General features: G+C 35.5%; 3 protein-coding genes across 12 annotated transcripts; 1 reads left to right on the forward strand and 2 right to left on the reverse strand.

Moving 5' to 3' along the window:
• Positions 1-11,955: 11,955 nt before the first annotated feature.
• On the reverse strand, positions 11,956-12,384 carry LOC141701209 (uncharacterized). The gene has a single exon (XM_074504898.1). It carries the CDS (start codon positions 12,382-12,384, stop codon positions 11,956-11,958), a length of 429 nt encoding a protein of 142 aa, XP_074360999.1.
• Positions 12,385-33,827: 21,443 nt separating this feature from the next.
• Positions 33,828-39,195, forward strand: LOC141708517 (F-box/kelch-repeat protein SKIP30-like). 10 transcript variants are annotated; one of them, XR_012569515.1, is made up of 4 exons: positions 33,828-34,032; positions 34,118-34,168; positions 35,468-36,872; positions 37,944-39,195. XR_012569515.1 is itself a non-coding variant. In XM_074512182.1 (3 exons), the coding sequence occupies exons 1-2, from the start codon at positions 33,993-33,995 to the stop codon at positions 36,514-36,516; spliced, it is 1,089 nt and encodes a 362-aa protein (XP_074368283.1). In that variant the 5' UTR covers positions 33,828-33,992; the 3' UTR covers positions 36,517-36,549; positions 37,944-39,195. The 10 variants fall into 10 exon arrangements, 3 of the variants coding, with proteins under 3 accessions (XP_074368283.1, XP_074368282.1, XP_074368284.1); XR_012569511.1 differs by lacking the exon at positions 34,118-34,168 and having other exon boundaries at positions 37,944-37,995; positions 38,091-39,195; XR_012569512.1 differs by lacking the exon at positions 34,118-34,168 and having other exon boundaries at positions 35,468-36,542; positions 36,791-36,872.
• A 2,173-nt stretch (positions 39,196-41,368) lies between these two features.
• On the reverse strand, positions 41,369-45,093 carry LOC141708518 (F-box protein At4g22390-like). The gene is made up of 2 exons (XM_074512184.1): positions 43,605-45,093; positions 41,369-41,871 (listed from the first exon to the last, which is right to left on the reverse strand). Exons 1-2 carry the CDS (start codon positions 44,740-44,742, stop codon positions 41,855-41,857), a joined length of 1,155 nt encoding a protein of 384 aa, XP_074368285.1. The 5' UTR covers positions 44,743-45,093; the 3' UTR covers positions 41,369-41,854.
• Between the last annotated feature and the right edge of the window lie 26,996 nt (positions 45,094-72,089).

Genomic DNA, 72,089 nt, shown 5'->3' on the forward strand with positions numbered 1-72,089 from the left:
TTGCTTTCTTCTTTCATCACACAACATCAGATAGACAAGATGAACAGGACCAAGCTCCCAATTCGCAAGCGGATAGGAAACGTTCCGCAGCTTTCTAGAAGCGTTGAGGCCGCTGTAGCTGAGGTAGAAATTACCAATAGGATAAGTTTTCAGCTACTGATGTACCAGACTTATGTATAATTATGAATTGTAATAAAGGCAAAGAAATGTAAATTTATTCAGAAACCTTTTTAAGGTGTATTGACATATAATTGTGGAATAAAACGACTTGTGATTATTTTTGGATATTCATCTCTGAGACTATAACTTGTGGTGTGTGTGTTTATTGTGGGGTCACAGTACAGAGTAGTTGATTGTGTATTAAGATTGGGTGTTATTAAGGGAAATGGAACTCGTGACAACCCGGATCCCCGACCCCGGATTTAGGGGTGTGACAGAAATGGTATCAGAGCAAAGCGTTATAAACCTCAGAGATGATGTGACGTTAAGATAATAAGTTCACTAAGATAATAAGAACTCTTGCCAAGTTCATAGTCGGACTACCTAACGTAGTACTGACAGTTAAAACCCTTATGGGGACCCTTATAAATATCGTGATAGAAGCGTAGTTCGTTATCATATATGGTAGCGGGACTCTGAACCCTGAGGTTGAGGAGCAACAACGCGATGATGTTTTATTACTTATTGGAGATCAGATTATGGATCCGATAGAGCATCCTAACGCAAGACCGGATGATGTTGATATTGAGGATGTAACGGTTGAGGATGTTGTCCTAGAAGGGATAGTTGCTGAGAAGGATCCCATGGAGGATCCTGACAAGAATGAATAAAGGACCACTGATGAATTGATGACCATTGTTAGGTCGACTACCAGAGGTAGGATTAGCCGGTCACTACCTGAGGTTCGTTCAAGTTTGTAAAGATAGTAGCCCCTTTGAAGCGGCTTACTCGTAAGACTAAGAAGTTTGAATGGACAGAGAAATACGAGAAAAGATTTTAAAAACTAAAGCAAAGGTTGGTGGCGACCCATATGTTGGCGTTGCCGGATGAAAAAGGAGATTTTGTGAATTATAGTGACGCTTCGCATAAGGAATTAGGGTGCTTCTTATACAGCACAGCAAGGTAATCGCGTACGCGTCAAGACAATTAAGGAAGTATAAAATTCGATGTCCCCATCCATGAGCTTAGGCTCGTGGCAATAGTTTTGCCCTAAAGATTGGAGGCACTACTTGTATTGAGAGAAGTGCGAGATTTACACAAGCCATAAGTGCTCTAGTGCATTTTCGCGTAGAAAGAGCTCAACATGCGCCAGAGAAGGTGGTTAGAGCTAATCAAGGATTACGATTATGAGATTCTTTATCATTCGGGGGAAAGCCAATGTGGTGGCTGATGCCCTTAGTAAAAAGGAGAGACTCAAGATGATAATGTCTTTTAGGGAGTTCATAAGAGATTTTGAGAAAATGGAAATAGAAGTGAAGGTAACCGGAGCAGGTACCGAAAAGCTGTTTGAGATTGCAATACAGCCCGAATTATTGGAAAAGAACATATTGTGCCAGTAAAAGTGATGAATGAATGTAGAGAGCCAACAAATAGATATGAGATTAATACCGAGAGAGATGATAAGGGAATAATGAGGCATTCCTACATAATTTGGGTTCCAAATGTTCAAGAACTTAAAGATGAGATCTTAGATGAAAGCTAGTTTGAGGAATAAGATTTAGAGCAAACCCTGAACGTGATAGTCAGGGAGGTCGACATCAAGATAGAAGGAACCCATAACATAATGAAGTGGAAAATAAGGATTTTTAACGTATAAGATAACCCCGATTATGGGAGAAGTTGGAACATTTCATACTGAGAAAACAGAAGTTGAACAAGATAGGGAGGATCAAGATGGTACTCCTATTGGGCAATTCATGGACCTGCCTAAACAGAACTTAGACTATTATCCCCAACCACCACCCTGAGGAAACAATGCGGTGAGAAATTCTTTCAGGTTCTTTAAGTCGCTAAGCTCTCAGAGTTCCAAGGAACAAGCTGACCCAGTCGAGGCAAGAGCCTGGCTAAAGGAAATACAGGAATCATTTGAGATTCTAAATGATTGACGAATCACAAAAGACTATTTTTGTCACTTACCCTCCTAAGAGAGAGGCCACCCGCTGGTGAAAGGCCAAGGAAGGCACGGAGCAAGAGATTATAATAAACTGATTTAGGTTCAGACAATTATTTTCGGGAAAGTACTTCCCAAGGTTATGGAGGTAGTGTAAAAGCCTTGGAGCTAGAACAAAGGCAGAAGAGTATGATGAATTATGAATCTAAGTTGTAAAAGTTGTCAAGATTCGTTCTGAGGACACGAATCCAGAATGACGGGATGTTTGAAATCAATGCTTATGTTGTGTTGGTTCATGAAATAATGATAAGAGAAAGGAAAATAAAAAGAAATTGAAGTGGAAAGGAATATAACGGCAATAGAGTTTGAGGAATGATAAGGGAGTTGGGTATGAGGAAACCCTAAAGACTCGTAGCAATAAATATAGAAAAGTATGTAATCGTCAGGATGAGGGTGATTTACCATGAGTTAAAATTGATGGTTGAGGGCATAAGAGATACATATATTTTATCCCCTGTAAGTTGGGAGGATTCGAGAAAACCTTGAGATAGTTCGAAGGATAAATATTGAGACGCGGATAGACTAAGGAGACAAGAAAATAAGATATTAGGAAAAATTGGATGAAGGAAGTGACCTTCAAGAATGTGAAGTGTAAGACCGGTGGCATGATACCCAGAAAGGGAGATGCCAGGTATGAGAGATATCCCAACATTGAGATGACTATTGAGATAAACAACAAAAGTAAATAAGGAATTATTAAGAAGAAGTTCACGTTGAACACGACCAATATCTTCCAGAACATCCTTGTTATCGTTACCAAATTAGGCAAGACAAGCGGATAACCGTTGTTATCTTTTGGAGGCCATATTGATTGACCCCATTTTGAATACAGATGTTATTGTGAAATTAGACATGTACTATCGAGGTGGGAATGATTGAATAAGACACCCTTATCAGGGATATATGACTTGATTTATCCATAGAAGGATGCAGGTACCTTTTAAAGGTGGAATTAAGGATAGAACATTGGTAACTTAAAATGAATCCTAGGGGAATGCATAAAGGTTGGCATTTCACCCTTATTAGGGATAGTATGAGTTTTGACAGTATGAATTGGAAAGGATTAAGGTAATAACAACCTTTAAGGATCAGTGGAGAAATTTTTAGAAGTATATAGACAATGGTTCTAGTATTAGTAAATGGTATTTTGATATGCCCTGTATCTAGGGAATACAGGAGGAACGATTCAAGGATAACCTTATAGGTTTTACAAGGAGAAAGGTAAAATTCAAAATTCTCAAGAATAGAAATGTTGATAAAGGAAATATGACGTAATTATAATGATGCCAAGTGAGGCACGTGTTAAACCACGAGAAGGTATGGATCGAACCAGTAATGGTCGAAGTTGTTCAGGGAAATTAGGACTTAAGATAAAAAGATGTTCTAATTATGATTGAGAGCCAGTCGTGACAGTGATTAACCTCTAAAGACTGAGGCAATAACTTATGGAAAAATGGTATTTTTTTTTTACTCATTTGATTTTAAGGAAAACATCTTCACATAAGCTGTGATTGAAATGAGGTAGAAAATTTATTTGGAGGTGGTTAAAATGACATTGACTGTAAGGAAATTTTACTATCAGGAAAGGACAAAGAGGTGGCCGACACTTTAAAGGTAAGAGGATAATTATAGGCGCTTGTGCCAAAGGAATACAGTGATGATGGTTAAAGCTATGCAGATTGTATTATGGTTTGGAAGATTGACATTCCTTCTGATGACTGTGCAATACCCAACCGTAATAATAGTTGGTAAAGGTTTAATTCGTGTAATCGCCATGAGCGGGCTATCTATCTTAGAAGGTACTATCTTGAGAATGAGCCTGGACCATGTTTCAAAAGGACTAAACGAACCTTTGAGTTAAGTCTTCTATCGAAGGCATATGATTAAGAATGGTATTAACCTGCTATCGTTGCTTTAATTGAAACTCTTCTGAAATTTTATCTGCTTCATGTCATGTATGTATGGCAGGATCAGGAGTGTTCTTCATGAATCATGAATGGTGATTATGTTACCTCCTTAGAAGAATTAGATACGAGATGTATGGACTCCGTATGGTTAGCTATTAAGACTTCATGGAAAATGAATGACTACAGTAGGTCAGTGGTGGACCATAGTAAGGTAGCAATGATTCTGCGAGTAATGAGCTGATTACAACCGTGAGAGTTGTATTGGAATGGGTGTTGAGATTGAGTACCACTAATCGGGTCGTGGTAGTGTATAAGTTATCATTGATAGACTAATTAAGTAGAGTATCTACCTATTGAATATTTATTCTTTCTTATCAATAGAGAGTCGTATTATTATACGAGGAAGGTTGCGGTGCAAACATAGAATTCTAGTAACGATGATGTCTAGAATGAGATCCCAGATTCGATTTTCGATATCGAGGGAGTTTCAAAGGTGATTGTGTATAAGCTCGAGGAAGAGCATGGGTCCATAGAATGATGGACGGGATAGCGAAAATATTTAGGCATGTGAAATAGGATGCTATAATACTTGATGTAGATATAAATACATATATGTTTTGTTCTCCTATGACAAACCTCTATAGTTCAGAGGTAGATTCCAAGCCAGATATTTTGTGGCAGTATATTTTTATATATATTTACAATTCTCTTCAATTCGTTCTTTTCTCTTCTTTTCATTTCATATAAACTGAGAAGAACAACCCTTCCAGAAGGGGAGGTATTGTCGAATGACTATCTATCTGTGTGATAGAAGCCGAGTAGGATACCAACTATTGTTTAATTGCTTGTCAAGTACTAAAGGCTGGCCACCTTCTATACTAACTATGCAATGTAACAAGTGTTCATGATCATAGTGATCTCTCAATGAATTCTTTTACTTCTATATCATTGATCAAACTTTGGGAAATAGAAACAGCTGAAAAAGGAGTAATAAAGTTGTGGTAGTATTCGGAATGGAAACACATTCGTGATACTAAGGTTGACGTGGTTATTAAAAGGTTATAGAACGCTAACGAGCAGAAGTATAACCAGTATAATATTAGGAACGGAAGGTAGTAGCGATTACGAACTGGAAAAGAATGGGTATTGAGAAGCAAAAGCTCTAATGCTAAAAGTTATAATGAGAGTCTGTGCAATAGACTTGAAAGAAATTGGAATGATCACTTAACACGGATTGAGTTTCTTACGACAATAGATCATATGTCATTATCGAGATGTCGCCTTATGAGATCCTTGAGGGAAGATAATGTCGATCTCCCTTATGTTAGGATGAAGTTGTAGAGCGCAAGATGCTCAGACCAGTAGTGGTCCAAAGGACCAAGGATATAATAGATCTAATCAGAGGACGGCTGGTAGTATCCCAAGATGGACATAAAAAGTATGTTGATTTGACACGAAAGGACAAGGAATGGGAAGTAGGGGACCTAGTGTTGTTATAGGTATTCCCTTGGAAGGGGTTAATGACATTCGGAAAGAAAGGAAAGCTAAGTCCACCAATTGTTAGACCCTTGGATATATTAAGAAGTATTGGGAAGTTAGCATATGAGCTAGCCTTACCCCAGAACATATAGCAAGTCATAACGTGTTCCACGTATTAATGTTAAGGAAGTGTAATTCGGATGCCAGACAAATAGGGGCATATGAGTGCATAGACATGCAACCCGACGTAACCTATATGGAGCAACCAGGAAGGGTTATAGAGTGAAAAGGAACAAGTGCTTAGGAGAAGGGTTATCAAACTATTCAGAGTTTGATGGAAGGACCACAATGTGGGAAAATTTACTCGAGAGTTAGAAAGTGCAATGCTAAGAGAGTATCCCTATTCATTTTCTATCTGATTCCGGGACGGAATCCTTTTAAGGAGGGGAGACTGTAATAACCCCAATTTTTGGAAATTTTTGAAACCCTTATGAATAGTGATTTTGCAGATTATGCTGAATGAGAAAACTTTTCAAGCCACACTATGTAGGGGTTCTGTTATTGATCTTCTGGGATATTATTAGTACTCTATGTGGTATATAAGTGTATGTAAAGATCGTCAGAATCCAATTCCGAACACTTTGATTTTTCCCGGAAATCCACTAGATACGGAAAGAATTGAGTATAAGGTAACAGGATAAAAAGGATTTAAATTAAAGGATTATAAGAGAGGATCATAAAAGGAATACAATATATTGAAAAAGGTTAAGGGAACCTAAGTAATAAGATCCCGGGTATGATCCCTCAAACGATAAACGAAAACGAAAGTTAAGCGAACCGTATAACAGATCAGCGGTCATTAGGCAAACCATTAGAAGCTAATCAAAGAGATTAGAGGGGATGATGTCATCCAACCAATGAGAAGAGGACAAAGAGGGGAGGATGATATCACATGATGACATAAGCATGACATAGGGAGGAAGGAGATGTGGTTGGTTTATAACCACACAAAGTCAAGGTTAGAAAGGTAATTACCCAAAAACAAAACAAAAAAACAACCAACCAAAGAATCAAATCAAAGCAAAAACACAAAAAAATCTCTCTTTCTCCAAGCTTGCTCTTGACTTTTCTTCTTTTTCAAAGAAGAAATTTCCAAAAATCAAGTTCCAAGCATTGTTAAATCACAAGGTAATTATCTAAGGTTCCTTGTACATAGATATGGATATGCTATAAGTTTAAGCTCCTAATTCCTTCACAATCTCTTCCAATAAATCAAGGAAGAAGATGGTGAATAGTAACCTTCAAGAAATAACTTTAGTTTTCTTGAATTTTTATGAAAGATTAAGGTTATACAAGCAAGGATCAAGGTTCTTTAGGCATTCAAAGCTCTTGTGTTGTGTTAAAAAGCTTCAAGGAAGGTATAATCTCTTAACCAAGTTTTGTTATTGAATGTTAAGAGCATAATATGAGTATTATAGTTCATGAGAGGCTTGATGGTTGTGTATGTAGAGATTAGTTGGTTTTGGGATGTTTTTGGAGTTGTAAATCTTGGTTGTTGATTAATGAACTTAAGTGTAGTTTAAATTCATGATAAAGAATAGTATAAATTGTTAATGTTGAGTTGTTGGGGCTGTTATGATAAAGTATGGATGGAGTTTGGATTGGGTTGTGATTGTGGGTTGATTGTGAGATGATTTGGAGTGGTTTAAAATTGGGTAATCGCGTAAACATAGCCGTCGTAATGCCCGATTTACCGTAGACTGTTTTTGTTCTTAAGATAAGAACCCTTGAACTCACTGTTAGGTTTTGACCATTGCCATGGTTAGATAGTTCATGTTACGAGCTTCGTTTTGATGTGTAGTTCGTTTGATTTCGATATACGGTTTAGGAGAAACGACCGTTTTAAGTAACGGCGTTTCGCGAACGAAACATTACCCCTCGCCTTACTTTGAAACCTTGGTTAAGGACCTTAAAGGACTAATTGGGGTATGAAACAATTATGTTAAGTGGATTAGGCAGTTGGTAAGGTACTCGCGAAAGAATCGCCTTAAAACCCGTAATGGTTAAATTATTAAAAATGGTGGAGCCGAGGGTACTCGAGTGACTTAAGAGAATCAGTAAGCGCAAAGCGAGCGTTAGAGTCTAAGTTGGTTAATGTATAGATTTACAAGTGACTTTGGTTTAATTCCAACTTACTTGTTGTTTATAGGTTACCAGACTCGTCCCGAGCCATTCGTAACCCCCAGTCGCTCAGGCAAGTTTTCTACCCGTTATACTGTTGTTGTGATGTAAATATATGTATATGCATTATCTTGTGATAAGTGCATGATTGTTATTAGCAATTTTGCGATATATTGGAGCATGCTGATATGGTATATATGCATGTCTGTTTCGTAATCTGGTTATCTATCTGTTGATTTCAATGCTTATAGTTGCATAATATCTATGCTAGAGATAAGCAGTAGTTGTGTATACCCTTAGTATAGGTGACCCAAAGGTGAATATTTTCTAAAACCGGGAGTCGATATTCCCGAGTATATTATATACATTTATATATATATAGAGAGATATAGTTTTCAAAACTATTAATCGAATAAGGTTTATTCGATAACTTTATTTTATTAATAAATATTAATTTGAATATTCATTCGAGGACTTATGACTCCCTTTATTTTATTAATGAATATTATTTATAATATTCATTCGAGGTATTATGACTCCGCTTATTATTTAATAATATTCTTTATTTTATTAAAGAATAATGTTTCGATAATCAAACTTATTTTCGATTATTCAAATAAAGATAGTACTTTCATATAAGTATATCTTTGGTTATTTAATATCCATTTCAAGTATAAGTTTCAAAACTTTTACTTCGATTATTTTTATAAGGATTATCTTCATGAGAATATTATTTAAATAATAATATTCAGATATTTTCTAATATATCGGGACTGATTTATTTTAATAAATCAGCAGTACTCCAAACATTCTTAAAAAATGTTTTCGAGTCTTCAAAATGATTTTTAAAGTTAGAGTGGACCCCAAAACTCATTTTTTTATATTTAAGATCTTCCTTTCAAAGGGGATTTAAATACTCGCTCAAAACCTGGGGGATCCAGCTCTGTGGTGCATTTTACATTCGCAACGTGGTTGCTGTTTTGAGAAAACAAATGAATTGATTATTTACCCAACGTTCGGGAAGTAAGCCCATCTAATTGAGTCGGCATAAGCGACAGGCCGGGGTACGGTCTATCAAAGTGTAAGTGGCTGGGTGGCAGTCCATCAACGCGTAAGAGGCCGGGTGGCGGTCCAGCACAAGGTCCTTATGTGGCCAGGGTGATGACCGGTGGGGGATTCATCCATCTACTAGTAGAAAAGGTTACTTATTGGTATCTTTGCCTGATCATCAAGATATCAGGTTTATGCCAAGGTTTTCTCCTTTCCAAATTCATTGGATATTGCAACTCTGTTTATAACTTTCATAACAGAGGTTTTCAAGGAGTGTATGAAATGTATATATATATATATAGGTGTATATATATATCGGGACTTAATGAATTATCTCGTAACTTCATTATTTATAATGATGTTCAAAGATTGAATCTCTTCAAATCTTGTCTTGTACTCTCATCTATGTGATGAACTTTTGAAACTAATTATAACTTGAATGGTGGTAGTTCAATTAGTATTTGGAAAAGATATAAGTATATTGGAGTATCTTGTAACTTCATCTTTTAAACTTATATCCAGCAAATGATTATCTTATGCATGACAAAGATTTTCAGAAAAACATTGAGACAAGGTTAGATATATGAGATCACCTTGCAACGATATTTTTATACAGTTACACACTGGAACTCTGTGTGTATTATGCATGGAAGAGGACTTCCAATATTTTGAAAAGTATATATATATATACTGAATATTTTACGACTTCATCGCATTAAGATATCAACTTGGTTCATTTCTTCTTAACCAAGACTTTCTTGAGTACTATAAGAATGCTCATATATTGTAAATTATTATACATATTATTTTGGTGGGCTTGCTGCTCACCCTTGCTTTCTTCTTTCATCACACAATATCAGATAGACAAGATGAACAGGACCAAGCTCCCAATTCGCAAGCGAATAGGAAACGTTCCGCAGCTTTCTAGAAGCGTTGAGGCCGCTATAGCTGAGGTAGAAATTACCAATAGGCTAAGTTTTCAACTACTGATGTACCAGACTTATGTATAATTATGAATTGTAATAACGGCAAAGAAATGTAAATTTATTCAGAAACCTTTTTAAGGTGTATTGACATATAATTGTGGAATAAAATGACTTGTGATTATTTTTGGATATTCATCTCGGAGACTATAACTTGTGGTGTGTGTGTGTATTGTGAGGTCACAGTACAGAGTAGTTGATTGTGTATTAAGATTGGGTGTTATTAAGGGAAATGGAACTCGTGACAACCCGGATCCCCGACCCCAGATTTGGGGGTGTTACAAAACACCTTAGTAGATTTTACTTAGTGAAAAATGTAGCACTCGACGGATAAGGAATATAGTCCTGATGGATGACTCAATATAGTCCCGACGGATGATGATTAATTATTCATCGAGTGAGTAGCTTGTGTAATAATGAGTCTGTAGCACATTTCTGTAGACACCTTGTTTAGATTCTGTAGTAGCACTCAAGTCATGTTGACTTTAATTAGATATGCAGAATAGGTTGATTAATTGTGCATAGATGAAGTCTTGTAATTCTGCATAAATGAAATGAAGTCAAGTGCCAGATAGCTACCCGATGGATAAATAACAATGCCACTCGATGGATGATCAACAAGGCAACCCGACGGATGATCATGTACCCGACGGATAATCAATTCAAATATCTGTTGACAGTGACAACGCAGTCACATGCGTCGAGTGTATGCAAAAGGAATGTGGAAGCCTATTCAACTACGTTTTAGAGAACAAAGAAGCATTGCCATTTCCATGCTATTATGAAGATATTCAAAGATGCTGGAATAGAGTAATGAAGCAGCATAGTATTAGACTTGATAGGTTTTGGTTTATTATCTTGTCTTATTACTTTGTAATCTTGGTGATATATAAACCAAAAAGTAGCAAATAGAACAACAAGAACAAGACTAAGAACATTATCTCAGAGAAACAATTGTAAGCTGCATCCTTAACATTTTTCTGTAAACTTAGTTGTTCATATTTGTAAGCAGCTGTGAGCTAATCTTGCTATACAGAGTTCTCTTGATATAATATATATCTCTGGTGGATACATTCAAATCCACGAGAAAGTTTTTAAAGACTTGTGTTTTTAATTACTTGTGTTTTGATTTTATTAACTTCTTATTCCGCACTTTGCAAATCAAACACTTATATATTATTAAAATAGAACATTTTATATTTTTGAAAAAGGTTCAAGAATTCCATTCAACCCCCCTTTTGTAATTCTTGTTGCATTGTTAGGAGCTAACAAACTTTCTTTAGTTCTACTTTAAGGTCTTCGACATAAAGCAGATTACATCTTAGTGTAGTACTAATGTTTATATACACTTCTTTTACGACATCATGTTGTTCAATGCATTCCTTTGTATTGCATCGTGCCTTAAGATAGTGATGAGAAATAACATTTCCATACTCTAGGACAGTCTGCCTGAAGGCGACACAGTGTTCATTCTCACACAAGTTATCTGGAGGTAAAGCATGAATAGTTGGAAATTTTACCTGAGATGAAGATTCTGCCATCAGTGCAAGATTTCTATATTATTCTTCTTCATCGTCAGTGTCATCCCTGCTCTTCCCCTCAGCTATGTAAGATTTCACTGGATACTTGCTTGAGCTACCCCTGAGTCCTTCTTCTGATAAGCTTTGCCTTTATCCCTTGCTTGTTGGGACTTCATACATTCAGTGGCAAAGTGTCCAACCTCGTCACAATTATAGCATCTAAACTTGCTTCTATCTACCATCCAAGGCTTATAACCTAATATAGACGATGAACTTGACCTCTGGCCACAATTGTTGTTTCCAGAACCCCTAAAGCCTTGCTTTCTTCTAAACCTGATGTTATTGAACATCCCAGCTAATTTGGCCATAGTAGGGTCTTTCATACCTTGCAACTCCTTAATGGTATAATAGTCACTAGGATTACCAAAGAGGATTCCATCATCCATCTCAACTTCAAAGAGTGTTTCATCTTTAGACTTAGGCTTTTCAGCAATAATGTCAGGCTCTTTGATTCCACTGGCTACAAGAGCAGTTGTCTTGAGTAGTTCAGCATTCTTGCTATCAACTGTACCACTACCATAGATGATCTTCCTTTGCTCCTGCTCCATATCATGTGTCTTCAACTTACTATACAACTTCTCAAGTGTCATGGTTTAAAAATCAACTCATTCATGAACAGATGAAGCCTTATTCTCCAAGTGGTGAGGTAGGACTAGCATAAACTTCCTGTTAACTTCTCTATCAGGATAAGTCTTGCCATAAATACTCAATTTATTTAACAACTTGTTCAGTCTTTCAAAGACCTGAGTTATACTTTCTTCAGGCAAAGACTTAAAAGCTTCATATTGTGAAGTCAAGATATCCAATCGATTCTGCGTGACATCTTCAGTTCCTTCCATAAGAAATTCTATGGTCTCCCACATATGCCTGGAACTCTTACAGACCATAATTTGGTGACTCATATCATCATCCATCGAATCCACCAAAATAAGTTGCAGGCCTTCATCCAGAGCTATCAGTTCTTTGTCACGAGCAGTCCATTTTGCTTCAGGACATGACATTCTCATATTAGGCAACTCCGGATGATTCTTCATTGGCACATATCTTCCTTCTCTCAATACCTTCATATACTCTAGATTTGACGCCCGAATATATAATATCATTTTCTTCTTCCATAAATTGTATCTCAATTTATCGAACTAAGGAACCTTAATACTACTGACCTTCTGAGAACTCATCTTTTCAGATCTTAAAAAAATCTCAATATACCGTCTCAAAATATGATAACCCAGTCAGTCAAAAATACCAAACTAGTCAAGTCAAAACCAACAAATCCAAAATTAGATCTACAAACTGAAAGCACTCCCTAACTCCTTACAACCAAAATCAACAACAAAACTTGCTAATCTAACGGATCAGATCTGTATATCGATCAACAAGCTCTATACCAATTGTTAGGTCCAAAAGGTACATACAGAGGGGGTGAATGTATGTTTTTCTTTTTTATCAAATTAATGCAATGAAATATCATAACTAAAATGAAATAAATAAATAAAGTGAATTTGGGTAAATATTCTTTTTATTCAAAAGTATAAATACCTTGAGGGTTTGCTTACAACTCCAAATATAAAGATTCGAAGCTACAAATATAAAAAGAACCAAAGCAACAAGCTATAAATATAGGGTTATTCTTATCACTCTAAAAATCTCAAGCTCTTATCAAAAGGTATTAAATACAATTAAAGGAGTTTTAAATAATGAGTGTTACAAGTTTGTAAGGTTTTAAATGGTGTGAATCAAATTGGACATGACCTCTCCTTGTCAAATAAAGCTTTCAATAAGTGCTGAGATTATATTGTAAGAGCTCCACACTATTGTAAATAATGGAGAGAGACAATTTTCAATCTGCATCTAATTGTTATATAGGCTGATAGGTTAGAGAGAGAAGAGGGACACGTGGATGCACCAGGACCAAGCATTTTAATTGATACAGCTTGCAAATAATTTACTTGCGACCCCTGAATGTAGCGCCCTCCAAACCCGGTTCAGAAGTTTGGGGCTCACAACACACACACACCATATTTAAACCTGTTATGAATATGATAATATGTATATGAAATGACCCTACTTACCATAATCCACGGATCGATGCAGTTTAAATTATGTTCACAAGCCTTAATCTTATTTATTACATAAACGTACCAAAACCCAGTTTATTTATCTTACAACTGAAGTTTAAACTGTATTACAAACTATCAACACAACAAAGCCAAACATCCTCTGCTAGTCTATTCCATCTCAACCTGGATACCTAGCTCGCACACTTGTCTGGGGATCCTCGCTATCACTAGTTTCCTTTTTCACTGGAAAAGAATATAAACAGTTTTGCAAGAGTGAGCTAACTAGCTCAGCAAGTCACAAAAATAGTAACTGAGATTAATAGTGATCAATTGAAATGATATAAGGAATCAAGTTTACTGATAAAAAATGATTAGAATTGGATATTCATTTTCATTTTAAAAACCAAGGTTAGGCTATTGATCAGTCACGCACTAACCCCGAGCAAGGCTTTCAACGTTGCTCTATATACTGGATCCAAGGCACGCATTGGCCTATTATAACCACGAATCTGGTCCGACCACGAATCTGGTCCATATTTAAAAAAAAAATCCAGTTCTAGAATCACAATATGATAAGCAATGTAACTCAATAGTGAATCATAAACAACATTTACTTTGAAATGTAGGATGATCTATAATTCCATGAATTAACCAGGAAATCATAAAGGTTGGGTTCCAATCAAGAAAAGAAACAGAAAGCAGAAGACCCAAGGGTTCAAGAGTTACAAGAATTGGTCTTCTGTTACACAAGATATAAGGGTTGGTAGGATAAGCAATTTTATATCAGAAACCAATATGTGGTAGGTATGTATTTGTGGAGTAGTATCGTATATGTGTGGTTTGTATATATGAATTCAACAATCAACGGTTTATGAAGAAACAGGCTTATGGCTCGAGATCAATAAGAATCAGGGTTTGGGTTATGTACTTCAAAGTACTTGCAATATAGAATAATAACTGTTTAGAGTAATTGTAGCATATGGAAGAGCGTTCCAAAATACTTGCAATATAAACAAGATGTAAAGAAACCCTCGCCTTATCAATTCGCTTTCACTTTACTAGCACTTATCAGTTGGTTCCCACTCGTCAATCACTTGTTTTCCCTTTATATGTCTCGCTTCCTCTGTTAAACATCACATATAATTATCAATAGTACTTCTCATCACATTCTATTCGTTACAAGCTTCTAACTACCCTTCATTTCACCCAAATTCGACGTACGGATTGAAATTTATGAATAAAACCGTCAAACAATACACGTACAATCATATCATGCATCTATCATATCACATATAACACGTAGCACGTAAGATATTCAATTAAAATAATTAATCAAAGAAGATTTGGGGTTAAAATGATTTTCCAGATATTTATTATGAATTTTTGAACATTTTTCGGAATTTAAACGGGTCTCCGAATTATTTTATAATTAAATAATAGGGTTCGAACACCCGAATCTGGCTTTAAAATAATTTTATAATAATTATCGAGCCTTAAAAATAATTTAAAATAATACTTTAAAGCGCGAAACTATTTTTTAGAATTTTTAAATCAATTTGAAATAATTAAATCCAATTAAATAATCTATTAAAATTAATGAATAACTAATTAAATTAATTAATCAATTAATATTTAAATTAATTGACTAATTAAATGATTAATTATTAACTAAAATTAATTAATTAAATAATTAGGATTTATTTTGGAATTAAAAATAATTTTCAGAAATTAAATCATGAATTTTTGGGATTTTTAAATAATTAAAACAATTTTCTGAAAATAAATATAAACAGAAATATAGTTCTTATAAATTTTAGAACATAAATCTAATTTTTATAAGATTTTAAAACATCAGGGACTAACATGCAAACCGGGGCAAACTACAGGGATGTTTCCGTAATTAACCATCCCCGTCCCTCTCATCACCGTCGCCGGTTGCCGGCGATCGCCATTAACGGCGATCCCGAGCTTTTCCGGCGACACCAAACCGGCCCAGAAACGCTTCAAATTTACAGGGATTGTTCGTTACGTTGCCAGCAACTCATATACGTAGCCAGCATTTTCAATACATCAACGAAACGGCTGGAATCGTTGCCTGAAAATTCCGCCGCCGTTTCGACCCGTTTTCCGATCACCGCCTTCTCGACATCGTCTGTTCTCCATATATGCATCAATAAACTCATCTTCTCATGATCTACAACCTTGTGTAATCAATTTTAACAAATAATCCTTGAATCAAAAACTCCTAAATTTCGATTAAGAACATTCAAAGCTTCAAAACCCTAATTTAATAACCCGAGAATCAAACATCAATTTCTATATGATATTGAACTCTATTCTTGACATATAATATACCAAATTGACCAGAAAGAAATAATCTACACGATTATGCCATCAAATCATATCAAAAACACCAAGAACAAAAATTCATATTTTAATTTATAACTAATTCGAAATAAAATAATTAAATCAGAAAAATACCTTGATTTCTGGGCAAAAACAGATAGTGGATTAAGGTAGAGTTTTTTGAGAGCTTCGTTTTGATATGTTGCACGCCCGAATCGGAGTTCGATAACGCCTTCGATCGTACGTTTGATTCTCAAGAACGTATCATTTTTAAGATTTTTCTCTGTATTTCTTATTTTTTACTGATTGGTTATGATTATTACGAGTAAAATGAAATAATAAAAGGACTATATATATTTATGGAATATTGATTCGTGCTGGATCATTTTGGATCGTTAAATTAGTTACTTAGCCACTAAGTAACTACAAAAATGATCCGATTTAATACACGTATTGGATAATTATCCCAACCGGGCCTTTTATAAAACACTTTATACGAAAATAATGTAATATTATCCCGTCTTTCGAGAATACGGGTTTTGTTGATATATCGAAACAATTATCGTATCGAAAATTGTGCGCCGGGACGCGCACAGGTCAAACCGTAATCCGGATTGAAAAAGTCAAAACACGAAAAATGTCCGGAATTACCAGATTAGGTTAGGAAAGAGTTTTCGGGAGAGTTTCGGGTTGTAAAAACGTAAAAACGGTTGAGGTTGGACGATTCCCGGCTTTATAAAATAATTTTGTAATTATTCTAAAAAATAATTAATAAATTAATAAATCAATATAAAATCATATAATACTCCAAAAATTACCATAAAAATACCTTAATTATCTATATTTTATTCTGGATATAATAAAATTAACACACTCACATTTTATCACATATTTGCATCTAAATATTATCATCAATCAACAGATAATTCACCAAAATTCACATAATAATTACAAAAAAATCATTTATTCATAAAAATAATTACACGCGATATCCCGGATATTATACTGAAGCTCCACTTTAATTTTACTGGCGACTAGAATAGATGTAGTGCAAGTCCTTTGCATTTCTTACAAGTCACAATGTGACTTGTGACTGGAACAAAAGATAGAACCATATATTATCCGAATATATTGTAAGTTGCGACTTGATTTTCCCTGTAGGAGGTTACTGGCGATATGCACTCCCATGTTGCTTTCTTTACTTGCGACCTCTAGTTAGCTAGATAGGGGAAGTTGTTTTAATTAACTCCTAACTTGCGACTTGGCATACTGTTATACATTTACTTGCGACTCAACATGCATGTAGACCTCACTGGTGAATACAAGTTCAACCACTCTTTACTTATACAATTGATTCACGTAGGCCCCCCTTCCATGTGCTGTTCCACTTGTGTATGAATAAACAATTGCATTTTCTTTCTTTCAATCTTCAAGTGAATGAAATAGCATGGAAGATTTGTTTATTTATTAAACATCCAATGAGTGACTTGCATTCCATTTTCTTTTTAGCTCTGTGAAACCTAAGCAGCTAGGAATGTGTAAGCCACGCGTGAGTTCAAAGAAACAAGGTAGAATGAGAGTCCCCCACACGCGTCCTATACACGCGTTAAACAAACAAACACAGAACCTGCCATTTTCTTCATTTCTTTGTAAACTCAGCTCGAGGTTTCTTTTATTTAATAACTTAACAAATACCCGAATGCATGCATGCAAGGTAGTATACACGAGCTTTGAATAAATAAATAATTGTTGATGTTAAAATAAATAAATGAACTAAATTTCATTTATTCATTAAATAAAAATCAAACATTAATTAATTTATTCAAAATCAATTGTTGATGTAAAATTAAATAAATATATGAATTGATTTTCATTTATTCATTTAACAAAAATTAGCCATTAATTAAATAAACTCTGTAGATTATCGTGCCGTAGTCCTTTATGTCTTCAAGCCTTCTAATATTTTAATCTTCGGATTTTCGTACTTTAAAATATTTTCAATCCTCTCGAGTACAAAAATCACTTAACAGTATTTCTAAAAAGTAATACCTCATTTCCTTTCACGGATCACTAGTGCAAGGGTCTGGTTCACAGATGACTAATTCCACTCTCAGTCCTTTGTATTATACCCGTACAAACCACTGTTAAGTATTCTATCAAATATAATCAACTTCATATAAAATCCCTGAGGTTTTCAAACTGATCATGATAGCTGCTTCGAATGACTCCAACCTTATTATTCCGATGCCTGAACATATTAATGAACTTCATACGGATCACTGTTGACGTCTTCTTCACTGCAGCTACCAAAACCACAATGTATATGCCCAATAAACAATTTGTACTGATTCTAGTGGAATATAGATTATTTCAAAGTCCTTGTTCTATGTTGAGTTATCCAAATCAGTATTATTGAGTTATACATACAGCTTCAATCTTGCTGAACAACCAACATCCGTGGTTCCTAAGATATCTCAATATCCTTTTTACTGCGGATAAATGGCATTCTTTTGGTGCTACTTGAAATCTAGCACACTTACAAACACTATATTGAATATCGGGACGATCTGTAGTAATATAGAGTAAGCTTCCAATCATTTCTCGATATTTCTTTGTGTATACGAGAATTCTTTTAGGATCTTCTGTTAATTTATCGGATGTAGGCATAGGAGTAGAGATGAGTTTGGCATAATCCATTTCGAACTTTTTCAACATCTCTTTACAATACTTGGATTGAGAGATATGAATGCCTTTATCAGATTACCTTATTTACAATTCTAAAAAAAAATTAATTCTCCCATCATACTCATTTCAAATTCTCTACTCATGCTATCGGAGAATTCTTCACATAGTGCATCATTTGTCGAACCAAATATCATGTCATCTACGTAGATTTGTTTAGGCAGTATATCATCTTTATTTTGCCTCATAAATATGGTTTTATCGTCCGTTCTCATCATAAATTTATTTTCTAAAAAGAACTTGCTCCACCTTTCGTACCACGCTCTTGAAGCTTATTTTAAGCCATATAGAGCTTTATAAAATTTATAGTCATAAACGGGATGTGTTGCATCTTCAAAGCCGGGAGGTTGTTTTACATATACTTCTTCTTCTAAGATCCCGTTTAAGAATTCGGATTTCACATCCATTTGGTATACTTTAAAATTTTTATGACATGCTTAGACTATTAGCATTCAAATTGATTCAATTCTTTCTACCGGTGCGTATGTTTCATCAAAGTCTACCTTCAATTTGGGTTTAACCTTGTCTGGCTAGTCTCGCTTTATTTCGAACAACCATTCTATTTTCATCTAGTTTATTTCGAAATACCCATTTTGTATTATTATGGAGGTATCACGAGGCTTTGGGACAAGTTTCTAGTAAATTAGAGTAATTCCTCTTACATTGCAGGGATCCAATCCTTGTCTAATAAAGCCTCTTTCACGGTCTTAAGTTCTATTTGAGATAGAAAATTAAGATGATTCACAACGTTTTATGTTAGGTCACACTATCACTGTAGAGGGGGTGAATACAGTGTTTATCACAATCAAATCAAACTTCAATAACTTATGTAACAGAAAACAAACTTTATTTAAACAATAAACTCTGTTACAATCTGGAACTGTTATCTCTCAGTGATGAACAAAATATCACGAGAGCTGCTAGAGTTATACTAAATAATATTCTCGATAATGATAACACATATAGTGTAAACTCTATTTCTGTGTTTATATACTACACAGTTACAAGATATTCGCTAATTGATATGGAATATAATTCTGCTTCCTAAAATATATCAATCAGATATCTTCTATTCCAAGTATTCCATTCTTCACGGAATTCCTTCTTCATGCATATCTCTTCTTATGTTTATCTTGATCTTCTTAACTTTAATCAGCTACTGTCCTTATCTGATCGTCCTTCAGCACTTAAGTTCTGATATCTATCTCCTGATAACATAAGTACCGATATCCCTTAAGTTCTGACTTCCAGTATAAGTACTGATCAGTTAAGTACTGATTTGTTCTGTTCAAATAAGATCTGAAATCTAAACATAAAACATATTAGCCATGACATTATCAAATATATCTAACAATCTCCCCCAACTTGTAAATTAACAAAATATACAAGTTTAACAGATATTTGATGATGTCAAAAACATTAAGTACAAATGCATGAGAAATAGACAAGATAACTACAACTTACAGTCCTTAAAGTTTTTACCAATTCAATTTCTGATAACAACTTCAATCTGTATAAATATCAGAATTTAAGCAGTTGTAGATCTTCGACTTGGCTTCATCATTTTCTGATCTCTCTGATGTCAGGAGTTGTTCTGAGATAATTCTTCAACAAACATTTCTCAGCATATCTGAGTTCATCAATCATTCTCCGTTTGACATCTTTAAGCTCTGCAGTATCTTCACCAGTTTGAAATATTGCAGCTCTGAGATCATTAATCTTTGCTTTTCTCAACTCCCGATCTAGTCTTATGACATAAGCTTTATTAGACTCTAGATTGAATTCAAGCCCCTTAATACCAAGATATGTTCTGATCTGTGCAGTATTAGGCTTCATATCAACAATATCACCATTGTGATTTCTGTACATTGGAACATATCTGCTGTCAGACTTAACAGAATAAAGTCTTTTCTGTCTCTGAATCTGTTCCTTTAAGTAGTTTGCAGCAGTCTCTGTTATTCTGTCATCCACTTGAAGTAAGAACAATACATGCTCCAATTCTTCAAAATACTTCAACGGAATGGCATTTTGTCTTATATGATAAACCCTACCATCTGTCATGAAATACAACATGATGTATTCTTTCAAGTAGGTATGGTAAACCATCTGTACAGATTCTAGTTGATTCAATCTTTCAGGAGTTGCTCCAATACCTGGTTCACACAAGGAAGTTGGATCATCAGTAGTGTTGTGTACTCTTCTTTCATCAGCACTTCCCAATCCAGTTTTATCTCTAGCTTCCTTTCCAGTAACTACTCTTGCTTCAAAACCACTTGAAGTAGTCTTCAAAGATTGAGTCTGTTTTGCTTTAGTGAATCCTGGTAGGAGTGTTTTAGATTTATTTTCTGATATCAAGTTAACTTGAGCACTGTCAGAGGTTACTTGCTTCTTCTGAATATCAGAACTTACAATTTCTTGACTCTGAACAACTTGAGCCATGTCAGAGGTTGTTTTAAGAACTTTTCTTGAAGTCAGAGCAAGATTATCTTTTCCATCAGTAATTTCTTCTTCCTCAGGAGGTACATAAGGCTTGATAGGTTCACCAACCTTTTCTTTACCCTTGGATCTTGGATCTATCTGTGGTTGTGATCTAGCCAAAGTTTCTTCAGTATGTATCCTTTCTTTGATCACAATGCCTTTAGGTTTTGGAAGTAACTTTTTACCAGAAGCTTCAGATTTAGATGTGACTTTCTCTGATTTAAGTCTGGCTTCTTCTTCCTTTAAACTTTCCAAGTCCATCCCTGGATTTTCTTGAAGAAATAACTGTCTTGACATTTCCTCATCAAGATCTAGAAGTTCATCAGAACTTATCCTTTTACCAGCAGCAGAACTTATTCTTTTCCCAGTATCAGAACTTGTTCTGTGACTAGCTTGTCTTGATGTAAACCTTCTACCTTGACTATGACCACTACCCATTCCAGAGTTTCCTTGGTCATCTTTTCCACATGAAACTGAGTTCCATTCCTTAGTCCACTCCTGACCTGCAGGAGTTTCACTCCAAGGTACTGGTGCATCCCTGATAACAAACTCCTTTAGCAGTTCAGACTTAGGAAGAGTCAATGGAGGAGTATGTCCTGAAGGACCTGCTGCATCAGCATCTACAGTTGTAGCAGCTTCACCAGTATCTCCAACATTTGCAGCATCAGAACTTAAAGAATCAGTATCTTCTGATAAGACAACTGTGTGAGTAGCAATGGAGGCTTCAACATCCTCTAATTGCTGATCGGATACTAAGTTCTGATCAACAGCCATATCCTGATGCTCACCTAAAAACTGATCATCATCTTGATGCAGAGAAGGTGATAGTGATAACTCAGGAGTTTGAACAGCATCAGTAACAGGTGTTGTGGAGGGATTATTTGTTGTTGGAGCTTCTAACAAAAGTATTTCAGGCACAACCAAGTTCTGAATATCAATTTCAGCACTTGTGCCTGGATCAACAAGAGATATAGAAGGTGAATTAGCCTTGTCAGATACAGGTTCCTGAGATTGAGTTGACGGAGAAGAAGTGACTGGAGCAAATTCCTTGTCTTGCGAGATCAGAGATTCCTGATCCCCTTCCTTAGCTGCTTCCTCCTCATCATCTGAAACTGGCCTCTGTGCCCTCTGTTTCTTGTACTTCCTTGTTGATGTGGATTCCTTGGGAGTTGCAGGAACCGTCATACGTCTAAGCCTCTTGAGAAGCCTAGAACCCCCAATTGCAGAATCCTTCTGAGAAGTTGCCTTCTCAGCTTCATCTATCATAGGTTCTGAAGATGGAAACTGATCCTCAGAATCTGATTCATCTCTCAAAGTAATCCTCCGCTTCTTCTGAGATGTTTGAGGAACAGTCTTTATTCTCTTTGGCTTAGAGGATGTAGGCTTCACAGTAGGTGCTGAAGAAGAAGGTTGAGCATTCTGTGAAGTGGAGAGATAGGATTTGAGATAAGTTCTGAGGGTAGGTTGAGTAGAATGAGAGGTAGGGACTGAGGTTGATGGATTTTGGTTATGGTGAGTTGGTTGAACATTTGAGTAAACAGATTTGTAAGTAGCTGGATCAGCATTTACCAGAATCTGTTTCACAGACTGAGGAATCTGTAATTGTCTCACCATTGATTTCTTTGTGTCAGCATTTATCAGGTCGTTAAAGTACCTTTTTGCAACCTTAAAAGGTGGGGTTTGAGTGCTGACTAACTGGGGTTCAGCAGTACAATACGTATAAATAAGTTGACAGAATCTAGCAAAATAAACAACATCTCGATCCTCTGTCATCCTATCCCCAATAAAACCAATTATTCCAGTTGCAAAATCAAAATGAGTTTGATGGATAATAGCATACCCGATGTGCTGACTTAGAATTGGGATGGCATCAAAATTTGAACACTTGTTGCCAAAGGCCTTGGTGATGCAATCGAAGAAGAAACTCCATTCTCTTCTGATATTAGCCCGTTTCAATTGTCCAAGTTTCGTCAGACTCTTTTCATATCCCAATTCAGCCATTAACTCCCGAAGGGCTGAGTCCTCTGGAACTGAGAAAGTACAATCCTCTGGAAGATGTAAAGCCCTGCGTACTGTACCAGGAGTGACTACAAAAGATGAATCACCCACTTGGAAAATAATACTGGGAGTTCCACGGTTACCACCATCATCAAAAACGCCAGTCCTCCAGAACCTCAGAACTTGTTGACTTGAAAAGAATTCAGGCTGAGTTAAGGCGTACCCAACCTCACTATGTGCAAGAAGATCTTGCACAAAATGCAATTCAGATGGAGCTTCAGCATGATCAAGAATTGCAGCATAGTTGTTTGGAACGAACTTTGCTCCATCAATGATTAAATCCTTTGGTGCCATGAAAAAAATATTGAAATTCAAGTATGCCTGTTAGGTGTTTGAGATAATATCTGTATGAAAACAACGGAAATAGTAAAGTGAAAGAGAGTAAAAGTAAGAAGAGAGATAGAAGATGAAGAAATTAAAAAGATTAAAGAAATCTTCTCTCTGCTGTACTTATACAAAAAAAATGTTACCGTTGGACACCTGTCAGACATGCAGTAATAACGGATAGTTACTGGGCTCGAGAAAACAGTAATCATGACTTACCCATTTGCCGAGTTTCAAAAAAAAAAAAACTGTTCCTTTTATCAAGGGAAACAATTCAAATTTTAACCCGTTATCACTGATTGGATTGTTTTTCACTGCAACATTAATATTCTGAAAATGAATCATGTTAAAAATGACCGAGATAATTTCTATGAATAAGTGCTGACGGAGAATCAGAACTTAAATAAAAACAAAATTTAAATGGTCATCAGAATATCAATCAGGATTTATCAACACAAGATAAAATAACTCAGAGACAAAATCTTGAAGTAAAGACAGTTTTCATTAATATATCAAGTCAATACATATATGAAATAGAAATTACATCAATACAAGATTTTCCCTAAGCTTCTATTCCTAACATCAACAGCTTTAGTCCTAGCTAAGAAGCCTGACAAAGCTGAGGATGAAGAAGAACAGGAAGAAGACGAGATTAAGTCATCTTCCTCTTCCTATCTTCGACAAACAAGATAGCGAGTCGAATGATTCGCTCTTGCTGACGGATAGCTTCCCGCCTTTCCTCCTCCAGGCGCTCCAGATGGCGATGATAATCCATCTCGAAGAATAGAAGGTGAGCCAGCACCTCCTGTGGGACAGAGTCCCAGATCTCCTCAGGAATGGCTGTTATATGCCACTCCTGCCGCCACTCGGCACAACTGAGTTCCATTGTGAAGGTTTGTGTGTTCAAAAACATGTTGAATCGAACCATTTTGTTTTTGACAGAAGAAGGAGGATAAGTGTGTGAGAAGAATGTGATGGAAAGACTGATGTGAAGTGGTTGTATATATAGGCAAGAGAATGCCAAGAGACGCAAAGAAATTGAATGCTGACAGGTAGAATTAATTCTACCTCGTCTCCCTAGACCTTGAAAAAGAATAACAGTCATTGGAAAAGGAATGTGCACATGTAACAAGAGTGATCTGTTCAAGGACGAGTGCCATTATGTTTTAACCATAGACTATTAATCTTCCACTTCAACATTTCGAAATTAATCTGAGACTGTTACCAAATTTTATTCACAGATAAGTCAAGTAAAGGGTTAGACTGAAAAATCAGAACTTAGACCTATACCAGAACTTAACAGTCATCAGAACATAATGTCTTAACTCGAACAAGGAATATCTATCTTAGTAAATACTCATACAAGTTCTTAGTTATGAACGTCAGAACTTAATCATCAGAACGTGGAACTAGAACTTGTCCTCAGAATTTGTGCAGAAGTGACACAATGACTGTTTATCTAAAATAACATAGACCACCACAGAAATTTCATCATTCATATGGAGTGATGTGTGTGTGCATTAAGCTAAATAACAGACAAAGAGTAAAGTCTGATCTACTTCAGTACATCTTAGAAATAAGTCATAATTAAAATTTTGCTAAAGAGTTGTCATTATCCTGAAACCTACTGATAAATGAGTTCATGCATGAGTCCACCTCTACTGTTTTTGTGCTAATTTTATGCATCTTTTGAAATTCTATTTTACAGAGGCTTCTCAGTGTAAGTGAGTCACGACTGTTTATTAGAATTTATGCTATTATCAGAGTATTTCTCCAGTAATCATAGAGTGTGAAAAGTCACCAAGAAAAATATTTTGCTTTTCTAATGCATATTTACTTAATACCAGCAATGCACTTGGTTCGTCCCATTCACATTTTTTTACTCTAGATCTCAAAGGAGTACCTGATATTATTCTTTGATTCTTTTTCTTTTTCTTTTGATAAGTGAGGTTTATCAGCACTTAGTACATTCAGCAGTTTTACTAGAATCAGAACTTAAACAGATGAGTAGCATTATTCTAATTTGTGACTTAGTAATAAGATATACAAAGTAAACTTAACTAAGCTCAGTTATCAGAATTTGCTTGTGTCATAAGATTTCCACAGAAATAATTACTTCTTTCATGGGATCATTTGTTTATTGAAGACTAGTAGGTCAGTATCTAGCACAGTTATCCTCATGGGATTAAATAGTTACTGAAACAGACATATCACTTATCAGAGTTTAGAAACATATATCAGACAACAGTCAGTACTTAAAGACATTTATCAATTAATGCACAGAATATACAAAGAGATTAATTCTGTAAATACTGATCATAAAGTCTGATAACATAGAACAAGTTTAAGCAGATTTAGAGAAAGAACCTGAAATCATTCCAAGTTCATTTACCAATTTTGAAAAGGTAGTTTCACACAGTGGTTTTGTGAAGATATCTGCTACTTGTTGATCTGTGGGAACAAAATGCAATTCCACTGTACCTTCATCCACATGTTCCCTGATGAAATGGTACCTGATGCTGATGTGCTTTGTCATAGAGTGTTGAACTGGATTACCTGTCATAGCAATAGCACTTTGATTATCACAGTAAATAGGGATTTTGAAATATGTTAACCCATAATCCAGTAACTGATTCTTCATCCAGAGAATCTGTGCACAGCAGCTTCCTGCAGCAATATACTCTGCTTCTGCAGTTGATGTGGAAATTGACTTTTGTTTCTTGCTATACCAAGAAACCAACCTGCCTCCAAGAAATTGGCAGCTTCCACTTGTGCTTTTCCTGTCAATTTTGCAACCTGCAAAATCTGCATCTGAGTAACCTATTAATTTAAAATCTGATTCTCTAGGATACCATAATCCTAGATCAGCTGTTCCTTTAAGATACTTAAAGATTCTTTTTACAGCTGTTAAGTGAGGTTCTCTTGGATCTGCTTGAAATCTTGCACAAAGACAGGTAGCAAACATGATATCTGGTCTACTAGCAGTTAGATAGAGAAGTGAGCCAATCATACCTCTGTAATCAGTAATATCTACTGAATTACCAGTATCCTTATCCAGTTTTGTTGCAGTGGCCATGGGAGTGGATGCACTTGAACAGTCTTGCATTCCAAATTTCTTCAGCAAGTTTCTGGTATACTTAGATTGACAAATAAAAGTTCCTTCTTCAGTCTGCTTGACTTGAAGGCCCAGAAAATAACTAAGTTCTCCCATCATACTCATCTGATACCTTGACTGCATTAGGTTGGCAAACTTTTTGCAAAGTTTGTCATTTGGAGACCCAAAAATAATATCATCAACATAAATCTGGATCAGAAGTAAGTCCTTGCCATGATTGAGATAGAACAATGTTTTGTCAATAGTTCCTCTGTTGAATCCACTTTCCAGAAGAAACTGAGCTAAAGTCTCATACCATGCTCTTGGAGCTTGCTTAAGTCCATAAAGTGCTTTATCAAGCCTGTAGACATAATCTGGATGTTTGGAATCTACAAAGCCTGGAGGTTGTTCAACATATACTTCCTCTTCCAATTCTCCATTGAGAAAAGCACTTTTTACATCCATTTGAAAGACAGTAAACTTTTTGTGAGCAGCATAAGCCATGAATATCCTTATGGCTTCTAACCTAGCAACTGGAGCAAATGTTTCATCATAGTCAATTCCCTCCTGTTGAGAATATCCTTTTGCAACCAGCCTTGCCTTGTTCCTTACAATTATGCCATCACTGTCAGTTTTGTTTCTGAATACCCACTTTGTACCAACAACCGATCTATTCTTGGGTCTTGGCACTAAGGTCCAGACTTTGTTTCTTTCAAATTCATTCAACTCTTCCTGCATTGCTTGCACCCAATCAGCATCTTGAAGAGCTTCTTCCACTTTCTTTGGCTCAGACTGAGAGAGAAAAGAATTGTAAAGACATTCATTCGAAGTACCTGTTCTAGTTCTGACACCTGCCTCAGGATTTCCAATTATTAAATCAGGTGTATGTGATTTTGTCCACTTCCTTGCAGATGGAAGATTTTCTCTAGAACTGGATGCTCCCCCATGATTCATGCTATCTTCGGTTTCATTTTCTGATGCTCCCCCTGAAACTATGCTCTCTGAGTTGGATCCTTCAGTATTTAGATTTTCAGTACTGTCAGTACTTGGCTTATCAGAACTTGACGAATCAGAATTTGAAGAGCCAGATGTATGTTCTGATGCTTCTTGAGATGTGATAATATCTTGAGTATGCTCCCCCTGCATTGGTGCATCTTCCTTTGACGTAGTCACCACAGTTTCAATAATATCAGAGTTTAATCCATCAGAATTTACAGTATCAGGACTTAGACTGTCAGGACTTGAGATATCAGAATATGAATCTTCATTTTCAAATCTCAGCTTATCATGATCAATGCAATCTTCAAGTCCAGTGATCTTCTTGTCATCAAAAGAGACATTGATAGATTCCATGACCACTTTTGTTCTCAAATTATAGACTCTGAAGGCTTTTGTAGAAAGTGGATATCCTACAAAGATTCCCTCATCAGCTTTTAGATCAAACTTGGATAGCTGTTCAGGATGAGTCTTGAGAACAAAACATTTACATCCAAATACATGAAAGTATTTGAGATTTGGCTTCTTGTTCTTCACCATCTCATATGGTGTTTTTCCATGCTTGTTAATGAGTGTTGCATTTTGAGTAAAACAAGCAGTCTGCACAGCTTCAGCCCAGAAATAGGTTGGAAGCTTTGCTTCTTCAAGCATTGTTCGTGCAGCTTCAATTAGAGTTCTATTCTTCCTTTCAACAACTCCATTTTGCTGTGGAGTTCCAGGAGCAGAAAATTCTTGCTTTATTCCATGATTTTTGCAGAACTCTTCCATTATCAAATTCTTGAATTCAGTGCCATTATCACTCCTCAAAATTTTCACAGAATCTTTGAACAATTTATCCAGATGTTTGACATGATCAATCAGGATAGATGCAGTTTCACTTTTTGTGTGCAAGAAATACACCCATGTGTATCTGGTGAACTCATCTACTATGACCAACGCATATTTCTTCTTTGCAATAGACATGACATTCACTGGACCAAATAGATCAACATGAAGTAGATAATAAGGCTCAAGAATTGATGATTCAGTCTTGCTCTTGAACGAAGATTTTCTTTGTTTAGCCTTCTGACATGAGTCACAAAGACCATCAGGAACAAACACTGATTTTGGCAGTCCTCTCACAAGATCTTTCTTGATCAGTTCATTTATCTTGTTGAAGTTTAAATGAGAGAGTTTCTTGTGCCAATTCCAGCTTTCTTCAGTTGAGGCTCTACTCACTAAACAGATTGCAGAACCATCAGAACTTGTTGAAAGCTTAGCTTCATAAATGTTACCACGCCTGAATCCCTTCAGAACAATTTTTCCTTTGAATTTACTAACTATTTCACAATGTTCTGCAAAGAAATCAACATGATAACCTCTGTCACAGATTTGACTTATACTCAGTAAGTTGTGTTTAAGTCCTGAGACTAGAGCTACATCTTTAATGATGACATTCCCAAGATTGATATTGCCATATCCCAAAGTTTTTCCAATGTTGCCATCTCCATAAGAAACACTTGGGCCAGCTTTCTCCACAAAGTCTGATAGCAGGGCCTTATTTCCAGTCATGTGTCCTGAACATCCACTGTCCAGAACTAAAATATTTTTCCTGTTGCCCTGCAATCAAAAAGACCACTAATTATTAGTTTTAAGGACCCAGACTTGCTTGGATCCTTTGGCCTTTTTAGGTTTGTTAACATTTGCAGCGGATTTAACATCAGATTTTATGTTAACAGTTTTCTTATCAGAACTTATACTAGAAGGAACAACAGAAACTTTCTTTAAAGAAGGTTTTATTTGATAATAATCATAGTACAAACTATGATATTCCTTACAAGTATAAATGGAATGCCATAAACTACCACAATGAAAACAAGGATTTTGTGGTTTGTATCTAACAGACTGACTCTTAACTCCTGACTTTGTAGATAAGGAGTTAATATTCTTATTCTTCCTGCAAAAAGAAGCCAGATGGTTAGAACTTCCACAGTTATAACATGCTTTCCTAGGAGCATCAGGAACAGATTTATAGTTATTGCTTTTATTCACACCTTCCTTTCCATTCCTGTTTTTCCTAGGTGATTTTACCTTGTTTGCATTCTTAACATCTTTCAGCTTATGCTTAAGCTGCTTCTTTGTCATTAAGCCTATGTTAACTTCAGCTGTCTTTTCCTGTTTTAGTTTGTCAGAAGTTAATTCCTTTTTAACTTCTGATTTCTCAGTTTCGGATTTTTCAGTTACAAACTTAACAGGTTTTAACTTCGGCTTTTGCTTATCAACAGGCTTAATTTCTTCAGTTCCTTTTTCATTATTTTCTTCATAACCTAAGCCCTCTTTCCAGTTTCCACTGCTCAGCAAATTTTGAGTTGCTTTGCCAGAGTTAGTCCAAGTTCTGATAATCTCTCTCTCCTTTTCTAACTCAGTTTTTAGAGATTCATTCATTTTTAGCACTTCATCCCTAACATAAAAAGCATCATCTCTATCCTTCTGAGTTTGATGAAACATGACTAACTCTTTTTCTAAGAAATTGTTTCTTTTCTTAAAAGCAAGATTTTCAGAAGTTAATCTTTCACATGTTAAAGTTTGATCTCTATAACTAACAAACATGGTTTTAAGATATCTTCTCAACTCATTAATATCATCAGTATGAAAAGCATAAGTAGTCTGAGGTACCTTTGTTTCAGCAGTTTCAGAACTGCTCTCAGAACTTGATTTTTCAGCATTTGCCATCAATGCATAGTTCTCCTCACTTTCAGAGTCTGAGGTGTCTGTCCAGCTTTTCTGCTTTGTGACAAGAGCTTTGCCTTTGTCATTCTTGGTCTTCTTGCACTCAGGAGATATGTGGCCTTTCTCGCCACAATTATAACATTTAACATTAGCATAATCTCCTCTGTCAGACTTTCCTCCTTTTCCTTCAGATCTTCTGAAATTCTTCTTATCAGAACTTATGCCTTTCCTGGAAAACTTCTTTCCCTTCCTGAACTTCCTGTATGCAATCTTTGTGATTCCTTTCACCATAAGAGCACACAGCTTCATCCTCTCCTCATCAGCATCAGTTTCAGGCAAGCTTTCAGAATCTGAGTCATCATCACTCTCAGAACTTGATGACTCAGTATCAGATTTTATGATAAGAGCTTTACCCTTATCTTTCTTTGAGGAAGGTGGTTTGGGGGATTCCTCTTCAACCTTGAGAGCAACTGTCCTTGACTTTCCTCCTTTTCTCTTGCTTCTTTGTTCCATCTCAAGTTCATGAGTCTTGAGCATTCCATAGATTTCATCAAGAGTTGTTTCATCAAGATTGTAGTTGTCTCTTATTGTTGTTGCCTTCAAATCCCAACATTCAGGAAGAGCTAACAGGAATTTGAGGTTTGTATCTTCAAGATCATACTCCTTATTAACCAATGACAAGTCATTCAAGAGTTTGACAAATCTTTCATACACATCAGTCAATGACTCATTAGTCCTAGAGTCAAAGTGTTCATACTCTTGAGTTAGTATTGTCTTCCTGTTCTTCTTAACTGTTTCAGTTCCTTGACACCTTGTCTCCAGTGCATCCCATATCTCCTTAGCAGTCTTGCAGTTGATTACCCTGTTTGACATTACATTATCAATGGCACTATGCAATAAGTGACGTACCTTGGCATCCTTAGCAATAGATGCTATATCTTCAGCAGTGTAATCATTCTTTTCCTTTGGTACGGTCATTGCTGCTTCACCTGGAACTACAACAGCGAGCTTGGTAGGTTTGTGAGGCCCTTCCCTGATTCTATCAAGGTATTCTGGATCTGTTGCTTCCAGAAACATGGTCATCCTTACCTTCCATATGGGATATTCAGATGGTCTCAATATGGGAACTCTGATAGTCTCATATCGACTCTGAATTGATGTCTTTGATGATTCCTCAGTTTTGGTAGGCTTAGTTGGAGTTTCTGTGTCAGACATGACTGTGTTTGGATCTTTAACTGTATGTGTGTTAACAGATAGCTCTGATACCACTTGTTAGGTCACACTATCACTGTAGAGGGGGTGAATACAGTGTTTATCACAATCAAATCAAACTTCAATAACTTATGTAACAGAAAACAAACTTTATTTAAACAATAAACTCTGTTACAATCTGGAACTGTTATCTCTCAGTGATGAACAAAATATCACGAGAGCTGCTAGAGTTATACTAAATAATATTCTCGATAATGATAACACATATAGTGTAAACTCTATTTCTGTGTTTATATACTACACAGTTACAAGATATTCGCTAATTGATATGGAATATAATTCTGCTTCCTAAAATATATCAATCAGATATCTTCTATTCCAAGTATTCCATTCTTCACGGAATTCCTTCTTCATGCATATCTCTTCTTATGTTTATCTTGATCTTCTTAACTTTAATCAGCTACTGTCCTTATCTGATCGTCCTTCAGCACTTAAGTTCTGATATCTATCTCCTGATAACATAAGTACCGATATCCCTTAAGTTCTGACTTCCAGTATAAGTACTGATCAGTTAAGTACTGATTTGTTCTGTTCAAATAAGATCTGAAATCTAAACATAAAACATATTAGCCATGACATTATCAAATATATCTAACATTTTAAACTTGTGATCGCGTTTGAACTCCTTTCCTTAAGTCTCCAAGAACATTATTTAATGGATGACTTTTTATAGTAGGAATTGCTTTAGGAAGTTCATCTTCCTTTTCGTCCAATTCTAATAGATATTTATGAACGGGAGTCCCGAGATCCATTTTTCGGATTGTTGAATAACTTTTTCAATATCATCTTGTTCGATATTTTTTTAGTCAACAAGATCTTTATATTTCACAAGTGGTTTACTTTTATCAAAAGCAACATTCATTGATTCTTCCACCATAAGCAATTTGAGATTTAACACTCGATAAATTTTACTATTGTTTGAGTATCCAAGAAATATACCTCCATCCGATTTATGATCAAATTTTATAAGGTAATCCTTTAAATTTAATATGAAGCATTTTCTTCTGAATACTTGAAAGTAGCTTAGTTTTGGAGTTTTGCCAAACTAGAGCTCATAATGAGTCTTTTGCTTTATAGGTCGTAGTAAAACCCGATTAAGAATATGACGAGCTGTAGACATAGCCTCAGACCAAAAATATTTAGGTCGACAATATTCATTTAGCATTGTACTAGTCATTTCTTGGAGTGTTCTATTTTTCCGTTCAACTACTCTGTTTGATTGTGGAGTGTATGGAGCGAAAAAAATTATATGTGATGCCATGTTCATCATAAAAGTTCGTGAAACTAGAATTTTTAAATTCTTTACCATGATCAGTCCTTATATAGACTATTGTTTTATTTTGTTGATTTTGATTCCTTTTACATAGAGAAGAGAAGGATTCAAAAGTGTCACTTTTAGCTTTGAGAAATTTCGTCCATGTAAATCGTGAATAATCATCCACAATTACCAACGTATATGAACAACCTCCGAGACTTTATATAGTAACTGGACCAATAAGATCCATATGTAATAGTTTGAGAGGTCTTGAGGTAGATACCATAAACTTTGCTTTGTGAGAGGCTCGAATTTCTTTACCAATTTCGCAAGCTTCACAAGTATGATCTTTATGATAGTTTAATTTTAGTATACCTCGTACATGATCTTTAATTCATATATTATTTATCAACTTCATATTGGCATGTCCTAATCTTCGATGCCATAGCCATGGATCATCATTTATAATGATTAGGCACACGTTCACTTGCTTGCTCATGTCACATGTATGTACATTTTCATTTCTAGGGCAAGTGAGAACCAACTTTCCGAATTTATCTAAGATACAGTAATGAGTAGTGTAGAAATGATTGAGTTGAACAAACATAAAATAGATCAAGTTGTCGGTCTTCATGCAAGTCTTCGTGTAGAGACCATCAAACGATATATTGAAGAAGATATAATTACATGTACCAGTTTCATCTGAATCACAACGCGTTTGAGCTATCGACCATAAATGTAATCCAGTATAAATCTTTATCATTAAATCAGATCGAACACTCACAATAAAGGAGAGAACAAACACACTCTCACGTCTCACCCCATGAAAGAAAAAAATTGAAATTCTAAATAAAAATTTAAGATCTGAAAAAACGAAACTTAAAAAGAGATAATTGTTTTACTCTCAAATCCAATATGTTCCGTATGAATTCAAGATTAAAGAAAATTTAAATTTTGACAATTAAATCTAAAAATAAACCAAACAAACTAAATAGATAAAGATTCTTGCCTGAAATAAATGATTATTAAAAAAATAAAACAAAACAAAATAAATTAAAGAATTTGTGACTTTTCAGTTTTGACCAGATAAACTGACGAATGCCCCGAATAAAGGATTAAGGTGGCTGGTTTTTGAGAAAAGGAAAGGGTTTTTTGATTTTTTAAAAGGGAAGTGTTGGAATAAATAAAATGGCAACGTTCCAAGCTTCAAATGTAATCATCCCCCAATATTTTACGGAACATGAAATAACAAGTTTCCAAGCTTCTATCATAAGCTTCCGCCAAATGTTATAAATATACCTTCGGTTAATGATAGCAAGGATGAGTTTAAATTATGCAGTATTCGCAGGTATTGTCAACTCTTTAGTGTGTATAATTATATATCGATTCATAACATAACATAACATGACCGTTTGTCTCTTCAACCATTTCAGGTGATTTCTCTTTATACAATTCTCTGATGTAAACCTTTAATGGTGATTTGGGTAGAGATTATAAGCTCATCATTGATTGCAATATTTTTGTATTTGCAATTTTTTGTGCGATTGCATCTTTGAACTTCTTGTGATATCATCTACTTGTTTTGCTTGCTTTTTCATAGAAATAGATTGTTTTGATCTTTTGTGATATCATCTACTTGCATTTTCTTTGTAGATTTGGATTTTTGCGATTTCATGTAGTAGCAATTTAGCAATGATACTAGTCAATGATGTTAAGGTTGATATTATGATTTTATTAATAGGCTATCCTTATTATTTTCTTTCCCTGAAGTAAATGATTTATTAAGATAAATAAAGTGCACAAATTAATCAATATTGTTAAAGTCTGGTTTATATTGGGGTTACATGATTGATTGCGTCCAAAAAACTCAAGCAGCTCACTATTGCAAATTTGACTCAAAGTGATCATCAATTAATTTAATTTGATAATTTGGATAAAGTCGAATATTGAAATTACCCAAAATTAAAAAATGGTAACATGGGATGGTAGAGCTCGTTTTGGGCTTCAATGTGGTTACTAAAACTTTATATTTGGCTTACGGAATCACGACGAAATCTGACTTTATTCTCCCTACTTAGAGTTATTTTTAAGATTTTGAAGATTAAAAACGAGATTTCATCATGATTTCGTGAGTCAAATAACAAGTTTTAATGACCATATTGAAGCCCAAAACGAGCTCTACTCTCCCGTGTTACCATTTAATTTTAATTTTCGACTTTAACACAATGATCAAATCAAGTTAATTGATGATCACTTTGTGTTAAATTTGCAATGAGTGACCTACTTGAGTTTTTTGTACGCAATCACTCACCTACTTGATATTTAACCGGTTTATATTGACATGTTAATTGTAGTTCACACCTTCAAACTCCCAAGACATATTATGGTTGAGGGTGGAGCAGATTGTTTCATTCATAGCATAGACTTTTAGTACCACTCATCAGTAGTTATGTAATAATGCAAGCTTTAACAGTAATACAAGAGTTTTCCGTTCTTTTACATTATCTTCACTAATCAGCTTCAATTTTTACATATCAGCAATCACACAATACACATATTTTCACTACTGCGTATACTACATATTTAACACAATTATCAGTTATATATATATATATACAAGCAGCATCTGCTCACAAAATCTACAAATATAAATTAGAGTCCGAATATCTTGTAAGCTAGGCCAGATTCAGCTTAATTTAAATTTAGCTTGAAAAAATTAAATCAATTTGAACCATGCAACATTGTAACAATTTGGTTACCCGTTTTTCATTTGTTCTTTACAGTTTTTACTTTCTGGCAGAAGAAAAAAAAAGTCAGTCATAGCTCGGTTATATTTATGTCTTCGCTGATTGAAGATCTCCCAGATGAAGTTTCTCTCATGTGCCTTGCACGTATTCCTTTGTACCTACATCCAAATTTGAGCCTGGTTTGTCGTGCCTGGAGAGCTGCTGTACAGAGTGTTGAATTATTAAGAGCTCGGCACGAGCTAAATTTTACGGAGGATTTTATCTGTGTCTGTGCAAATGAACCCAACAATACATGGCAGCTATATGATCCCCGGAGAAACCTTTGGATCACCACCCCAGCTCTTCCTTCACATATCCGCCACATTTCCTACTTTTCTGCCGTGTCTGTTGGTGGAAAGCTGTTTGTTTTAGGTGGTGGACATAATCCTGAAACCTTAGAAGAGGGCGACGAAGGAACATTCGCAACGAATGAGGTCTGGTCATATGAGCCCGTGACGAGAAAGTGGGCACTTTGTGCCCCCATGATCGTTCCTCGTGTCTCATTTGCCTGTGGTGTAGTAAATGGTAAGATAATTGTAGCTGGGGGTTTTGATGCGAGCAGAAGGCCAACTGCTAAAGCAGAAATTTTTGATCCTGAAAATAACGTTTGGATTTTAATGCCTGATCTAAACCACACAAACAACAGTCTTTGCCATGGAGTGGTTGTACATGGAAAAATGGACGTCGTGCACATGGGAGTCTCGACAGTGCAAAAATTTGATAATGACGAACAGGCATGGAAAACAGACATTTGTTCATGGTCAAACAATCCAGGGGTTGTGGTCCGGGATGTAGTGTATGTAAAGAGGTTTACTTGTCGTTGCTATCACAACAAAAAAGAGCATATAGAAATTGGATCATTTGGTATGAATGATTTTGGGTATGGGATGGCAAGTTTAGGAAATGAAATATTTCTTATTGGTGGAGTGACATTTAATATTACTGTTTTGAGATTTGGTCGTGGTGGACCACCAGCTTTACGTCTAGCAGCCGCAATTACTCGTTGTCGAGGAATTATACTGGCTTGTACATCGATGCGCGTATAGAAATCAAAGTCTGTCTTGGTCTGCTGGTGAGTGGTAATGAATTAGATCTTTAACCCTCAATACGTATAAAAGGATCTGCTGTCATTCTTATGCTGAAGCATCCAAAATGTTAGTTCTTGATAACAGTGGTTCTGGTTTTTGCATTGTGCTATATGTTACGTTCCGGTGTGCATCTTTTATGAAAAAAATACGCTCCTGCTAATTAAATTCCATGTCTGGATTATTAGCATTGTGGAACAGCTTGTTTTCATTCCTCTTACTCTGTTTATTTCAGTTACCGAATCAACATCAATTGCTTGTCCTTCATAATTTCCATCCTTGTTTAGCCACTGACAACTTGATGTGTTAAATGCATTGTAAGTTTCTAAACCACCATTTTCCTGATTGTATGGACTTGTAGAATTTCGAATGAGAGAATTAGTGTATTGAACAGATGGAGTCCCTCAATATCGTTGTTGTAAACATTGGTTTTAAGGGAGCAAGCTAAGTTGGAGAAAGATTGTGTTCATTTTATCATTTCTTCTGTTTAAGTATTTGGGAACAATTAGATATGATGGCTTTTGTTGTTCAAAGAAACAAATAGAAGTGAAAAGTCCAAAACCTTGAGCCTTTTACTAATCCTTAAAAGAATGCACCTAAAGTATTTGTGCTGTAGTTTTAGTACTCATTGATAATTTGGAGGTACCCTTGTAAGGTTGCAGATTCATAATATATTGTACCAGAAAGCTTTAAACATGAAAATATACATGTAGTTGATTCTTATTGCTGCTTTTCCTATTTCTGGAAACAGATGAATTGCCAGTGGATAAACAGATGTTTTGGATTGGTTTAAGTATGATGTATTTTAGTCAAACTGTGTTTTTCCACAACTAATAGCTTCAGTTTTGAATATTAAGTCTACTCACTCTGAGATCAGAGTATATTACTTCTTAAGCATGAGTATGCCATGATAGAGAATAGGACTTTTCACTTATGTTCTAGATTAGAAATTTTTCCAATACTATACATTTGTTTCATATTTCTAGCATCCCCAAATTTATGCTTATAATCAGAATTAAATATTTTTTGTAGTGTTTCTCTGTACTGTCTAGGCTTTGGGATTCCTCTTGAGAGACAGATGCACAGTTGTCTAGTGCTTGTCACCCAGCTAGCCAATTACTAAACCAGCCTTTACCCCAGTTTTTTTACAATCTTAAGCAGTAAATATGAGATGATGAACACACACAAGATCCTCCCACATTAGTATATTTCCGACACCCTTTCCTGCTGATGCTGGTGCTCAGCCTAGAGCTGATTACAAAGTCTAGCATTTGCTTGAGATCTGCAATCTGCGCACATTTGTATAATTAACAATTTTTAAATTCAAGAAGGCTTTTCTCTGCCATTGTCGTACACTGATATATTTCTTGCAATTATTTTCTTTTTAGGTGACTTACTGTACCAAAAAAAAACTATTCAAAATTGTACAACTGAGAGGAGGTGATAGTTATCATTATGTCCACACTGATTGAAGGTTTTTCCAATGAAGTATCTCTCATGATCCTTGCACGTGTTCCCTTGTACCTCTATCACAGGTTGAGACTTGTTTGTCGTGGAAGGCTGTTCTTAATAGTCTTGACTAATTGAAGTTTGGGGAGAAGCTAATTTTATTGAGGATTTTATGTGTGTGCGTTCTGAATCCCCTGCACCTGTAAGATGGCAGCTTCATGATCCCCACCATAACGTCTGGATCACCACCCCTGTTCTTCCTTCACATTTCAGACCCATTTCCTACTTCAGTCCTGTGTTGACTGCAGGAACCAATATAAAATATCAGCAACCAATTAAGTATGGTCATATGAGCCTGTAACCGGACGGTGGATACTTTGTGCACCCATGATTTTGGTGCGTGTTTCATGTGGTGTATTATTCTTGCACGTGTAACCAGATGGTAAGATTATTTTTGCTGGTGTTTACAGTATCAGCTTCCCTTGGAGATGAATCAAGCAAGCAGAAGTTTATGATCCTGCAAATGACGTATGGATTCCACAACCAGCCTCCTGCATCCTGCACACAAATGATGCCCCTTGTTATGGAGTGATTGCAAGGGGAACGATGCACGTGGTGCTTAAGTATTCATCAAAAGTGCAAGTTTTGGATAATGAAACTGAGGTTTGGACAGTTTCTGAATGTTCATGGAAAAATTATACACGGGTAGTAGTAGTTGGGTATATGCAGTCTACTTGATGTGCAATGGAAAATTTTACCGAGAGGACCAAGTAAGAGAAGAGCAAATTAAGGTTTCAGGATATTCGTTGGTTTAGCAAAAGATTAGATTTTGGAAAGACAGGTTCAGAAAACAGTATAAATCTCATTTGTGCGAATGTATGGAGAGGCCCCATTTTCGAACCTAAACAATACGAGTTAACTGATGTTACAATTGGGACACCGTTTGGAGGAACCCTGGGCTTTTCATTATGCAAATCGTATGACCTGTTATTCGGGAAATTATTCTGGCTTATACATTTTTGAGAATGTATCTAGCATTGATATTTCTAGGAGTTTAATTATTTGGAATATTCTTTCATGTTTCAGTTTTTAAAGCCATATGAAATTCTGTAGAGGTCACTTATAAACCTTACTATTTGGTTTATGGCTTATAGCATGAATACATGGTATCTTGGCTGTTGGATTTAGTTACTTAATTGATTACTAATGTCTGTTTGCTCATCTTTTTATGGGCAAGTATAAGTGACTTCCGGGGAGATTCAAAATTTATTGTCTTCTGGGCACATACTAGTCAAGTACTACTAGGTGCAAAGTGCAATTAAGAAATATGTTTTCTGGCGAAGAAATTTTTAGAGCTCTCACAGTGAACCAATTTGGATTTAAGTATACATATATAACTATCTTGTAATCTGTAATCTGGGCATTCAAATATAGATATCCGACCAATTTGGATTTAAGTATACATTAATCCGGTGCTAACAAAAATAAATTTATTCTCATCATATTCTATTTATATCCTATTATATTCAAACAAGATATTTATTTTTGAAAAAGTAAATATCTTATATCTTTTTTAGAAATTCAGTATAAATATAATATAAATAAGTTTGGGGTTAATTTTGTGAATGACATAATTTTAACACTAAAATAATATAAAAATTATACCATTTTAATGTCATATATTAGAGATAGTTACAATTACAAATGTACATGGTCGAACTCTTATACCAACCCTTTGTCGACTTTGTGGAATTATTGTAAAACGATGAGTTCGTAAAGATACAAGCTTTTTCACTCTCTTTCATAAACTTATATTTGTGTATAACTATAGAAAAATGTACAATTTTTTGGACCCATAATTGCAATGAGCATAATACAATCACATGCTCCGGTTCCGAATCAACGGTAACAAATGTTTTTTTATAATAAAAAATATTTTTTGTTAATTTGAATAAAATATATTCGAGACAAATCTTCAATTATCGATACAATAAGGAAAAATAAATAACATACTAAAAATAATTAGAAAATTTATTTCTAATCGTTTAACACACATAATTTAAGAAGTTTTGAAACTAAAAACGAAATCAAAAACGTTTCAAGTGATCCAAACCGTACTGACATCCCAGAAAACAACATCACAATTGATCATATCACATGAAAATTATTGTTAACTCAATGTTTAGAAACAACAATCGCATAAACTGGGATTAGAGAAACGGCACCCTAACAATCTACATGTCGAATATCAGGTTTAGACATGTCGAAGACGCCCCATCCATATACATGTCAGATATCAGCTATATATATGCCGAAAGTGTAAAATCTCGAATGATGAATAATCTTTAATTGTGAAAGGTGAGTTATTGCAATAATCACCACGGTTCCAAATTTGATGAAGGGTCTTCAGATCACTAAAAATATCAACAAAATCGTTTTCAACAGATCTAACGCCAAATAGACCCAATCACAACTGAATAAAAATATAACAAAAATACTTCAAAAAGAGAGACAAAACACAAATTTCAACATGAGAGACGCGCAAACATCCAAAAAATTGAATTTTATTGACAGGAATTTAACGGGAATAAAAAAAATTAGGGGTCAAGACTTTACACTAGAAAAAACCCGTTAAAACCCCTCTTTTAATTTGAGAAAGGACAAACCCTAATTCTAAATTGGGAGTAGAAAATTAAGGGATTGAAATTTTATACCGGAAAAAATCCATAAAACCCCCTCTTTTTTTAACTTGAGAAAAGACAAACGCTACCCCTTAGATGGGAGCAGAGGGGGGAGCCTCCGCTATAGTCTGCATCGAAGATGCTCTAATCCTCGAACCTAGAAACTGCGCAAACCTAGTTTGATTAGTTCATTGCTATCAGTTAAAAAACGCGGGTCCATATTTCTTAGTATTTCTGTTAGATAAAAGAACGTAGGTCCCTATTTCTTGTACCAAAATCGACAAAAAAAACATGACAATAATGTAAGCACAGTTTATCGCTAAGAGATTTTGCTTAAACTACTCGAGTTTCTTCTAAATGAGCAATTTGTAAATATAAAGTATAAGATACGGAGACGTGACAATAGTCTATCTTTAATATCTGTCGTACTTAGAACCCGGAAAATAATCAATTGAAGAAAGCGCCTAACTTCTTATTCCAGAACAAACACCAATTTTGTGGCTTCTTATCTGGCAAGGTAGACTAGAGGCGTGATTCACGGAAGTCTTATATGTTATATTCAGATCATGTTACTAACCTGGACATGGCTGATAATCAACATGTCCAGGTTAGTAAAATGCGCCAAAACACGGATCGAACGATCAGTACTTCAATAATTTTTAAAGATGACTGTAGATCGCAGAGAACGTGCACATAAATTCCTGTAACAAGTTCTGTTCAAGAACCATTTGAGTTCCATAACAAATGTAACTAAGAGTTACTTACAGAACAACTTTTCCGTCACTACAAAGTTAACTGATTATATAAAGATCACTTAAGGGTATACACAGCAATGTAACATAAGTGAGAGAAAGATGTCACTATACCAAAGAGCTCAAATGAAATGAAGCAAGAACCATGAATGTGCATAGACAACTGCTAAAAACACCCCAGAGTCTGACCAAACAAACCGAATATCTCACTCGTGACGAGATTTAATCAAGGTCAACACAACCAACAACAAGAAGTTAATACACAACAAACCCATCCATTGCAAGGTTATAGTACTTTCAATTCTTGGATCGTATATAGCCATTCGATTTTCCTGCCAAATATGAAGCATAAAGCAAAGAAAGATTGTAACAGCTCTGCTACCAATAGCACTTCACTTGATGAATTGCGGTTAGCTTCTAGTCAATGGACGATCCTGCAAAATGTTAGATAGAATACATGAACATCAAGAAAGATCTTAAATTTAAAACTACAGTTACGCAATCACAGCGCTAACTAGAGGCAAGTGGCAATAGAACTTATATACCACTATATAACAACTGAAATAGGCATTAAATTATTATTAACCTGTTAAAACCCCAGGTTACATTCTTTTATGATACTAATAAAGAATAGACGGAAAAATTTAATAAACTACAGATTGATATGCTACAAAGAGATGTTTTCAAAATTAGCACCAACTGCTGCAAGGTTAAAGAAAAAAAGAGCTGCCTTTCATTTATTATACATTGGAAAATGGTTAAGGTTTGGACAGGATGTTCTAAACCACATTTACAATAACGACTTTGATTTAAAATATAGTCAAGGATTCTTCTGATTTTCTTGCACTACTGACTTCGGCTGGTTAATGCTGGGAAAAAGCTGCAAACGTAGATTTCATTGTGTTAAATATAACTATACCAGACCATGTTTTAATAGTGGATATAGACCAAAAAGTAAAAAACAAGTCAATATGTAAGCACAAATTGACATTCAGAGTTTTTGCTATACTGCTCGAGTTTCTTTCTCTGTTGGCATGTGGTTGATAGAATATATAACATAGGACTATATGATGAAATTCACGACTTTGACATATCTTAGGGCTCAGGAAATATTCAATTGAAAAACAATGTTAAGTTGCTAGCTAAAAAGTTTTTAATTAGAGGTGAACTAATCACTGTAACTGTTAAATGCTGCCATTTAGATCACCAAATGATAGATTGGTAAACACCAACATATATGCTGATGACTAGTTCATGGGTAATAAAATTCACCAGAGCTTAGATCCCACAACTATACTTTACATATATCCTTGGTTTCTATAAATTATACAAACAATAATGGGCCAGATTGATTGAGCTGAGATGTTTTTGACGGTACTCATTTAGATTTTCATTAGATTTGTTGGGGATAACAATTTCCTTTGGCTTCCTAGCACTCTATTATGTAGACAAATGATTTAATCATTAGAGAAGCTGAGTGATAATAGCTTTTAGTTTATGGGTTGTGAGCAAAGGAGAAAAATTGGTTACATTTTCCACCTCGGTAAGGACAATCAGTCATGCATATTTAATAAAAAACTGAATACTATTCCAAGTCCCAATACATAGTTCTCTCTTCTCTTTACATGTAAAATATAAAAACGAAAAACAAGAAAGAACAGCAAAATAAATTAATTAGATCTCTCAAGTGTCCTGTATCAAAATTTCTTTACAGTTGGATATATATGTATATATATATGTGCTATTAAGTGATCATATGGATATATATATATATATGTATGTGCGTCTGTGTGTGCGTGCGCTATCAGATTGTTCAAGGGTGTGTATCTATGTTATATAAGAAGTTTTGAGTCGTCATATAACTGTGAAAATTGAAGCCAATGTGTGCCAGCAATGTAATAACAAGTAGAAGAAGAATGCGATTCTTCCATACAACCAAAGAGATCAAATGAAATGAAGCAAGAACGATGAATATGCATTTTAACGGTTTAAAAAACAGCCCAGACCAGAACTATTCAATTAACCATTGTATTCGAGTGACACAAACCGTAACAAGAATAAATATAGGAATGATAAATGTACCAAAATAGAATAATGCAACAAGCAGTGATAATGAGAAAGTGCTGAGTAAAAATCAAAAGTATATACAAAAGTGTTGCTAATTTACCTCTAGATCGTTTCTTCCCAGTTATTGACTTAGTTGGCATATTACCCAGTGGTTCAAAACCATTGAGTGAAACAAGTGTCTTTGCGTATTTTACAGTTGCACAAACGTTTTCTCGAACATGAAGTTTGGTCTCTTCCGTCTCATAGTCATACAATATATGGTGTATGAACATATCGTGATCAGGTACCATTTTTCCAAAAAAGAGTCCTGCACCCAAATAACAATATAGCCACCAAAGCGAGCCTGGATAAGCATTGATCCTGAGCTTTTTAGTCCACTGCATCTGCCCAGAAACGTCATCTAATGTCCATAGAAAAATTCCTTCTGCATCACCAACAGATTTAAAGACAATACCAACAGAACCTTCGAAATCCAGGACATTTGACATATTTTTTCCAAAAAAATCCGGGACTCGAATTAGCCCAAAAACCTCTCGATGCAAATCAAATGTGATCAGTTCACTTCCACTCTTGATATACAGAACCCCGTTAACAACTATATCAGTTTGTCCGAATCCATTCAACTTTCTCATAATACGATCCTCAAATCGTCTCCAAGAATCAGTCTTTGTGGAATACACATACACTTTCCGCATGAAATCCTTCGAATTTTCATACACCATCTTGAGGACCTTGTAGTCATCGGAGATAGAATCATAACCAAACACTACCTTATCATATCTAAGCAAGCATGGCGGGCGATTCCTGGTAGCAGGAGGAAGTTTCTTGAACTTCCCGATTGACGGATTCCAAAGGTAGATAGCATCATTATCATCACATAAACAAACAATGCCATTATAAGAACAACTTACAACATTACATTTCTCAAAAAGACGAGGGAAAGGATTAACAATATTTGTACTAGGAAGACCGGCAGCCCTAGGATAATCAATAATGAGTAATGTGGGAGTCATAAGGGCACGGCGGAGTTGAGACTCAACGAAAAGAGGGTTCGAGATCACGGATAGCCATGTCTTGCAAACGGATTTGCATCGAAGCAAAAAATTGACTCCAAGTCTCAAGAAAATATTGGTAAGAAGCTCTTCGGGTAAATACACAGCAAACTTCTTGCCCTTATATACATAACCAATAGAGTCGAATAGAAACAAGAATCCTATGCCGTATTTTCTTTGAGACATTTCGACAAACGTATACCAAGCAATCTTCTACTCTGCCCCTTTTATATCTTTTCAATGCAAATTCAGATGAGATGTTTCAAGAATGCTTCATATTCATGAGGATTGGAGAGAGAGAGAGAGAGAGAGAGAGAGCGAATTGTAAAAAGAAGGAATGTTGAGAGAGAGAGAGAGAATTGTAAAAAGAAGGAATCTTGAGAGAGAGAGAGGGGGGAGAGAGAGAGCTGTAAAAAGAAGGAATATTGATCAATGAGTTTTCAGAATGGGAGGGAAACTAAAAGATGAGTCTGCTGCTCTAGTTTGTAGTTAGTTGTTGCGAGTGAATTCTCAGCTTTAAAGGGTTAAATGTGACAAAATGCCAAACTGAAATTGTTATTTGACTCGTAAAATCATGATAACAGTAGATTTCTTTTTCATATTGAAAAAGAAATAAGAATGGGGTTTTGTTTTTTACATAATTTTCTTAGTTTGAATAATTTTTGAGGTATTGAAAAATTAAAGCCATTTATGTCATGATCTCACGAGGTAAATAGCAAATTTTAGTAAACATATTTAATTCCAAAGAGAACCTTATTTTACCATTTTTGAATTTTGTATTATTTAAATTTCCGATTTTAATGAAATGATCAAACTAAATTAATTGATTATCAGTTTGAGTCAAATTTACACCTATATTTATAGTCCTATTTATATTTGAGTTGAACACGGAGGTTAAGAAAAATGACAAAGTTGTGATTTTAAGTAAAAAAAGTGAGTAAAATAATGGAACCGATTAATATTATATATGTAAATTGGGTATAGTGGAGAGAAACAGCGAATATAGTTACTTTTATATTATAAAAAATTTACTAATTTTAGAAATTTTTAAAATGCAAATAACTGAAAGTGACATCCCAAAAAAGGAAAATGTTACAAATGAGAGGTAGTACTCATATTAACCACACATTTATTAAAAATAACTCTAATTCCAATAAATTATATGATTTTTGAAATCAAGTACAACATCCTAACATGCTTATATAAGGTTTTAAGGGGGCGTTTGGTTCATGGTTAATGAGGCCGGTTAACGGAAATCGGAATCTCAATCTCATATGTTAGTATTTGGATTAACAATTTGATGATTGGGAATGAGAACTTCATTCCCATTAAATGGGTAAATCATTCCCCATTTAACCCTTGGAATATCATGTCATTCCCTTTCCCATTAGCCCCCATTCCCATACCTCTTATTCCCATTCCCGTATCCGATTCCAACTAATGATCCAAACGCCCCCTAAGATCTTTAAGACGGGTTAACAAAATCTTCCAAGAAAGAACACGAAGAAGGATTAAAATGATTTGATAATAATATGCACTAAATTTTAATATGTATGATGAGAAAGAAAGCATGATGCACGTTGCCATAAAAGACCTATTATTTAAGAGTTTTAGGTGAAAATTTCATCATGGACAGAAGTGCTCCAAATAATAATGCTCGGTATTAATTTTTGATGTGTACATGTCTCACTCGAAACATTTTATCAGATTCACGTTCAAGAACAAATTGATAGTCTAAACAAATATGCTTTATACGAGAAAGAAAGACTAGATTTGAACTTAATATTCAACACTAGTGTTGTCACAAAATAAATCTATTAGTGATAATTAAAGTGGCATACGACGCTCATGGAGTAAGTTCTTAATCCGTTAAATTTCAGTTGCAACATTGTAAACAATTATATTCGGCCTTGAAATAAGATCGCAAGACATATTTTTATTTAGTGGACTTCCAAGAGATAGGATTTCAACCTAGATAGACAACATATCCGGTCGGTTATAGAGAGACATAAATTTTTATCTCCATCCCAATTTTAATCACTTAAGGCATTAAAAGTAAGGCTGAAGTTTTTATTAAAGTAGAGACTATGATGAAATTTATATTTTAATTATTCCAGAACTAGTTTAAGTGCGGTTCAATATATTTCAGTTGGGGAATACATGTACAGAAATAACCGGTTTACAACCAACCGAATGCTAGGACGTGTAATGGAAATGTACTATAAACCTTCTAACAAGTTGATGATAAGGAGTTGGATCAATAAAGAGCTTTCATCTGAGTAAGAGATGTGAAATAACTATTAGGAATTATGTGCACTTTTAATGATGCACAAAACATATAGCACAATATTTTGTTAATTAGGCATAGCTATCTTTGGCTAAGTTGTAGCTCTATAGTCATTGGTGGAGTAACTTATCTGTAAAATGATTGCGTATCATTTTTCATGTAGATCTCATATGATAGTCAATATTGTAACTATTCTTTTTATAGTCATCTCTAATTCAATTGATAAATATAATAGGGTAGTGAATTGTAAATACTCGATGCCATGTAATTCTATTTAAATGAAGTGAGATAATCAATGGCTAAGGAAGAACACTTTCAACTTCTAAGGAATCAGCTCATCAACGGCTAATGAATTAGCTCATCAATGGCTAAGAAATGTATATTATGAATGGCTAGTGTAGCAAATAACAATTGATAGTGACCTAACTTAGCACATATACCAAATCTGACAAAGCGCACGGGCTGATAAAAGATCTCAGTTTGAACAATTTTAATCTTTTTGAACTGTTTTTTGATGGTGAACAAAGTAATCTAACTTGTAGAGATAATATATTTCAACAGGGATAATAAAATATGCACAGGAACATGCTATCTTTCAAAACTCACTTAATTTTATATTAAAATCAAGTATGTGTTTTGCTACAAATTTATGGGTTCTTTTTATGTTAAGAACTCAGCTTCTATCTTGAGAGAGTTACAAGATTTATAGATCTATTTTGTTACAACTAAAATAAAGCATCTAGTGTTTACTTTATAGAACAGTAAAAACTAGTTGTACACAGCATGCAATAGCATGTACTAAACCCTACTTTAAGTTAACTAAAACTTTCTATTTCTGGCTTAGTGTATCTTTGCAAATCGTGCATGTTTGTGACTTTACTTTGTCAGTTAATCTTGGCATTTGATCTTGTACTCTTCAAGCTGCTTTTGTAGACTTTTCAAATTGGTGATTGATTTGTTTGTTGATTGATAATCTTGGATATTTAACTGGTCTGCACTTTGTACTTTGAGTTTTACCTCGAGATCTCCAGTTTGTTATATAGAGAACTCGACATCTCGATAAGTATAATGACTTATCGAGATCTCTCATTACTTTATAATTGTTTTGACTTATCGAAATTTCTGAGTTCTCTATAAGAGAATTTAGCTTGTCGAGGCCTCTAAATTTCTGCATGTAGAATTGACTTATAGATATCTCCAATCTTCATGTCTTCATTTTGACTTGTCGATATCTTTGAGTTCTCTAGTGCAGAAATGACTTGTCGATATCTCAGAGATCTCTAGTGATACTTTGACTTATCGATATCTCTGAGATCTCTAGTGATAATTTAACTTGTCAATATCTCCAATCTTCACATCTTTATTTGGCTTGTCGATATCTATGAGACTTCTCTATAAGATTTATGAACTTCTCGATAAGTCATTCTGGAGTTCTCGAATGACTTCTCTATAACACTTAATCTGTGACTTGTAGATTTCTTGACTTAAAATGTTTTTCACAAAACAAATTTATTCAACTCCAAACTTCTTCACACTTTTTCCGAGGCATGATCTTCGTGATCTTCTTCCAGAGTTTATTCTCAGGCTTGGGACTATTTACAGAAAAAAAATTCTCCAGTCTAATCTATTTACATTTTTACATATTTAAGTGATACAATACAAAATGCAAACTTAGATTATCATACAACTTACTTAGGGTTGTCAATTTGACTTAGTCTTGTTATAGCACAGACATGTCTTGTACAACGATCTCCCCCAATTTGTGAGAAGATTGCTTATCACAAATTCATGCCTGTTAAAAAGACTAATCCTAAGCTACAATGGACAGTTAGAATTTACATAAAAATTGACACAAATATAACTTTATACATAAGGTGATTTCTTGAGTTTAGCAGATATATACATCAGAAAAATGTCTCATCTCCTGTTTCTTCTCTAATGAGGTCCTTTAAGTATACAAGAATTTCCAGTTCATCTATGATTGGTGTCCCTCTTAAAGCTTCCACAAGTTTGAGTTTATCATGTGTTGAATAACTACTCAGTAAATCAATCCTAAATCTTGAGAATGTGTCATCTTTGACATTTAGAAATCTTCCATCCTTGGTAACTCTGCTCATCCCTTTTTCCTTGAGATCTTCAGATTTTTGAATGTACATTATATCTTCTTATCATACTTTCTCTTCCTCTCCTCATATTCAACCTTGTTTCTTGCTCTTCTTCTTCTTTTTCTACCAACCATTCAGCTAAAACAGATCTCCATGCCTTAGTTGCAGTATCCCTATCCTTCAGTAAGCTTATCACTCTTTTGATCTCTGTGGGTGAAAAGGTGTCCATTAAGTTGCTGCCAAGAAATGTGAAGGACCCATCCTGATAGTAGATTCTTACTTCCCTTAGTGTTACAACCCAAACTCCGACCATTTCTTTAGCTAATTGTTGAAAGTAGTCTTCATCTGAGATGCACCAGTTTAAAGGTAGAAAATTACTTTGATTGTAACAGTTCCAAATGGCCCTCTCAGTAACTTGCATGTTCTTAGGTTTTCTCCCAACAGACTTGTAGTGAATTTTGGTTGATGGCTTAACAGAAGGTAGGTTTGAGATTTTCTTGAGAAATGTTTGGTTTGAGGTGATTGGTATTTTTAGAAAGGTGTTAGCAGTTTGTTTGTACAAGTACTTAGGTTTTGAGGTTTGAGGTGGTTTAGTGTTTGATTTTGTTGGCTTAGAGGGTTGAGCTTAGTTAATTTGGATTTTTAGGGTTTGTTGTTGTGGTTCTAAGTTATCTTGTCTTTTCTTTCTCCTTCTTTCTTCTCCTCTCTTCTTGTCATCTCCATTCTTCTCCTCCCGCTTCTTATCTTTGCTGCCAGTTTTTCTAGAGGATTGACTTGGATTTGAGCCAGAAGGAGGTTGATCATTTTGCTTCTGCTCATCATCATCCTTGTCATCCTTTAAGTTATAATCCGTGGTTGGCAACATGATCTCTACATTTGAAAGATATCTCCCCAAGATTCTGATCATTTCCTCATCTTCAAGTTTCTTGTTTATCTTGGTCTTTAGATCAGTCTCAAGAGTCATAATCAGTCTCAAGTTGTTTCTTACACAATTCTTTGGAACTGTGAAGAATCTACATTTCCTGGTTTGTGAACAGATGTAGGAAGTCCCCTTGCTTGGATAGAGATAGGCTTCAGGAAAAGTAGCTATCTGTGTATTTTTTAGTTCCTTTAGAAGTTAGGTGTCCTCTGGAATTACTACATGCACTTTATCAATTACCACATCCAGCTCAGATGCTCTCAGTTTTTGAAGATTGGTGAGAGACACCTGGAGACATATGTCCAGTCCACAGTCATTTACATTAGCAACAATCCTTTTCTCCAGAAAGTTGTCAACCTTGACAAGCACCACTGTAACAAAGTTTAAGTTGTTGGCCAAAGTTTTCTTGTATATGATTTAGTTGTTGTGGGGAGACACCCTCAAGACTGTCAGAAGTTCATTGAATTCTTGATCTTGACAAGGTTCTTATGCAGCTTTTAGAAGTGTTTCCTTTCCCACATCTTTAGATATTTAAGCTTTTGAAGAGCTTTGACCATGATGATTTGTTGATATCAATTTGCTAGGCTTTTTTGACTTACCAGCATCCATGGATTGCTGAATCCTAGCTTCTATATCCCCCTTAGTCTTGGGAACAGGCATGAGTAGGGGAGTTGGTAATTCTGGCTTCATAGACTCAGGAAGTGCAGATAGTGGAATATTGAGCTTGCCCATGATGGCTCCCAAAGCAACAAAATTCTGCATTTTTAAGTTCTTGTGAGAGTCCACAAATGCTTAAATGTCTTCATGTTGACTCTGCACCAGTGTAGTGAGAGCATGCACTTGAGCTGTGAGTTTGTGTTATATATATCTGTGATTTCATGTCTAATAATGATTTGTGTTTAGTTTTCAGATCTTGACTAACAGGACAAATCAGGACTTGACTGGAAATCAATACTTATACTGAAGTCAGAACTTAAGATATCAGAACTTAAGTTATCAGAACTTAAGATATCAGAAGATATTTATCAGGAGATAATATCAGTTTAGATAAGGAAGACGGCTGATTGAAAGGAAAGAAGATCAAGACTAAAACAAGAAGAGATATGCATGGAGAAGAATTCTATGAAGAATAGAAGACTTGGAAGAAAAGATAACTAATTGATATATTTTAGGATACAGAATCATATTCGATATCAATTAGAAGATTATCTTGTAACTGTGTGTCTATATAAACACAGCATAGGGTTTATACTATAAGTGTTATCTTAATCGAGAATATTATTAATTGTAACCCTAGCAACTCTCATGATATTTGTTCATCACTGAGAGAGAACGATTTGATTGTAATACTGTTTTATTAATAAAAATTATTCTGTGTTTCATACTTGTGTTCTTAATTTGATTTGATTGTACTATACACTGTATTTAACCCCCTTCTACAGTGTGTGTGACCTAACAAGTGGTATCAGAGCAATCTGTTAACACATATACAATAATGATCCAAAACAATCGTGTTTGAAGAAGAACAAACTCTAACCAAGCCCACCAAAACTGAAGAAACTCCAGAGACTCAAATCCATAATCGATATGAGACAATTAGGGTTCCCATACTGAGACCTTCTGAGTATCCCATATGGAAAGTGAGGATGACTATGTTTCTGGAAGCTACAGATCCAGAATAACTTGACAGAATTAATGAAGGACCACATAAGCCAACCAATCTCTCTGTTGTAGTTGCAGATCATCCAGCAAAGATCGTACCAAAGGAGAAAAGTGAATATACAGCTGAAGATATCTCATCCATTGCCAAGGATGCAAAGGTAAGGCAATTGCTGCATAGTGCCATTGATAATGTCATGTCAAACAGGGTAATTAACTGCAAGACTACAAAGAAGATAAGGGATGCCTTGAAAACAAGATGCCAGGGAACTGATGCAATTAAGAAGAACAGGAGGACTGTACTCACTCAAGAGTATGAGCACTTTGACTCAAAACCTGATGAGTCATTAACTAGTTTATATGACAGATTTGTCAAACTCTTGAATGATCTGTCACTAGTGGATAAGGAATATGATCTTGAAGATACTAATCTTAAATTCCTTTTAGCTCTTCCTGAAAGTTGGGATTTGAAGGCAACTACTATAAGAGACAACTATGCTCTTGATGAAACTACTCTTGATGAAATTTATGGTATGCTCAAAACTCATGAACTTGAGATGGATCAAAGAAGCAAGAGACAGGGGAGAAATTCAAGAACAGTTGCTCTTAAGGCTGAGGAGGAATCCCCCAAAGAGGTTGCCTCAAAGAAAGGCAAAGGAAAGGCTCTCATCACAAAGTCTGATACTGAGTCATCAAGTTCTGATAATGATGATGATTCAGAAACTGAAAGTCTATCTGAGATGGATGCTGATGAAGAGATGATGAGATTGTGTGCTCTTATGGTGAAGGGTATCACAAAGATAGCCTACAAAAAATTCAGAAGGGGAAAAAAGTTTCCAGGAAAAGTGGAAGTTCTGATAAAAAAGGATTCAGAAAATCTGAAAGCAAAGCTGAAAAGTCTGACAGAGGAGATTACTCAAATGTTAAATGCTACAATTGTGGTGAGAAAGGCCACATATTTCCTGATTGCAAGAAAGGAAAAGTTGAAAAAGGCAAGGCACTTGTCACAAAGAAGAAAAGCTGGACAGACACTTCAGATTCTGAAGATGAGGTGAACTATGCCTTGATGGTAAATGCTGATAGCAGTTCTGATGCTGCTGAGTTAAAGGTACCTCAAACAACTTATGCTTTTCATACTGATGATATTACTGAGTTGAGATCTTATCTTAAAACCATGTTCATTAGCTATAGAGATCAGACTTTAACACGTGACAGGTTAACTTCTGAAAATCTGGCTTTTAAGAAAAGGAATGACTATTTAGAAAGGAGTTAGTTATGTTCCATCAAACTCAGAAAGAAAGAGATGATGCTTTTTATGTTAGAGATGAAGTGTTAAAATTGAATCAATCACTAAAAACTGAGTTAGAAAAAGAAAGAGAGATTATCAGGACTTGGACTAACTCTGGCAGAACAAATCAGAATTTACTAACTAGTGGAAACTGGAAAGAGGGCTTAGGTTATGAAGATGATAAAAGTGAAACAGGAACTGAACAAGTTAAGCCAATTATTGTTAAACAGACTAATAAGCCAAAGGTAAATCCTGTTAAGTTTGTAGCCGTAAAGTCTGATATTGATAAATCATAAGTTAAAGAGAAATTAACTTCTGACAAACCAAAACAAGATAAGCCAACTGTAGTTAACATAGGCTTAATGATAAAGAAGCAGCTTAAGTATAAGCTGAAAGAGATTAAGAATGTAAACAAGGTAAAGCCACCTAGGAAAAATAGGAATGGAAAGGAAGGTGTGAATAAAAGCAATAATTATATGCCTGTTCCTAATGCTCCTAGAAAGAAATGCTATAATTGTTGAAATTCTAACCATCTGGCTTCTTTTTGCAGGAAGAATAAGAATATAAACTCCTTACCTTCAAAGTCAGGAGTTAAGAGTCAGTCTGTTAGATTTAAGCCACAAAATCCTTGTTTTCATTGTGGTAGTTTATGGTATTCCATTTATACTTGTAAGGAATATCATAGTTTGTACTATAATTATTATCAAATAAAACCTTCTTTGAAGAAAGTTGCTTTAATTCTTTCTAGTATAAGTTCTGATGCAAAGTCTGATACTGTAAATTCTGATAAACTACATGTTAGCATAAACTATGAAATTAAATCCGCTGCAAATACTAACAAACTTAATAAGGCCAAAGGATCCAAGCAAGTCTGGGTCCTTAAAACTAATCATTAGTGGCTTTTGTGATTGCAGGGCAACAGGAAAAACACACTAATTCTTGATAGCGGATGTTCAGGACATATGACTAGAAATAAAGCCCTGCTATCAGACTTTGTGGAGAAAGCTGGCCCAGGAGTTTCTTATGGAGATGGCAACATGGGAAAAACTCTGGGATATGGCAATATTAATCTTGGGAATGTCATCATTGAAAAAGTAGCTCTAGTCTCAGGACTTAAACACAATCTGCTGAGTGATAGTCTAATCTGTGACAGAGGTTATCATGTGGATTTCTTTGAAGAACACTGTGAAGTTGTAAGCAAATCTACAGGTAGAGTTGTTCTAAAAGGATACAGCCATGGTAACATTTATGAAGCCAAGCTTTCAACAAGTTCTGATGGTTCTGCCATCTGTCTGTTAAGCAGAGCATCATTTGAAGAAAGCTGGGATTGGCACAAGAAACTCTCTCATTTAAATTTTAACAATATAAATGAACTAGTCAAGAAAGATCTTGTGAGAGAACTGCCAAAATCAGTATTTGTTCCTGATGGCCTTTGTGATTCATGTCAAAAGGCAAAATAAAGAAAATCTTCATTCAAGAGCAAGACTGAATCTTCAATTCTTGAGCCTTATCACCTACTACATGTTGATCTATTTGGTCCAGTAAATGTCATGTCTATTGCAAAGAAGAAATATATTATGATCATAGTAGATGAGTTTACCAGATACACATGGATAACCCTAGCAGCTCTCGTTATATTTATTCATCACTGAGAGAGAACGGTTTGATTGTAATACTGTTTTATTAATAAGATTATTCTGTGTTTCATACTTGTGTTCTTAATTTGATTTGATTGTACTATACACTGTATTCAACCCCCTTATACAGTGTGTGTGACCTAACATTTTGTCATTGAAGGATTGCAGAGTGGAGATTTGACCTTGAAGTGCTTGAATTTGGAGATTGCTAGATGTGGAAGTAGGTGGTTGAGAGTTGGAAGCTACTGAGGAACCAAATGTTTCTTTTATAGCTTGTTTAATACCCTCCATGAGCAGTGTAGAAGGCTCATACCTGCTTTGGTGAAGCGGGTTCAACTTGAGTCTTGTTTTATTTGAGCCTATAATTTGTTGTTGAACCACCTCATGTACAACAGTGAAAGACAGTCTGAGATTTTTGACATCTTTTTCCACAGAAGTTAGATCAAATCTTCCCATTTGATCATCAAAATGTTGAAATTTTGAAGTGATCTTGACTTGAGAAGGTATAATCTCATCCATCTTCTCTCTCACCATCTTCCTTACTTTGTCTTCATGACCAACCAGCTTTAGTTCTAGAGCTTTACCAAATAGGTGAAAAGCTTTGAGTTGAGATTTGTAAACTTCAGTGATTGCATCATAGACATCCTATGGAGTCAAGGCCTTGGCATTACTTCCCAGTATGGTGACATATTCATCTCTAAACCTAGCCAAGACTTGATCCATCTATAAAGCAAAGTCCTTAGACAACCAAGCATCTGCATTTCCATCCTGCTCAGCTTTATTTACAATTTTCCCCTTTTGCTTTTTAACTTCTTCATTGTATGTTAGCAGAATGGCTTGATAATCCTGGTTGCTCATATCTGAAGTGAGTAGTGCTGTGAAATGTTGTCCAGTCTAGAAATATGCTCAACAAGAAGATCATCTACTGTTGTTGGTTGAGTTTCAGTTGTCTACAGCCATTGTGAGATGAGGTGTGGTTGTTGAGGTTGAGAAGTTAAAGTTTAATCAGTTGGGTGTGAGGGTGACAAGATAATAGAACCACCTGTGACAGGAGTCACAGTTTGACTCACAGCTTGCACTGTGTTGATGACAGGGTGTTGTCCTCCACTTGTATTGGGAACCTCCAATTGAATTGGAGGAGATTTGACTGGGTTACTATCATGTTCACCAGCCTCAAACCCTTGTGCTCCTTGCAAAGCACTGTCACATGAATGTGATGATCTTGCCTCTCCTATAGCAGGGTCATTGACAATTGTACTCCTAACATCAATTGTTAGTGTAATTTCTGCTAGGGTTGTGAGGGGAGTTGTTCCTGGAACAGGAACCTCCAATTGAATTGGAGAGGATTTAGATAGCTCCCCCTTCGGAGTACTACCCTCAAACCTAACAGCCCGTGAAGGATGATTTGCACATGAAGGTGCATTTGTAATCACCATGGGGTCTTCGGTAAAAACTGCTAAATCTCCCATGTTTGTGATGATGTTATCAAGGTCTACCCAAGTTAGTAGCCTCTCACCATCTAAATTTGATATCTGGGTGGTGAGCAAGGTTTCTTGAACCAAGTCACTTGAAGGTGGCAACACTTGAGGATTAGATTCAAATGTCTCAGTGTAGGAGGAAGAAATATTAGATAAAAGATTTTGAATTTTAGAACCGAGTGTTGGCAGCTCCCCATGAATAGATGAGGGAGCTTCAAAGGATGTGCTTTTCTTGTGTGTGCCATCCGTATTTCTTCTACCATACACTTGGATTTGTTCAGGTGATGGTTGTGCAGACTCATTACAAGGTGCATTTGGGCTAATGCTCTTTTCAATAGAGACATCCTTTTGAGAGGGTGTCTCTAGAGTTTGTTTAAGTCCCTTGTTTACAACTACATCCTTTTGAGAGGATGTAGAGGTGGCTTTAGTGGTCAGCTCCAAGTTTTTAGCCTTATTTGTTTTCTTGACCAATGGTGACTCAGTTTCCGTGTTTTCCTCACCACTCTCATTTTTGATTGTCAGGTTTACCTGCTTTCTCTTCTTTTTACTCACTTCACCTTTTTGGGATGATGAAGTGGTTGATTTCCTAGCTTCTAGTGGTATAGAAGAAGGGGAAGACCCCTGTTTATTGTCCTGTATTTGTACTTCTACAGGTTTAGGGACCATAGTTGTACTAGATTGTGTATTTGATCTCATGTCATGCATGGGTAAGGGTAAGTCTTAAACCTCTCCATCATAAATGGAGTGATTCTTAAACTTACAGTTACCTTGTTCTTTGTAGTAAGTGAGCCAAATATAATTTTGGACACTTGCTTACAATTGCCTATTTTAGTACTGTCTATACCATTGAGCAAATGTATGTCTGATACTTTATGATTTAAAGTAGACATAATAAATCTAGAAAAGAAAATTTCCTTACCTCTTGCAGATTGGGGCATAGTTAGCCTGGTGGCAAGTTCTTCCAGGATCAATAAACCAACATTCAAGTGACTGTTGTGGGCTATTGAGAATACCAGCTTTTGCACCACACTTGAGATATTATCATATCCTGTCTTTCTGCATGTGAAGGCCCTTACTATAGAATCAAACACAAAAGACCATTCCTTCCTTAGGTTTGTTCCGTTCAGACTTGCTAAATTGATCCTTCCACCATAGTTGATGAAATCCATGAACTCATCTAGCTCATCCTGTGTTGGCACCTCCACCAGATTTGCAGTTGGAAGACCCAAAGATGCATTCACATCTTGCTCATTGAACTCTACTTGTTGGCCTCCGATTGAGAAAGTTACCACTATGGACATAGAGTTGTCATTCATAACTGTCCTTACTACACCTGTTGTCGAGAACTCATACAGGACATCCAAGTACAGGATTGGGTTAGCAGTTAAAGTACCTGCAACATAAGATTCAGACAAGAACTTGACAAACCCCTTGAAACTGTCAGGGGCTTGGTTAGTATCAGTGAAAGCAAGGTAGTTGGTTCCCTTGTTTGGGGATTTCAGCTCTAACATTATTGAGTGCCATTATTGTTGAGTAAGAGTGAATGGGTAAGAAAAATTAGTGAGAAAGATATTGAAACGAGAGAGAAATCGGTTTGGAATTAAAAAAGCTAGGTCACTTAGAGTTCTCGAAGGCGTAAGTATGTGTATGTCGAGATGTCTGAGTATTTATTGTAAAAGTAGATGACTTATCGAGAACTCAAAAATAAATGTTTGGAATTTATTTATCGAAAAATCATTTTGAAAAGAGAATTACATATCGAGAAGTCATTTTAGTTTACTCTTTTAGAGAACTAAAACTGACTTGTCGAAATGTCAAATAAATACTCAGTTTTTCCAAAATGGACTGAATTGTTTCTAATTTTTATTTGAATAAATCCAAATAAATCAGAATAATTTTGTCAAAAGTATTTTACCAAAATAATTTATTGAATTAAATTGTTTCAGTTCTGAGTTATTTATAAGTCTAAAATTATACTTGTAAAGAACTCTGTGAATTAACATTTATGGAGAACTCTACAATGACTTATCGAGAACTCAATTCTCTAAATAGTTTTGATCACTTTGATTCTGCCTTGTGCTAATTTTACATATTGAAAATGCAAATCAACATTTAGACTGTTTAGTTAGAATTGAAAAATTCTAAGCAAAATAAAACATAATGAAAAATAAATATGTAGAGAATTCTGAAATACTTATAATTCATATTTCAGTTAATTTCCAATTAATGCAATGAATTTTGATTTATTAGAAATTAATTAGCTGCAAAAAATTAGCTGAGTTCTTGCCTTAGGATGAAGAATTACGTATTCCAATCTCACCTATAAGTCTAGTGAAAGTTGCTTCATCCAAAAGTTTAGTAAAAATGTCAGCTAATTGTTTTGCTGTTGGAACAAAAATAAGCTCAATGGTACCATTTGTAGTATGTTCTCTAATAAAATGGTACCTTACATCAATGTGCTTTGTTCTTGAATGATTAACTAGATTAGACACAATAGATATAGCATTAGTATTGTTACACATAATTGGAATTTTGTGTAACACTAGGCCATAATCCATTAGCTGAATTCTAATCCAAAGAACTTGAGCACAGCAACTTCCTGCAGCTATGTATTCATCCTCTTCTGTAGAAGTTGACACAGATTGTTGTTTCTTGCTATACCAGGATACAAGTCTTTGTCCAAGAAACTAACAGCTTCCACTAGTACTCTTTCTGTCAACCCTGCATCCAGCAAAATCTGCATCTGTGTATCCAACAGCTTCAAAACCAGTCCCCTTAGGATACCATAATCCTAAGTTTGGAGTCCCCTTCAAGTATCTGAAAAATCTCTTTACAGCCATCAAATGTGATTCTTTTGGATTGGCTTGAAATCTTGCACACAAACATGTTGCAAACATGATGTCTGGTCTACTTGCAGTTAAGTATAACAAAGATCCAATCATTCCTCTATAGCTTGAGATATCTATACTCTTGCCCTTTTTATCTTCATCCAACTTTATGGCTGTAGACATAGGTGTAGATGCAGGTGAACAATCAACCATACCAAACTTTTTCAATAAATCTTTGACATACTTAGTTTGGCTGATGAAGATTCCACCACTTCTTTCACTGACTTGAAGTCCAAAAAAGTAACTTAATTCCCCCACCATACTCATTTCATATTCACTCTGCATAAGCTTATAGAATCTTTGGCAAAGCTTTTCATTTGTAGAACCAAAGATAATAGCATCCACATAGATCTGAACTAGGATCATATCATCACCATACTTTTTGTAGAAGAGAGTCTTGTCAATGGTACCTCTAGTGAATCCATGCTTAATCAGAAATTCTGACAGTGTGTCATACCAAGCTCTATGTGCTTTTTTAAGTCCATAGAGAGCCTTAAGTAACTTATAATTTTTTTTGGAAATTCTGGATCTTCAAATCCAGGTGGCTGTTGCACATAAACCTCTTCTTGCAACTTACGATTAAGGAATGCACTCTTCACATCCATTTGATATACCTTGAAATTTGAATGTGCAGCAAATGCCAGGAAAATCCTTATTTTTTCAAGTCTTGCAACTGGAGCAAAAGTTTCATCATAATCAATTTCTTCCTCCTGTGAGTAGCCTTTTGCAACCAACCTTGCTTTATGGTAATAATTCCATTTTCATCCATCTTATTCCTGAACACCCACTTTGTTCCAATAATACTTCTGTTCTTTGGTGCAAGAATCAATTTCCAAACTCTGTTTCTTTCAAACTGATTTAGCTCTTCTTGCATTGCAGATATCCAATCAGGATCAAGAAGGGCTTCCTCAGTTTTCTTTGGCTCAACTTGTGACATAAAACATGCATGAAGACATTTATTTGCAGTTGCACTCCTAGTCCTCACTCCAGCATTGGGATCACCAATAATTGCATCTGCATTTTGACTTCCATTCCATTTCCTTGTGTGAGTTTGTTTACTTGTGTTTTTTGCTTCTTCTTCATCATTAGCATGACTTTCAGAATTTTCTCCTCTTTCCCCCCTTGAGTTTGTGCTATCAAATTCAAGTGTTTGAGATGAGCTTCCATTCTCATGATTCACTTGTTCAGTAGACTCTTCTTCAACTCTGTGATTTGTATTGATTTCAGCTTCACCATTATAATCACTATCAATATTGAGATTTTCAAACCTAAGGGCTTCCGCTTCATCTTCATCAAGGCATTCTAAGCTTGGGCACTTGTCATCATCAAAAGTAACATCTGTGCTTTCCATAATTTTCTTTTGTTCAATCACATAGACTTTATATGCAGTTCTCTCCAATGAATATCCCAGAAAAATTGCCTAAAAAACTTTAGAGTTAAATTTTCTTACATATTCAGAGTTGTCCTTCAGGTGACTTGCCAAGATTCTTGTTAATGAGAAATCTGTTTTGAGTATAGCATGCAATGTTCACAGCTTCTTCCCAAAAACTAGTTGGAAGTTTTGCATCTTGCAGCATTGTTTTAGCAGCTTCTACTAGTGTTCTATTCTTTCTCTCAACTACCCCATTTTGCTGAGGTTTTTTAGCAGCTGAGAACTCTTGAACAATGCCCTTGTCTTTGCAGAATTCAGTTAAGGTTGCATTCTTGAATTCTGTACCATTGTCACTCCTCAGCCTTTTCACACAATTCTGATCTTCAGCCTGTTTCTCAATCTTCTTGATGTATTCAATTATGATATGTGGAGTTTCATCTTTAGAGTGCATAAATTCTACCCATGTATATCTTGAGTAGTCATCCACCATCACAAGTGCATATCTTTTTCTTGAAATTGACTAGACATTAAATGGTCCAAATAAGTCCATGTGAATAAATTGCAGAGGTGCACTTATAGAATTCACAGTTTTAGTCTTGTGAATTGATCTTTTCATTTTTCCTTTTTGACAAGCATCACAGACTTCATCTTGAGCAAACTCCAGATTAGGCATGTCTCTCACTGACTTCTTTTTGACTAGAGTGTTAATTGCCTTGAAATTCAAGTGAGACAATTTCTTATGGCATAGCTTGTTTTTCTCTACAGATGCCTGGGTGTAGAAGCAACAGATTCCATCCTTACTTGTTGAGTCCAAGTCTGCAACAAATAAGCTTCCTTTCATTTCTCCTTTCAGAGCAACTTCACCAGTTTTCTTGCTGATAAAAGTGTATTCTTCTTTGTTGAATAAAACTTTAAAACCTTTGTCTGCAAATTGGCTGACACTGAGAAGATTTACTTTAAGACCAGCTACCAGAGCTACATCATCAAAGACAACATTTCCAGAAATTATCTTGCCCTATCCCATTGTGAATCCTTTGCTGTTGTCTCCGAAGGTCACCAATGGGCCAGCCTTTTCCTCAGATTGTGATAGCAGGGCCATATCACCTGTCATATGTCTTGAGCATCCACTGTCTATGATCCATATGACCTTCTTCTTTTTGCACTGCACACAATGAGTTTAAGTGTGTTTAGCAACCCAAGAAATGTTGGATACTTTCTTCTTGTTAACAGAATGAACATAATCAGAATGAGTTATTTCAGAGAGAATACTGTTCATTGACTGTTGTGCATTTTCCCTTTTTGATGTAGACCCAATTTTTACTTTTTTAAGTTCTACTCTCAGCTTGTGGCAACTTTTCATCACTTTCAAGTTGCAAGGGATGCAATCAAACTTGTCACATAATGAGTAAGGATCATTTGCATTTGCTTTATTGTACTTGCATGCTCCTTCTACTGGATTGCTAACAACTTTTTTACAAAGGTGAGTTAGATGATTCACAGAGCCATATTTTTGACATTTTTTCTTGAAGCATCTGCAACATAAAAAAAATCGTTTCTCTTGTTTATCCCAATCTTTCCATTTCTATTCTTCTTCTTCTGTCTTGCATCTTCAGTTTTCATTTCCTTGACAGGTGTCTTGGAATCTTGGTTGACCATGGGCTTCTTTTCAGCTTTGGAAGTTGGAGTTGTTTCTGCATTCTTCTTCTCATTGTCTTCATCAGCAATTTCTTGCTTTATGATCGACTCTTCTTCACTGAAATCTACTTCACTTGCTTTGAACTTAGGTGAACCAACCTTTTTCAGCATAGCTGGAACATCTTCATTTTCATTTGCTTTCCCGTTTTCACCTACATCTTTCTTCTTGCTGTCCAAAGCATCATAATCCAGACCAATAGCTGTATTAGCACATGGCTTTTTCTTCTCATGGTACTATCCAACCAACTCAGATGCATTCCTAAAAGATTTTAACTTAACTTCATTCTTTTCCAGCTTTATCCTCAATACAGCTTCAATTTCAGCAACACACTTCAGCTTGTTTTTTAGATATTCATTTTCTTGCTTGACTGACTCAAGCTCCACAAGCAGTAGATCCATATTTTGCTTTTCACTCTCAAGCTTCTCATTAGCTTTTGTTAGTTTACTGACTTCCTCAGTAGCTGCTACTAAGCTAGTGTGTATATGAAACATCTCCACACTCATCTTTTCTACAGTCTCCTTATATTGACTAGCATTTAAATCAACAGTGGTTAGAGTTGGTACCTTTAATTTTGAAGTGGATGCTTCTCCATGCTCAAAAGCCGTAAGTGCATAGTTTCCAACCTCTTCATCCTCATCATCAACTTCAATATCATCCCAACTCTTTTCTTCTGCAATATAATCTTTTCCAGACTGCTTCTTCAAGAGAGCTTCATACTTTGCTTCCAGCTCAAAATAGGCTTTGTCTTTCTTCACCTTTTTAGGCTTTTTGCATTCAGTAGCAAAGTAACCCAACTCATCATAGTTGAAGCACCTTATCTTTGATCTGTCCATAGATCCTATTTTGTAGCCACCTTTGCTAACTGAATTGTACTGAGCTTTTGGTTTCCAATTGTTGCTGTTGGAAGATTGTCCGTTGCTTTGGAAAACCTTGGCTTCTTGACTCTAATATTGGAAAATTTTCTAGCCAAGTAATCCATGGATTGATCCATTTCATCTAGCTCATCCAAGGTGTAATATTCATCTTCCTCTAGCTCCAACACAACTTACTTCTGAGGTCCTTTGTTCTTTTGTTCCATAGCTTGAATAATTGGAAGTTGATCATCTTGCTCATCTTCACTTTCTTCTCTGTCATTAAAATCAAAGCACTTGAACCATCAACAACATGACCATGATGTGCTTTCAATGACTTTCTTTGCAGCATTTCAAGTTCATAAGTTTTCAAGATTCCATATAGAACTTCCAAAGTCATTCTTCTTAAATCTCTTCCTTCTCTAATAACTGAAATTTTTTGTTCAAGATGGTCAGGAAGAGCTAGCAAGAACTTTAGGTTAACCTCCTCAGCTTCATAATATTTATCATGTAGCTGTAAGTCATTTACAATTTATTGAACCTTTCAAAAACTTCAGTGATTCCTTCTTTTGGTTTAGCCATAAACCCCTCATACTGAGAAACCAGAATTAGCCTTTGGTTTGATCTAACCTCCTCTGTTCTTCACATAAGATCTCTTTTTCTCCCAGATCTGTTTGGCCGTGTCACAGTTGACAATGTTGTTGTACAATCAGCTGCAAGCTACTATCTAGAGAGACTTTTTCTTTTTTAGTTTCATTATAATCTGAAAGGATCTTTAGGAGCATAATGTGCTGGAATAACCATGTCCCCATCTGTAGATTCCTTAACTCTTACCACGGGAATGAAAGGCCCATTTTTGAGGATCTGAATGTATAATGGATTGACCATCCTGATAAACAATAACATTTTCTTCTTCCATAATGTATAGTTAGATCTGTCAAAGGTGGGTATTTTGATACTGCTTAACTTCTGTGTATTCATTCTTCCAAGATCTTTAATCCGTTTGCCTTCAGATTTTGCTCTGATACCACTTGTTAGGTAATGAATACAACACATCGAGGGGGGTGGGTGAATGTGTTTTGGACAATTTTAATCTTTTTGAACTATTTTTGGATGGTGAACAAAGTAATCTAACTTGTAGAGATAATATGTTTAACAGGAATAATATAACATGCACAGGAACACACTATCTTTCAAAACTCACTTAATTTTATATTAAAATCAAGTTTGTGTTTTGCTACAAATTTCTGGGTTCTTGTTATGTTAAGAACTCAGCTTCTATCTTGAGAGAGTTACAAGATAAGATCTATTTTGTTACAACTAAAACAAAGCATCCAGTGTTTACTTTATAGAACAGTAAACACTAGTTCTACACAGCATGCAATAACATGTACTAAACCCTACTTTAAGTTAACAAAAACATTCTATTTCTGGATTAGTGTATCTTTGCAAATCGTGCATGTCTGTTGTGACGCCCTCAATCTCGGGGTTAGGAAATGAGGACCCACACAACATTAAACTATCATTAAATACGCATAAACCCGATTAACTATTAACTTGATCAAACAGGATAAAGTTTGAGACAAGATTACAACTACCAACCATAATATATAAATTACAACCCAAAATAATCTTTAATTTACACAATCGATTCCGACTTGGAACCGACAGATAACCCATTGTATCTTTACATACTTTCCGACTAAGCGCTTGCTCACACATAACCTGTACTACCTGCTCTGGCATCTGGAAGCCTACAACACGGTAGGTGCCACCAGGTACGCTCTTACGAGCAGTGCGCCTAAGTCTGGCCATCCTCTTGCTTAACTGCCATGGTTAGAACAAAGCAAAACATATGAGTATAAAACTCAACAAGTAACTATATGACAGTTCTACGATATAATATCCACAATACACCATTATTGCTTTTAAGGCATTCTACTTTAAAATCTCTATGTGGCAGATTTCTGTCTTTGGGCTATGAAAGGGTTATGAAGAAATGTTTAGGCTATCAGGAATCAAGGCTCAAGATACGGCGAAAGTCGATATTCATCACAAATCAACATTTGGATCTCAAAGGATCTGTAATAACCCCAAAAAATTTTGGACTTTTTGTAACCCTTATGAATAGTGATTTTGCTGATTATGCTGATTAAGAAAACTTTTCATGCCACACTATGTAGGAATTCTTTTATTGATACTCTGAGATCTTATTAGTACTCTATATGGTATATAAGTGTATGTAAAGATCGTCAGAATCCAAATTCGAACACTTTGATTTTTCCCGAAAATCCACCAGATACCGAAAGAATTGAGTATAAGGTAACATGATTAAAAGGATTTAAATTCAAGGATTATAAGAGAGGATCATAAAAGGAATATAAAATATTGAGAAAGGTTTAGGGGAACCCAAGTAATAAGATCCCGGATATGATCCCTCAAACAATAAACGAGTCATAAAACAATTAAACGACAAGTAATGCAAGAGAGATTAGTGCAAGGATTAAGGATAATGATCAAGCAATTAAGCAAGGATTAGCATAAAAGATGCTTCCACCACCAAGCAATGACAAATGGCAATGATGAAGTCACCAAGGTGATGTCATGCTTAATCACACTCCACTCACTTTAATCATCCAATTAACCACCCAAATATCTCACTCAACTCCCATTTTCCACCACAAACATATTTAACAAAGTAAAACACTCCCCCCCCTCCAAAGAATGTTGCTCTCGGCCCATGCATAAACAAGGAAGAAGAAAAAAGAAAAACCTAGGCTACACTCCACCATTTCCATCAAGGTTTGTTTCTAAACCTTCTATATATCAAGATTAAGACTAGCTATGAGTTTAAGCATCAATCTCCATTCCTAGATAGCTTAAAAAATTCATCAAAGAAGATGATGAATAGTGTTTTCAAGTTACTAACTTTGTTTTCTTTGTTTTTCCTTTAAGATCCAAGCATTCCTAGGCTATCTCAAGGCTTCTTAAGGCTTCGTAGCTAATCTAATCACTCCAAGGAAGGTATAACACCTCCACACCCTAGCTTAAATTTGACCTTTAGTTGAGTTTTAAGCATGCTAAGTGATGGTTATAGTAGTTAGTATAATAAAAGCATGGTTGTTACATGATTGTATGGATGGTTAAGATTAAGTGGTGGATTGGATGATCCTTGTATGCTAATTGAAAAATGGATGGATTATGGAGACATTTTGACTTAAGAGGATGTTAGGAGTGAGTATCTTGATGGTTGATGATTTGTTGGTTGTTTTGGTATAGATTACAAATGGAAAAGCATGAAAATGTAGCCGTTATAATGCCCGATTTTCTTTAGGCCCAACTTACACTAGACAGTAGGTATACGAACCCGACCACTGCCATGACTAGATAGATTACGTTATAAGCTTCATTTTGATATGTGGTTTGCTTGAATTCGATGTACGGTTTAGGAGAAACGACCATTTTAAGTAACGGCGTTTCGCGAACGTACCATTACCCTTCGCTTTACTTTGAAACCTTGGTTAGGTCCTTGAATTACTAATTGGAGTATGGAACAATTATGTAAGACTAATTGGTCAGTTGGTAGAGTATTCGCGAAGGAGTCACCTTAAAAAGTTAAACGGTTAATTTTATAAAGAATGGTGGAGCCGAGGGTGCTCGAGCGACTTATGTGAATCATTAAGCGCAAAAGCGAGCGTTAGGGTCCAATTGGTTAAAGTATAGTTTCTTAAGCGACCGTGGTTTAATTCCAACTTATATGTTTTTTATAGGTTACCAGACTCGCCCCTGGCCTTTTACCACCCCCAGTCGCTCAGGCAAGTTTTCTACCCATATAACTGTTGTTGTGATGTATATATGTATATGCATTGTCTTGAGATAAGTGCATGGTTGTTATTAGCAAAGTCTTGCGATATATTGGAGCATGTGATATGACATTTATATGCATGCCTATTTCATAGTCTTGATATTCTATTATAAATTCAAATGCTTATAAACTGCATAATACCTATGCTAGAGATAAGCAGTAGTTGCGTATACCCTTAGTATAGGGGACGCAAAGGTGGACATTTTTCTAAACCGGGAGTCGATGTTCCCGAGTATAATATATATATATATAGTTTCTATAACTATGAATCAGATAAGATATATTCGATAGTTTTGAATAATAATCAAACTTATTTGCAATTATTCAAATAAAGATCGTACTTTCGTATAAGTATATCTTTTGTTATTTATTATTCATTTCAAGTATGAGTTTTAAAACTTATACTTCAAATATTTTTATAAAGATTATCCTTATGGGAATATTATTTAAATAATAATATTCAGATATTTCCTAATATATCGGGATTGATTTATTTTATTAAATCATCATTACTCTAAACATTCTTTAAAATGTTTTTGAGTCTTCAAAATGATATTAAAAAAGATAGAGCGGATCCCAAAACTCGTTTTCAAATTTAAGATCTTCCTTTCGAAGGGGATTTAAATACTCGCTTAAAAATATGAGGGACCCAACTCTGTGGTGTATTTTATATTCGCAACGAGGTTGCGATTTTGTTAAAAAAAAATTGATTACTTGCCGAACGTTCGGGAAGTAAGTCCATCTAATTGAGTCGGCATAAGCGACATGCCGGGGTACGGTCTATCAAAGTGTAAGTGGCTGGGTGGCAGTTCATCAACGCGTAAGAGGCTGGGTAGTGGTCCAACACAAGGTCGTAATGCGGCCAGGGTGATGACCGGTGGGGGATTCATCCATCTACTAGTAGAAAAGGTTACTTATTGGTATCTTTTCCTGATCAGCAAGATATCAGGTTTATGCCAAAATTCTCTTCGTTCCAAATTCATTGGATATTACAACTCTGTTTATACTTTTCATGACAGAGGTTTTCAGGGAATGTGTGAGAGATATATATAGGTATATATATATATATATATCGGGACTTAATGAAGTATCTCGTAACTTCATTTCATTCAAATAATATTTCAAAGACTGAATCTATTCAGGTCTTATGTTGAGGTCCCATCTATGTGATGAACCTTTGAAAACTTATTATACTTTGAACAGTAATAGTTCAAGTAGTTTTCTAAAATGATATAAGTATAGTGAAGTAATTGGTAACTTCATCTTCCTTTAAGCTTATATCCAGTGAGTAATTATCTTACATTTGATAAAGATTTCCGGTAAGTTATCTATTTAGATACTTGCATTATTGATTACACTATATATTATCTTGCAAGCTGTAATTCTCACTCTTCTTCATTTCTTCATCACATAACAACAGTTAGGAAGGATGGCCAGACTCAAGCAGACCTAGCGCAAGAGCGTGGGAAGCGTCCCGCGTCTTCCCGTTGATATCATAGCTGCTATAGCTGCAGAGGTAAATCTATCTGTAGGCCAGACATTCTACTTTTGGGAATCAATTATGTATAATTATAACTTGTGTTGGATAATGGAAACTAATTGTAAACTTATTAAGTAATCATTTTGGGTTGTAATAACTTTTAATTTGTGGATTCAAGGACTTGTACTTATTTCAATTTCATCTCTGAGACTATAACGTGTTGTGGTGTGTGTTAGTGTGGGGTCACAGCATGAGGTTATCTATTTTTAATTAAGTTAAGTGATATTTATAGAAAGAAAGACCGTGACGACCCGGATCCCCGACCCCGGATCTGGGGGTGTTATAGGATCTCTCACCAGGAAAGCACGAATATATCTAACTCTGGAAAGCAATTATATGATTGATATAATTATCAGAATAGAATCAAGGTTCTCAAAACTAAATATCAAACAATATCTCAATTAACTCATCACAAATCATTTTAAACCATTTCATTATTCAAAGAATCATTTGCTGAATAAGGAATTCAATTTCTCTTTATTAAACGATATGGAACCCTTGATTGGACTACTTTAACTTTCAATTCATATTAATAATACGGGTGATCAGCCCGTACCGACCTCCATCTGGTCTTTAAGGTACCTATGGCGTAATTTCAGCCTTAAATTGGACTAGCCCCGCTAGTCTCTTATATGGCTGGACTAGTCCCACTAGTCTCTTACGCGTCAATCCAATCCATCAGGAATTCATTTGAAATTTTTTTGGAAGAAAGAATGGTTTTACTAAGTTCATTTTAACATTACCAAGAATATGAAATCATTCGGCCTCTTTCAAGTCAAAACTCATTCTTAAGTTCAATTCAAAAATTCAAAGAAAGTGATCGTATCAAAAGTAAGCAAAGATTAATACCAAGGATCTTGATCAAATGATAAACATGGTATCCAGATAGGGAATCAAAACAGTTCTAAGGATCAACACAGAATAGGGTATTCAAAAGAAAGATTAATCAACAATACACAAGGGAAATGGGTAAAGGTTCTTATAAGGATCATGAGCATTCATGGTATCCAAAGGAATCAGTGAGTAATTAGAATATGAATCAACAGGGTTACTATAAGGGTTTGGGAAATAAGTATATCAAATCATTGCAAAAATCAATAACAGGTTCACAGGGAACAACAACAGGGTTTCTCAAGATTTCTAAGGAAATCCTCAAATGCTCCATATGGTCTTCCTTCGTCTTGGAATATATCTATATATCATCGATAAACACTAAAACAAACTTATCCAAATATTGCTTGAACACTCTGTTTATAAAATCCATAAATGCGGCTGGCGCGTTCGTCAAACCAAACGCCATTACCAAAAACTCATAGTGTCCATATATCGTTCGAAATGCTGTCTTGGGTATATCTTCCGCTTTAATCTTTAGCTGATGATACCCAGATCCTAAATCAACCTTGGAAAAACAAGTAGCTCCTTTTAATTGATCAAACAAGTCGTCAATTCACGGTAAAGGATACTTATTCTTAATCGTCAACTTATTCAATTCACGATAGTCAATGCACAACCTCATACTTCCATTTTTCTTTTTTCACAAATAACACCGGTACACCCCACGGGGATACACTTGGGCGTATTACTCCCTTATCCAACAACTCTTACAACTACACTGCTAATTCCTTCATCTCAACTGGCGCCATTCGATAGGGAGCTGTCGATACTGGTTCCATTCCAGGAGCCAAATCAATCGTAAACTCGATCTTTCTGTCTGGAGGTAATCCGGGAAATTCATCTGGAAACACATCGGGAAAATCTCTTACTACCGGAGTATCCTCCATCCTTACTAATTCTTTCTCCACATCTTTGACATGAGCCAAATAAGCTTCGCATCCTTGTCATAACAATCTCTTTGTCTGAATAGCCGATAAAAACTTCATCTCTTATCTTTTCCCTTTGAATATCACTTCAATACCGTCGTTGGTCTTTAACTTCACCTTCTTGCTTTTACACTCTATTTACGCCTCGTGGTTTGACAACCAATCCATTCCTAATATAACGTCGAATTCTCCTAACTTAAAAGGAAAGTTGGCAGAAAATTGCTGACCTTTTATAACCAAATCGCAATTAGGACAAATCCTATTAGCAGTGACTTTCTCTTGATTTACTACTTTTATAATCAAGTTGGGTTCAAGAGGGTACGCAACACATTTTAGTCTATCAAGAATACTTTCAGCAATAAGGGATCTAGTTGCTCCAGAATCCATTAATACTTTTACTTCTACTAAATTAATAACAAGCATACCTGCCACCACATCCACATCTTTCATGGCATATCTCATTGTCATATTGAAGGTTCTAGCTCTAGGTTGAGCTGTTGGTACTGGGAGAGGTGGCGGTCCAGCAATTCTAAGAACATTGGCCTTTTGAATAGGCTCCTTGCAGTTTCTGGCCATATGGCCCACTTTTCCACACTTGAAACAGGTTAAGTCAGGCTTCTTTGCTCCATTTGGGCACTCCGATGAGTAATGCCCTTTCTGATTACACTTAAAACATGTTACATCCAACTTGTTACACCTTCCCGGGTGTCTCTTCCCATAAACTTTGCACTCTTGAATCCGAAGTCTACTATCCTTTCCCAATTGTCCCGCCTTCTGGAAACGGTTCTTCTGAGCTCCATTACCAGGTTTGAATTCTGAAACTTTTGGTCCTGAGCTCCACCATTCTTTCCAAACTTCCCTCTAAACTTCGAGCTTCCTTGCTCTTGCTCCAAGCTCTCAAACTTCCTTTTTCTACTTTCATTTTCTCTTTTTGCAGCTTCACGTTCTCCTTCCACTATCATTGCCTTTTGCACCAGGGCGACATAGTTCTTGATCTCCAACAACACTACTTGACTTCGAATCCATGGCCTAAGTCCCGTTGGAACCTTTTGGCCTTCTTCGCCTCCGTATTCATATACTCAGGTATAAATCTAGGCAACTCCAAAAATTTCACTTCATATTCTGCTACCGACATATCTTCTTGTCTAAGGTCCAAAAATTTCATCTCCAACTGGTCTTGCATATAACTTGGCAAACACTTTTCCAGAAACATCTCAGTAAACTTTTCCCATGACAAATCCTTCCCTTCAAGCAAAGCTTTAGAAGATTCCCACCAGAAACTCGCCTCGTCTTTAAGATAATAACTCGCATACTGGGCTTTCTTTTCATCCTTAACTTCTGCTAACTCAAAAGCTTTCTCCATTTCTCTTAACCACGACTGAGATTTTATCGGGTCGGGAAAACCTAAGAACTCTGGGGGATGAACGGATTGAAAGTGTTTGAAGTTTCCAACTTTAGGGCTATGGGTTGTTGTAAAAGCTGAGCAAGTCGGCTCATCATAGTGGTTTCTTGGTTCAGCTCTGGGTCTTGAGTTTGAATTTCTTCTTCTTGGTGATCTGGTGAGTTGGCCATTTCTTACAAACCTGATTGAGCAATTATTTAGCAATACGATAGCATGGCATTGATATATATAACAACATTTTACTACGAAATCACTTTTGCAGGTTTTAAGCTTTACCCAATTTTGTACATACAATCCTATTACTACATAATTCTCATATCAGTTTTCTTTTCTCTTGGCACAGGGTAAAAATTCTCGAGAAAAGATTAAACACGGTTGTATAAAAACATGGTATGCAAAATAGTTATAAAGGTTTTCAGGGTTCACAATAGGAAGCAAGATATATGGTTAATTCAACAAGCCAAAGGTACATAAATAAAGGTTTGATTACAGTAAGTTTTGGAAATAAAGTACAATAATATAACAGGGTTAAACAGAGGAAAAACTGGAAAACATCCCCCTATCTACCCTTAACTACTAACAACTAATACTACAAAGTCCTGAGATACAATACAATATAACAAATGAAAAAGGGATCCGGGCATCTGACCAAGTATCCCAAAGCCTACCGACGCTAAAAAAACAAAAACAACTACTACGAGCTCCACCAAGTATCCCTCCTGATCA

The sequence above is a fragment of the Apium graveolens genome, chromosome 2 (assembly GCF_009905375.1).
Source record: "Apium graveolens cultivar Ventura chromosome 2, ASM990537v1, whole genome shotgun sequence".
Lineage (NCBI taxonomy): Eukaryota > Viridiplantae > Streptophyta > Magnoliopsida > Apiales > Apiaceae > Apium > Apium graveolens.

Coding starts and splice junctions, on each gene's coding strand:
- LOC141701209 (XM_074504898.1), bottom strand. CDS start 12,384: ATGAAGAATCATCCGGAGTTGCCTAATATGAGAATGTCATGTCCTGAA.
- LOC141708518 (XM_074512184.1), bottom strand. CDS start 44,742: ATGTCTCAAAGAAAATACGGCATAGGATTCTTGTTTCTATTCGACTCT.
- LOC141708517 (XM_074512182.1), top strand. CDS start 33,993: ATGATAGCAAGGATGAGTTTAAATTATGCAGTATTCGCAG. Junction 34,033..35,467: donor AAATTATGCAGTATTCGCAG/GTATTGTCAACT, acceptor TGTTCTTTACAG/TTTTTACTTTCTGGCAGAAG.